At 46.3% G+C, this 72,089-nt stretch overlaps 1 protein-coding gene across 1 annotated transcript; it reads right to left on the reverse strand.

Annotated features, from left to right (window-relative positions):
• Positions 1-18,493: 18,493 nt before the first annotated feature.
• Positions 18,494-39,664, reverse strand: LOC138521302 (uncharacterized). The gene is made up of 2 exons (XM_069634037.1): positions 39,502-39,664; positions 18,494-19,824 (listed from the first exon to the last, which is right to left on the reverse strand). The coding sequence occupies exon 2, from the start codon at positions 19,811-19,813 to the stop codon at positions 18,782-18,784; it is 1,032 nt and encodes a 343-aa protein (XP_069490138.1). The 5' UTR covers positions 19,814-19,824; positions 39,502-39,664; the 3' UTR covers positions 18,494-18,781.
• Positions 39,665-72,089: the final 32,425 nt, after the last annotated feature.

Raw genomic sequence — 72,089 nt, forward strand, 5'->3', positions numbered from 1 at the left:
ACAGAAACTCCCCAATCCCTCTTGATCGCGGGCTTCAGCAACTTCTTCACCTGCCCATCCATATCTTAAGCTCTTGAAAGATGCTATGTTTAAGTTCACTGCTGATCTTATTTCTACAGGATCATTGCAACGTTGTACCATGGTGTAAAATGGAGGTACTGCACAGCCACGAGTTTAGCAAAGTGGTGCTCTTGGTAACAGTACCTCCGGGAGACCCTGAGGCAATGGAAAGTACTGTTGGAGGAGGGCTTCAACATGAACACTGAAATGGAGGTTGAAAGTTTAAGATGAGTGAAAGGTGAAAGGAAAAATGGAATCAATGGCCCTCTGGGGAAAAGGGCCTCAGTGAGGTATTGGGGCAAAAGTGGGGTGGGGGGTGGAGTAAAAGGAATAGAGAGATTGCTAGAAATGTGTCAGGATCCTATATGACCTCTGGAAGAAATACATTGCTTATGCAGAGTAGTAGCTAGGACAGTTAGGGTTATTTTTTTTGTTTTTGTTTATTGTGTATTTGTAAGGCACTTATACATCAAGTAAATTGTATTTCAAAGCGCCCACAGGGCAGACGGGGAGGGAACATGGGAATGAAAGGCAAATATAATAACAATGAAGAGAAAGAAAGAGGTGGTTTTACTAGGCCTTGTGAGCCTTCAGAACGTGCAAGTGCAGAGAGAGAGAAGGGATGAGGGAGGGGGTAAGTGCTAGGAGTTCCATTGAGATCGCTTGGTAAGCGTGGTCAACTGTCAATACAATAAGGGCAGGCCTGTGACACAGCGCAGGCCAGTGGGCGACCAAAGGCAAGTGCTGGGAGTGGGCAGGGCTGAGGCTATTGTGGGGAGGGAGCAGGACCCATAAAGGACACATAAGAGCCCTGGTCACCAATATCAGCAATTGTGGGGTTTAGCAAGGGAGGGAGAGGGGGAAGGAGGAGGTGAAAAGGAAAGTCTTGAGGAGCTTCCGGAATTTGAGGAGCTCTGTATCAAGACAGGGAGAAAGGGGGAGGCTGTTCCAGAGGAGGCAGCCAGCTGGGGAAAGAGATCAGCCACCAGCTTGCTGTTTAAAGAAGTGCTTGACACGCAGAGAGTTGGCGCCAGAGGAGCGTAAAGATCTGGAGGGAGAGTATTTGGTGCGAGCCACAGACAGCCTCATGGATGATGCAGCGAGATTTGAATTTGATGCTTGCAGCAACCGGGAGCCAGTGGTGAGATTATAGGGCTGGATAGATGAGGGCCCCGGGCTTGAAACCAAGGATAGGTCTTGCAGCCCTATTCTGGATAAGCTGGAGGGGACGTAGAGAGGAAGAGGGTAGATTAAGGAAGAGGCTGTTGCAGTAGTCCAGCCTACAGAGTACCAGAGCTCTAGAGACATTGAGCCTCTGGGGGAAAGTGAGGAAAGTAGGGATTCCTTTGAGAAGGTGGAGTTGAAAGTGGGCCTTCTTGGCAAGGTCCTGGATGTAAGGGAGGAAGGAAAGAGAGGAGTCGAAGATGACTCCAATGTTTCAGGCTTCAGATAGTAGAAGAGGGAGAGCCCATAGAGGGTGGCCAGAGTTAAGGGAAGAAAGAGGGAGGCAGAGATCATTGGAGGGACACCAGGACTGGATGGCAGAGCAGTTCTTCACGGTTGTTCAGGAGAGCAGTTTCCGTGCCTCTTCATGCTCGGAATCCAGATTTATGGTCTTGTAGGCAATCAACAATCTCAGTATGCTGGGTGAGTTAGGGGAAGACAAGCTTCTCCAATAGTTTCCCAATGAAGGGGGTGATAGAGATGGAGTGGTAATTAGCCGGACACAAGGGGTCAGTGGAAGATTTTTTCAGGAGGGGGCGAACAATAGAGTGCTTGAGGGAAGAGGGGAAATACCCAGAATCAAGAGAGTGATTGCAGAAATCAGCAAGTGCTGTCCTTAATAGTTCTGGAAGAACAGGGGGAAACCTGTATGGAGGAGAATCATTATGGAGCTCTTAACTCCTGCCAAACAAAGCAGTGGCAGCCATCTTCTACTCACATTTAAAATTGGTAAGGTTCATTGTTGGGGAATGCTGGACAGGGCGGGGCCTCGGTCAGAGTTGGTAGGGATCTTCTATGGGAGCACTCCAGAAGGACAATGCAGGTAGGCAAGGGCCACATTTGTACTGTCTCTGCTATGTTGTTAACATGCAGAGCTGCTCCTGGGGGTAATACTTAACTGGGTGCAGGTCAGGCAACCCACAACATTCCTTACCAAAGTTCCCCCTCCAGTACACTGAAACAATAATTTCTAGATGACCATGTTCAGGATTCTGTTTGCCCCCAATTCTTTTAGATTGGATTTCTTTATCTATTCAGTCCTCCCTGGTGTTAAATATTTATGTTTTGCTCTTGGCTTCCCTTGTGGATCTTTTGGTATTCAATTATTTATGTATGCTGACGGCACCTAGATTGTTCCATGACCGGATGGGGAGAAAGCCAGTTTAAACTTTGTCTTTCTGTCGTTGATACATGGATGTGTCATTTCAGGCAGAAATGTAATGACTCTAAAACCGAAATTGTAATGCCCTTTGTTACCCCGATTGGTGTTTTTATTTGGGCCTGAATATTTAGGTTCTTGCTGTAAAGGACCGGTAGGGGGTGGTCTGTACTTCTGCTCTCTATATGTTAGAGGGGAGGCACAGAGGACCCCAGCCTAGATTCTCTATTCGGTAGCTATGGTCGAGCAATCAAGGCCTAGCTTCTGAGGAGGTGATACAGGACCACTAGACACAGTTCTGTGTGGAGATCCCCCCACCTGGGCAACCTGTAAAATAAAGATATAGCACAAGCCCAGTCCATATATTGTTCTGCAAGTCTTATTCCCTCCTATAATGTTTTTACCCCCCCAATGTACCTGGTGGAGTCGAGTTCTTCGAAGAGGCGTCGACAGATCCTTCTTGAGCGACCCCCTTTCAAGCGGGAGTCATGGATCGTCGAGAGGCGTCGAGAAGCGTCGAGGAACTCGGCGTTCGGCGGCGGGGAATCAACGGCCCTTCTGGAATGCCTTCCCTTTCAAGCGGGAGACACGGGGCGTCGAACGTCCGTCGAGGAACTCGGCGTTCGGCGTCGGGGAATCGACGGCCCTTCTTGAGTGCCTGCCCTTTAAAGCGGGAGACACAGGTCGTCGAACGTCTGACGGAGAACACAGGTGAACAGCGTCGATGAGGCGGCAGCTTCGTCCGAGTGGTGCTCGTCGGCGTCGGAGCGTCGGCGTCCTGCAAGGAAGAAGCGTGCGGGGCACCTCGATGACAATTGTTCTGGACCGCAAAGATTGTGGAGACGGGGGCCCAGCAAGGGCATCGAGTCGTTCGAGTCTTTGTGGTCTTCGGGTGGCGGGAAACCCACCGGCAGGTTTCTCCTCGGCGCGTTGCTCGTCCTCGACTTTCTCCGGCAGGATAAAGCGGTCGACAAAGCGGACGAGGGAGTCCTTCGATTCGAATGTTCTTAGGCAAAGGTGCGGACGGCTCCAGTCATCGGCGTCACGGCGTCAAGTGGTTCCCACGGCTGGGCAACACAACTTCGACGGGCCTCCAGCGGTTACACAGACCTGCGAACCCTGGTCGACGGCAATGGACTTCGACGGCGGCGGTGTCCGGGTGCTTCACTTCGATCTCCTCGGTGGTCCCGTCTCGGGTCGGCAGCCTTTCGAGGGGCTGACTTCTGGGCGCTTCGGCAAAGATGGAGCGGTGCTCGATGGCGCCTTACCAGGTCCTCTCTCGGGTCAGTCTTCGACGATTTCGGCAGCCTTCGGATCGGTCGAAGCAAATGCAACAGCAAGTCTTCTTCTTCCAGCTGGACGTCGAGGATCAGCAGTTCCAGTTACTCTTAGAGTGGAGACTCAGCTCCAGAACGCTTCTGAACAATTACCAGTGGTGAGAGGTCCCCAGATATACTATTCTGTCTCTCATCCACACTGCTGGCACACACTCAGCAGCCAATCATACAGAAGGGCATTCATGCAGTCAGTCAGCCAATCGGGCACACAGTGCATTCAGGCCACACTCCTCCCTTTCAGACACTCACAACAAGGAATGTGGATTGGGACAAGTACCCAGCCATTCAACACTACACACTGCATTCAGGCCAGTTTCGGGCAGGGCTGTCTCAGTCTTTGTCTCTCATGCCAGAAACCAGACAACCACAACAAGGAGTGTATATTGGTCACACACTCCATTCACCCAGGTCCCACCCACAGGAGGTACCCACAACATACAGTCACTGGGAAGGCTCCAGTCAGTCTAGCTGGGCCTTCACAACAACACCATATATGGAACTTCCACCCAACAGCCAGTCAGGGGGAAGGGACAGAGTCAGGGCTTCGCAGGACTTTGGGAAAACAAGGTAACAGGCAATAGAAGGCAAGAGGCCACAGGGGCCATCTTGTTTCCTATCAGGAATCAACTGATCCCAATGGCAGGGCCTGGGTATCCCAAAATGGAGGACACCCAGAGCACCTGTCAAATTCAGCATGGAGCTGCCACCAGCCCATACCCTGCTCTGTGGGCCACCCACAGGTGCCCAAAAACATACACTAGGGGCACAGGGTTGTACCCCTACCCATGGGTGCCATAAGGGTATCCCATGGGTCTGTTCACCAAACCAAAAGAGAGAGCTGCACTGCCAGGAGTCCCACATGGACTCCTGGGCAGAAAACACGACAGAACACACGATAAAAAGCAGTAAAGGACAAGGATTCAGAGGCCCTGTCCCTCTGATGCATTTCCAGCATCACAGTCGCCCCCCCCCCAGACTGAGGTGGAGGGTGTCTAATCTCCCACGGGATAGACACCCTCATCCAGATGGTCAACATACCTTCTGGAAAGGCCATCTGCATTATCGTGACTCTTCCCTGGTCTGTGCTCTATGGTGAAGTCTAGCCCTTGCAGGCTAATGGACCACCTGAGCAATTTCGGATTCTCACCCTTCATTTGCATAAGCCACTTCAGGGGCTTATGATCTGTTTGGACCTTGAAGGTAGACCCCGTAAGGTAGGGCCTAAAACGCCTAAGGCTCCAATCTATGCTAAAACACTCCTTTTCAACAGTAGCCCACCTAAGTTCTCTACCCTTGAGTTGTCTACTGATGAATATGATAGGATGTTCTCTCCCTTTGTCATCTAACTGGGACAAGACAGCTCCAATTCCGGTGTCGCAGGCATCCGTCTGGACGATAAAGGGTCGGCTGTAGTCAGGCGCACACAACACAGGTGCCCTACACAGATTTTCTTTCAAGCCATCAAAGGCCCTCTGACAGTCTTCGGTCCAATTAACCTTCCTAGGCTGTTTGGGTGAAGTTAGAGCTGTCAGGGGTGCAGCTATGGTTCCATAGTCTGCCATGAAATTGCGATAGTACCCAGTGAGGCCCAAAAAGGCTCTCACCTGGGTTTGAGTAGTGGGAGTCTCCCAGTTCTATACATCCTGTACTTTACTGGAGAGAGGTTGGATTTGACCCCCTCCTACCTCATGACCAAGATAGGTAACTTTCCCCTGAGCTATCTGGCACTTGGTGGCCTTGATAGTGAGGTTAGCCCTTTTCAAGGCCTGCAACACCTTATCCAGATGTGTCAAATGCTCTTCCCAGGTGGAACTGTAGACGGCAATGTCGTCTAAGTAAGCCACACAAAAGGCTTCCAGCCCACTGAGCGCATGGTTGACCAATCTCTGGAAGGTGGCAGGGGCATTCTTCAACCCAAAAGGCAAGACCCTAAACTGGTAGAGTCCCTCAGGTGTTGGGAAGGCCGTCTTTTCCTTGGCATGGTCCGTCAGAGCTATTTGCCAATAGCCTGAGTTAAGGTCAAAGGTGCTCACAAATTTGGCAGCACCTATGGTGTCCACGAGCTCATCAGCCCTGGGCAATGGATGGGCGTCTGTTTTGGTGACGGCATTGACTCCTCGGTAGTCCACACAGAACCTCCAATCCTTGGTACCCGCCTGGGAACTTGCCTTGGGGACAAGGACCACTGGACTGGACCAGGGACTGGTTGAGGGTTCAATAACACCCAGATCCAACATCTTGGCGACCTCAGCCTGGATGTGGTTCTTGACGGTATCTGACATACGGTAGCACCTGCTTTTGACAGGCACACTGTCACCAGTGTCAATTTCATGCCAACACCACGGTGTAAGGCCTGGCGTCAGTGAAAACAGAGAGGCATACTGTTGGAGCAAAGCCCTGCAGGCCCCCTGTTGCTCTGTTGTCAAATCCGGAGAGAGATGTACTCCCTCCACTGAGCCATCCTGAGGGTTGCTATGCAGCAAATCAGGAAGGGGCTCACTCTCATCCTCTTCTTGCCCTGAAGCTAGCAAGAGACATGAGACTTCTGCTCGCCGGTGGAAAGGCTTGAGCCGGTTGACATGGAATACCTGAGGGGCTACCCCAGAGGCTCCCATGTCAACCAGATAATTGACTTCGCCCATCTTGGAGATGATCCTGAAGGGTCCAGTCCACTTGTCTGCCAAAGCTCTAGGCTTGGTAGGCTCCATCACAAGGATTTCCTGTCCCGGAGTCCAATCCACTTGCGAGGCTTTAAGGTCATGCCAGTACTTCTTCAATTCCTGGCTGGCCTTGAGATTTGCTGTTGCCTGACCCATCATCTGTGTCATCCTCCGTCTGAGGCCTAACACATAGTCCCCCACTGGCTTGGCGGGACCTGGAGGGGTGGCTTCCAAGCCTTCTCTGATCAAGGCGAGGGGCCCCCTCACGGGATGTCCAAAGAGTAACTCAAAGGGGCTGAAACCAACACCCTCTTGAGGTAACTCTCTGTAAGCAAACAGCAGGCATGGCAGGAGGAGATCCCATTTCCTCCTTAGGGGTTCTTCCAAAGCCCCTAGCATGCCCTTGAGAGTTTTATTAAATCTCTCAACCAGACCATTGGTCTGGGGGTGGTAAGAGGTGGGGAACTTGTAGGTTACCCCACACTCTTTCCACATGGTTTTCATGTAACTAGACATGAAGTTGGATCCTCTGTCAGAGACAACCTCCTTGGGGAATCCAACATGAGTGAAAATGCCCAGGAGAGCCCTGGCAACCACCTTGGCAGTAACAGTCCGAAGGGGTATTGCCTCAGGGTACCTGGTGGCATGATCTACCAAGACCAGGATGAACCGATGTCCACCTGAAGTGGGAGGGTCAAGGGGACCGACGATGTCGATGCCCACCCTCTCAAATGGTGTGCCAACCACTGGCAATGGCTGCAGTGGGGCAATGACACTGCCTCCAGTCTTGCCAGACAACTGACAAGTTGGGCAGGTCCTGCAGTGGGACTCCACCTCTACTCCCATCCGTGGCCAGTAGAAATGGGCAGAGAGCCTCTGCTTAGTCTTCTTGGTCCCAAGATGACCAGCCAAGGGCACCTCATGCGCCAACTGCAGTAGGAAGGGCCTGTAAACCTGGGGTACCACCAACCTCTTGAGGGCACCAGGTTCAGGCTTAGTGGGCTCACTAACAAGGAGCTCACCCTCCCAATAAATCCGGAATGTCCTAGGCACTTCTCCTTGTGCCTGGGACAGGGCCTGTTTCCTCAGTCCCTCGAGAGAGTGGCACTCTCTCTGTCCCTTACAGAAGTCTGCCCGGGAGGGTCCCCCTTCAGCTAACAAGCATTGAAGGTCAGGATGATCCTCCGGGTTGAGAACCTCTCCCACAGGAGAGTCTTCTGTCTCTTCTCCCACAGGAGTTGAGTTTGGGTTTTCCACTGGACCCAACCCGTCCGGAGCATGGATCCCAATGGGTGCTGTCGGAACAGCAGGAAGAGAAGGTGTTCCCTCCACAGAGGTGGCCTTCTTGGTCTTCCTTCTTCTTGCCTTAGGCCTCGCCTTTGGCTCAGGTACCTGACTCACAGCCAGACCCGGTGTCACCTGTGACCTAGTGACTGCAGCAGCAGTCATGGGAAGACCATCCGAGATCAACCCCAACTCTACTAGATCATTTCCTAACAGAATGTTAGCAGGGACATTGTCCTGAACCAGGACAGGAAGCTTTGCTGTCTTGTCTCCAAGCATGAGTGTGACTAAGGCTACAGGCGATAATTTGGGAGGCCCACCAGCTAACCTGGTGGTTCTCAGAGGAGCACCTACATAGTCCTCTGGCTTGAGCAGGGTCCTGTCCACCACTGTCATGCTTGCCCCAGTGTCTCTCAAACCAGTAGAAGGCTGGCCATTCAAGAGGACACTTCTCAAAAACCTATGGGTGTTCTGTGGGATAGTTGCCAGTACTTCTGCATACTGGTCCCAGGCCCCAAGGGACACTAAGGAAATCTCTACCGGAGCACCAAATGTGATCCCGGTAGAGGAGGGGAGGACAGTGGCCTCCACCTCAGACACGGAGTAAGGGTAGGTCAGGCTGACAGCGTGTACTCCAAGTGCCTTACCTTTACACTTGGAGTCACCCCTTCTGTGATCCAGGGCCCCACAGTCCCAACAAGTGCCAGGAGTGCGGGGTACGGTACTGGAACCACTGGGAGCCTGCTTTGCAGCAGGTGGACCACTACTCTTATTCCCACCCACAGATGACTTATCCCCACTAGATTTTTGGATCTTGGGAGAGGAAGGTTTAGGTTTACCCGACTGTGACTGCTTGTGGGACTCCTCAGCTTTCTGAGAGGCCCCCTATTCTTTGTCCTTGTCCTTCCCACTGGAGTCCTTAGGGGACACCCGGTGGGAGACCCACTTGTCAGCCCTACCTAGCCAGCTTAAAGGGGTCCAAAATGTTCTGGTCAGCCACATACTGACGCAGCTCTGGTGAACAGGCTTCAGAAAAATGCTCAAAAAACAAGAGGTGGGACAATTTAACAAAAGTCTTAACCTTGTATCCATCAATCCACCCCATCATGTTCATGTGCACAGCACTCACCCAGTCAACCCAAGCCACATTCTCTCTTTTCTTAAAATCCCTGAACCTTTTAAGGTATTGGGTGGGTGTTTTGCCAAACTTGGCAATCAAAGCAGACTTCATACACTCATACTGACCCCTTTTCTTCCACACTCAGCTTCAGAATACAGTCATATCCAGTTTGAGGCACTCTGCTTAACAAACACTTAGCCCAATCTCTTTTATCAACATCATGAATCGCACAAGCCATTTCAAACGCTTCAATCCATTGGAGGATATCTGAACCCTCCACAAATACATCAACCAAATCTTTCATAAACTTGGTGGCTGGGGACCTGACACTCTCACTGGTTTTAGCTGAAGCCTCCACTCTAGCTTTCTCTAGCTGGATTCTCTGACATTCAGTGTCCTGGCTCTTGAGTTCAAGGTCCTTATTTCTGAGTTCAAGATCCCTATTCTTGAGCTCCACTTGTTGAGCCAACTCCTCTTTCTTAAGTTCAGCATCTATTTCCAACTTGCGGTATTCAAAGGCCAATTTCATCCTTAATAACTCAAGCTCCAAGGAATTGCTGGGGTTTGGAACAGAGGCAGCAGGAATGGCGGCATTCCCAGAAACAGATTCAGCAGAAACCCCAGGGGCAGAGTCCTCATTGGTTGCATTCCCCCCCTCATCAAGAGTTTCACCATCAGTCTGGTAGTCCACCAGGGTAGCTATCAGCTCAGCCCTAGACTTATCCACAAAGTCTAACTCCCTGGCTTCACAAGCACTCTGGAGAGCCTCCAAGCTCATCCGAGTCAATTTGCCATTTGCAATAGACTCCATTGTTTGTAATGCAGTTATCTTGTACACAACTAAACCTTAATTTAATAAAGTCCAGATATCTTTTGTAAGTGGCACGGTTATACACTGATTCTTAAAACCATAAGCATCCCACCGCTTGCCACCAGCTGTAAAGGACCGGTAGGGGGTGGTCTGTACTTCTGCTCTCTATATGGTAGAGGGGAGGCACAGAGGACCCCAGCCTAGATTCTCTATTCGGTAGCTATGGTCGAGCAATCAAGGCCTAGCTTCTGAGCAGGTGATGCAGGTTGGTTCTTAAGTACAGTGTAGTCCCCAAGCCCCCACAAAGGAATGTCCGCACACTGTATTGGTTAGAACATAGTCTTTATATAATCAATATTCAAGGTTATGTACACTTATCCTAATAACTCACTTTGTTCTTAGGAAAATCAACAATGGCAAATATATACAATTCTAAAGTGGTACCACCCTTTGTATTAGATCTTATTAAAGTGCATCAACAATACTGTAACAATGTCACACAGATCAATAGAGTGAAACCAGCAATAGAGAGAGGAGAGGAAATAAGATGGTTGAGCAATAGGCAGAATACTGGCCCCTACCACTAGACACAGTTCTGCGTGGAGATCCCCCCACCTGGGCAACCTGTAAAATAAAGATATAGCACAAGCCCAGTCCATATATTGTTCTGCAAGTCTTATTCCCTCCTATAATGTTTTTACCCCCCCAATGTACCTGGTGGAGTCGAGTTCTTCAAAGAGGCGTCGACAGATCCTTCTTGAGCGACCCCCTTTCAAGCGGGAGTCACGCATCGTCAAGAGGCGTCGAGAAGCGTCGAGGAACTCGGCGTTCGGCGGCGGGGAATCGACGGCCCTTCTGGAATGCCTTCCCTTTCAAGCCGGAGACACGGGGCGTCGAACGTCCGTCGAGGAACTCGGCGTTCGGCGTCGGGGAATCGACGGCCCTTCTTGAGTGCCTGCCCTTTAAAGCGGGAGACAAAGGTCGAACGTTCGACGGAGAACACGGGTGAACGGCGTCGATGAGGCGGCAGCTTCGTCCGAGCAGTGCTCGTCGGCGTCGGAGCATCGGCGTCCTGCAAGGAAGAGGCATGCGGGGCACCTCGATGACAAATGTTCTGGACCGCAAAGATTGTGGAGACGGGGGCCCAACAAGGGCATCGAGTCGTTCGAGTCTTTGTAGTCTTCGGGTGGCGGGAAACCCACTGGCAGGTTTCTCCTCGGCGCGTTGGTCATCCTCGACTTTCTCTGGCAGGATAAAGCGGTCGACGAAGCGGACGAGGGAGTCCTTTGATTCGAATGTTCTTAGGCAAAGGAGCGGACGGCTCCGGTCGTCGGCGGCATGGCGTCAAGTGGTTCCCACGGCTGGGCAACACAACTTCGACGGGCCTCCAGCGGTTACACAGACCTGCGAACCCTGGTCGACGGCAATGGACTTCGACGGCGGCGATGTCCGGGTGCTTCATTTCGATCTCCTCGGCGGTCCCGTCTCGGGTCGGCAGCCTTTCGAGGTTCTGACTTCCAGGGCACTTCGGCGAAGATGGAGCGGTGCTCGATGGTCCCTCGGAGCACGGGAAGAGGGCGCCTTACCAGGTCCTCTCTCGGGTCAGTCTTCGACGATTTCGGCAGCCTTCGGATCGGCCGAAGCAAATGCAACAGCAAGTCTTCTTCTTCCAGCTGGACGTCGAGGATCAGCAGTTCCAGTTACTCTTAGAGTGGAGACTCAGCTCCAGAACGCTTCTGAACAATTACCAGTGGTGAGAGGTCCCCAGATATACTATTCTGTCTCTCATCCACACTGCTGGCACACACTCAGCAGCCAATCATACAGAAGGGCATTCATGCAGTCAGTCAGCCAATCAGACACACAGTGCATTCAGGCCACACTCCTCCCTTTCAGACACTCACAACAAGGAATGTGGATTGGGACAAGTACCCAGCCATTCAACACTACACACGGCATTCAGGCCAGTTTCGGGCAGGGCTGTCTCAGTCTTTGTCTCTCATGCCAGAAACCAGACAACCAAAACAAGGAGTGTATATTGGTCACACACTCCATTCACCCAGGTCCCACCCACAGGAGGTACCCACAACATGCAGTCACTGGGAAGACTCCAGTCAGTCTAGCTGGGCCTTCACAACAACACCATATATGGAACCTCCACCCAACAGCCAGTCAGGGGGAAGGGACAGAGTCAGGGCTTCCCAGGACTTTGGGAAAACAAGGTAACAGGCAATAGAAGGCAAGAGGCCACAGGGGCCATCTTGTTTCCTATCAGGAATCAACTGATCCCAATGGCAGGGCCTGGGTATCCCAAAATGGAGGACACCCAGAGCACCTGTCAAATTCAGCATGGAGCTGCCACCAGCTAATACCCTGCTCTGTGGGCCACCCACAGGTGCCCAAAAACATACACTAGGGGCACAGGGTTGTACCCCTACCCATGGGTGCCATAAGGGTATCCCATGGGTCTGTTCACCAAACCAAAAGAGAGAGCTGCTTGCCAGGAGTCCCACATGGACTCTTGGGCAGAAAACACGACAGAACACACGATAAAAAGAAGTAAAGGACAAGGATTCAGAGGCCCTGTCCCTCTGATGTATTTCCAGCATCACACTTGCCCAGTACCCATTTTTTGTATGAGAAATCTTGGGGAAAAAGTTCTCCAAACTGTTCCTTGCTCTCCATATTTAGGATGTAGATCAATCTTGTATTCACCATCTTTGCCTCCTTATAGGGGTTCTTCATCTTCTTTCCCCTACTCAAGTCACTATAGTTATTCGTTTTTTATCTAACAGACTCCACTATTGCAATACCAGAGTTCTTGGCCTCCTGTTGTACTCATGCCAGTACGTCTGGCTGTGGAGAATTGCGCCGCTCGACTTATAATTGCTCTTTGCCATTTTTACCCCTTATACCCAGCTATTCAAGCCCATTTGGTTGCCTGTGGCTAAACAAATAAAATTATAAGCTGTGTGTCTTGTTTTTAAATCCTTGCACACATATTGTTCACTGTTTATTGGTCTCTAAATTGAGGCATGTCTTTCCCGTTGAGCCCGTTGTGCTCTTCAGCTGCTACTTTACTTGTGCCCTCTTTTCATTACTCTCATTTTGGCAATATATGTTTTCAAACTTTTATGCAACTCTCTCTCAAATCAGTTATATAGTCATGATCTTAGCATTTTCAACAAGAAATTAAAACATGTGTACTTAATCATTGTTGCTTTGGCTTCCTATTAGTGCAAAGATGATGTGGATAATTCATTTTTATTTATTTTATTTCTTAGAATTTTTGTTCGGCTCTGGACCTACCCAGCGGGTCTCAGAGCACCTTGCAAGGCTCAAAGAATAATAAGGTGGGAGGTGAAACAAAAGTTAGAAAATATTTTTCCGGATAGGATAGACATTTGATAGCAGGGAAGATGGAGGGTTAGCGTTAAGTGTGGGGGAAGAGGTATGTTTTGAGGCTCTTTCTGAAAGTGGTAATTGAGTGTGCAATGCAGATGTTGCCTTACACCCAGCGACCGCATCTCTCCTGCACAAAAAAGTCTTTACTGGCTCCTGGTTGCTTCACGGATTAAATTCAAATCCCTCTGCATCATCCACAACGCTGTCTGGGTCCAGGTACCACACTATCTTCAACTTTATCTCACTAAATACTCTCTCTCTAGACCACTTCGCTCCTCTGGCACCAACTCTTGTGTGTAAAGCGTTTTGCTAAACAGAGGGCAGAGGGTTGTTCACTTTCCCCAGCGGGCTCCCTCCTATGATATAGCCTCCCCCTCCCCCTGCGCCTTGAGCAGGATCATCTCAAATTCCAGAAGCACCTTCAGACCTTCCTCTTTTCCTCCCCCTTCCCTTCTTCTTTCCTCTGCTAATCCAGCAGTTACTGAATTGGTGTCCTGGGCCCCTTATGCATCCTCGGGGCACAGCCCTCTCACACCAATTCTGCCCAGCTCCTGTCTATCCACAGCACTTGCATCTGAACACCCTCCTCCCTGGAGGCTCACACTCACACCTCCCGCAGCTCCAGTCCGTGTCGCACTCAACATTCGTAGCACTTCTTTTGTGCTCACCCATGAGCTCGGACTCCCCAGCACTTACCCCATTTCCCTCTTCCTTGCTGCACTTGCACCTTTTGAATACTCACAAGGCATAGTAGGTTTGTCCCGTCTACCTTTTCCCACCACCACTCTTAAATATTGTATTTTTAATGTATTTTCCCACCCTTGCTCCCTCTCTGCCGTGTGGGCGCTTTGAAACAGTATTTCTTATTGTATAAGCGACCAACATTCCTAGCACTTCTTTTGTGCTCACCCATGAGCTCGGACTCCCCAGCACTTACCCCATTTCCCTCTTCCTTGCTGCACTTGCACCTTCTGAATACTCACAAGGCATAGTAGGTTTGTCCCGTCTACCTTTTCCCCCCACCACTCTTCAATATTGTGTTTTTAATGTATTTTCCCACCCTGTAGGCGCTTTGAAACAGTATTTCTTATTGTGTAAGCGCCCTCACAAGCAATCAATAATTAAATAAATAAAATAAATATATAGTTTGCTCCAAGCCCTGGCTGCCCAGTGTGTAAATGCTGGTTTGGGTGCATGTTAATTTGCAGAGTGAAATGTGTAGGTGTTGCTGGCTTGCTTATCTGGTGTTTGTGTGAGTGATGGGTTCGAGTTTGTCGTGAGGTAAGATGTGGTTTTGTGGTGGATGTCTTTGAAAACAGTGCAGAGTCGTTTGAGGGCAAATCTTTGGGTGCATGGAGAGCCAGTGGAGCTGTACAAGACCAGGGTTTTGTGTGAATGTTTGAGGAGAAGGTGGTGGATGAGTCTGGCTGCTGCATTTCGTATGGCTTGCAGGGGGGGGGGGGGAAGGGTGCTGCTGGGGAGTAATAAAACATGTTAGTATTCTTGTCCACCATACTTTGCTGTCTTGCATCACGGCTTCTTTCGTTATTGGAGATTTTTTTGGCACACGATGCCCTCAGCAATCCAAAGGTTGGGGTTGGTGCTCGATCAGCAGAGGTCCTGCAGGTTTGGCTGGGAACAATGTCATATTTTAAGTGAGGGTCAGATAAGGGCCTGAAGGCCGTGCCTCCAACTCGTGACATCATTTCTTGAACCCAACTCCTAACCTATCACTACACAGGCCAGGATCGGGTCTGCAAGCCATTGACCCCCCTCCCCCCAATCACGTGAGCCAGTTTGAGAGAATGGATGGAATGGTGGGAAGGGAAATCTATGGTTTGGGAGCATTTCAATTGTAAAAGCCCAGGCATTTATTTGGTCGTGGTTTTGGGAGCGTTAGCTCACTACCTCAACCCAAACCGGACTGAGCTTGCGCAGTGGGGATGGATTAATAGAGCACTCCTCAATACACAAAATAAATGTGTGCAAGCAGCCTGTACCTGGTTTGAGACTTGTTGATGTCGGTCGGGGGGCAGGGGGGGCTTGCTGATGGGAGGGGAACACCGCCTCTAATTCCCCAATGAGCCAGCTGACCCTTACTAGTGGCGGTGCTGGTAGTGGACACCAGAATCCTGAAAGTGTTTTACCGTGGCAATGACTGCTTAGATTGTGGGCACTAGCATCGTTGAAATGTTCACTGGCAATGATGATATACTGTGTGGGGACCAGTATCATTCAAACATGTTTTACGGGGCTATTCTTAAATGTACTGTGGGCACAGGCATCATGAACGAGGGCTTTAGGGTGGCAGTGCTGGCATCTGACACAGGGATCATGAACATGTAATTTAACAAGGCAGTGCTTGCATATATTGTGGGCACAGGGATAATAAAAGTGTGTTTTACAAGCAATTCTTTCAAATATTATGGGCAGAGTCATCATTAACATGTGCTTTACAGTGACAGTGCTGGAACATATTGCAAGCCGAGGAACCATAAAAATGCATTGTAAAATGCTCCTGTCTTCTGTTGGTGACCTAACATCATTTGGCTTTTTTCATATTACCCTACAGAACATGTTACTCAACTTCTCTTTAAATATGTACTTTAAAAAGGCACTTTTTCACTTATTATTAAAGTTTTCACAGAGGGAGAACTCTCCCCAAAACTGCCTTAGATTGGATTGAGGACCCTCATTATACTCAGTCGCTGACAGAAATTCAGGTGAAAAGATTACAACTTTCCAGTGAAATAATTCACTAGCCGGAACCGGAAGTAGTCAACGAAGCATAATCGGCAAGAAGACTAACGGATCAGTGGACTGGAGTGGGAATGTTGGCAAGTAATGTTGATGCCTGTCCTCGCCCCAGTTCTGTTGTATGCCCATTAGCAGTTCGGCTTGTTAAAACAGAGTGAGCTAGCTGGAGGCGATCTAAACACTGCACGCCACTAGCCACTGGCAAGACATACATTTGGATCAAACCAATTACGAAATCACTCTTGGGCATTTTATAGTGCTCTTCTTTTGCACTTGCAAAACACAACCATCAGCTAAAGGGCATCCTGGCCCTAAGGGGGAAATGCACTGATCACAGCAGTAGCACACACCCAGGTGCAAATTTGGGATTTCCGGTTTAGAATGGTGCTCAAGATAAATTAGACATTAACAGAACAAGAAAGTCTTCCTTTTTTAAAAAAAAAAAAAAACGTCAGAAAGTCAGGAATAGTTCATATAGCAAGTTGAATCGTGCTTCATAGAGAGGCTGCAGAACAGTAGAGAAGCACTCTGCAAGATTATTAAGCCTATTGGGCGACCATCATTTCATCATTTCAGGAACACAGTGACCCTCTGCCAATGAGAAGTAAGACAATTATGAAGCATAGTAATGCCCCAATATATGAGCACAAAACGCCATATGTTCACCTTGCAGGGTGCTATGGGGAGTACAGTGGGTAATACTCGAGTAAACATGTTATCATTTAACATATCTGGTTCAGAGTCAAAACTCAAAAACTGGATATTGTCACACTGTTTTGGGGACAGAACTAAATAAAGGGCAGTATGAAATTTGGACAGCTCTAATCTCAATTGGTTGACACAGTGTTGTATCCCCGCTGTCAAGTAGCCACACGGCCATACTGTTCTTCCTTATGAAGCTAAACTACCTGAAACTAACCTTGACTATTTGGTTATGGAGTTGGTTTCATTTCACCATATGTACTTTCTGGTCATCTGTTTCTAAAGGAGGAAAACAGGAGACAGGGTGAAACTATTTTCTGAGATGGAAACATTCTAACTTTTCCAAATCAAAAAATTATACTGTCTGACAATCATTAAAGGTGGAACATTGGAAACTAAGGAAGGACATAGCGATTGTCTATCAAGTTTTAAGTGACCATGATTCCATGATTGTGTCATCCTAATAAAGTTCATAAACAATGTATTACAAAGGTACTGATGTCAGTAACAACAAATAATGTAAGTTCCCAGAGATGGGCTATGAGGAGTGTATGATTGTCAAGGTGTCTACATACATTTTGTTTTCAGAAAGGGAAGCATAGGGGTACTTTTTGGCTAGATTATTAATGAGTTGCCCGTCAACTGCTATGATTGTCCTTGTGTGAGTAAATTCCACAATTAATTCTGATCTTTTTTATACATTTTTAATATAGTTTTAGGGTTGGCGGTACTGTTTATATATTTGATTAGGACCCGGGTGGTGTGATCAACCAATCAGGTTTCGCACAATGCCGGCCGAATCCAACTTTACAAGCTATTGGCTTAATTGTGCACACTTCCCCGCTTCACTTCTGCCCTGAGCACGCCATGAGTAAAGAGAATGTAAAAATGTCACTGAACTGTTGCGTCTTGCAGTCCTCTCGCCCAGCCATGCTGCTGTCTTCCATTTCCTTGTCAGCACGCAAGGGAAGAGGGGCTCCTCCTATAGCTCCCTTTGTCATTTCCATGACACCCATCTTCTGTGTAGGTATTTTTGTTAAATAAGCCTTGAGCTCCCTATGCAAAGCCTTTAATCCCTCCATAAAGAACCATTAGTACCCCAGGATTTTTACTGGGGTCATTAAATGGCACTAATGCCTTAAGTGGTGGCTGTAATGGTCAGTAACATCCCACCACCCATGTTAAACTCAGGCTGTGGGCCAGTACCACCCAGTGCAACCAGTCACCCGAGATATTACTCCCTAATACATTTTTGGAAACTAGATTGAAATAAACATTCAGATGATGAGAAAATATCATTTTATTGGGGTGATGTACATTTGTGGGTTAATGTCTTCCTTTGTATGGAAACTCAAACACGCTCCCAACACTCTCCTTTAGTCTCACTACTGTAATGTTTTAACTTAATGAGATATCAAATTCTTGAATCTAATCTTTCTAATATGACTATCAAGTACAGTTCATAAATGGTTACTTTTCTCACGGAACTATTGCCACAACATGTCTGAGTAGAAGCGGGGTAGGGTGACTGTGCATGTTCCCAGCGTATTCTTAAACTTTCATATTAACATTATGTGTGTCGAACAGATCAGTGAATGATTTCCTATCGTAAAATGGAGGATGCAGCGTAATTTGATCACCTATTCTGTATTCTCCTGGTTCTCAGGGGATAGGCAAATCTTCTCATTTCTAGGATGGCAGCATGTAGCCGAGTATTCTCTGCCGTTTCCTGATTGCTAATTTTGTGAAAGGGAAAGCGGGTTTGTCAGACTGTTTCCTGATTGCTAATTTTGTGAAAGGGAAAGCGGGTTTGTCAGACTGCAAGATATCCACACAGGTGTTTAGTGGGAGAAGATAAAAGGTATCCACCTATATGATTCCAGGTCATCATGACCAGAATGTATCTTGATCATAGGTCTATTTTGCCCTACTGCCGCTTACGCCACGATAAATAAGGAGAAAAGGAAACTCTACTTTATGCTCAAAAGCATTTATTTAGATCACAATGACATAGTTCACTTGACACACGTGCCAACTCCTTCCTTTCGTGCAATCCGAAGGCCTTTTTCAGCTCATTTCGGACTCACGTTTGAGAAGACAATCATTGTGCCCTCTCAAAATTCCAGTGTTTGGTTACTATCAGAAGCACAATTTTAAAACACATGACTAATAGATACACCTAGCTCAAAATGAATCTCCCCTTTAAATCTCCACATCTGCCTTCACCTAAACTCTCAGAACTGCTGGCGACTTTATGCACGGCTACTGCTTGGAAGGCGGAAGCGGGATTTCAGTTGGTGGAGAAGGATCATCGTCAAACTTCATATCACGGCAGAACAGTACATCCTGCTTTCCAAGACCAAGCTTGTATTGCCATACATACATTTTTTGCCCAGGCTGCAGGGTTAAATTGACAGATTCTTCAACATCCGTCGCCTCGCTCCAATTCTCTGTTTCCGTGTTAACGCTACTCCCTCCATATTGGGCAGTGACGGAGAATTGATATTTTGCGAAGGCTGCTGTGAGATCCCCTGCGCTGTAAGAAGCGGTCATAGAAACATTCCAGTTGTGCTCTATGCTGGACATCTTTTCCCTGGTGTACCCCACTTTTCTAGTAATCTTCTTAGACCAGGTTATGGCTGTTTGGGAATCATTTGACATGGTTTTGATGCAGTCCCAGATGCCGTATGCAGGTCCTACAGTAAGTGAGAGCCCTCCAGGAAGGAAGTTGATTACATCATTATGAAAGGACATTGAAGTCCCATCCTCATTGGTGTTGAAATTGGTGCATCTATAGTACTGAACACCCCATTCATCGTGTGGCTTTACAAAGTAGTAGTAATTTTGAACACCCCAGTAGTAAAGACCATTTCTACACTCTGGATGAAGGCTATATTCCTCGGCATCTCCGTCTGTGTTCAAGCTCGTGACGCGACGATACGTGCCTTTGTTTTGGAAGATGACATAGATATAGCCAAAAGCTGAAAGGTAGTGATCACCGCCCTGACAGTTTGGGTGGATGCTGTACACCACAGCATCACTATCTGTGTTCATGTTGGAGACTCTGCGATAATTGGTTCCTTTGAGGATGTAAAAGAGGTCATCCTGGTACGCGAGATAATGTTCACCTCCTCGGCAGGACTGATGGAGGCTGTAAACATTAAGGTCTTTTCCTTCGTTGAAATTGCTCGATTTCATGTAGCAGTTCATGTCAGACCGTACAATGTAGTAGTAGTCCTTCACGCCACAGAGGTCAACGCCAGGGGCTTTGCTCTTGGGAACTATTCCAAACATTTTCAGTTCTACTGGAAAAACAAAAATGACAAATCAATTATTACAAAAGAATCAACGGTCAATAAAAGTAATGCATGTTTCTATGGGTGTCCTGTTTGTGCGTTACTTTATCGACAATGATTAGCCCAGTTATTTCCCACAGGTATACAAGTAACCTTGAGTTAATACAAAATGTATTTAGGTCGTTCGACTTGCAACCACCAATCTCTTTAATATGGAACCGCAGTTCATGGTCTAGTTTTGGTAGATACATCAATTGCTCACCTCATTTTTTTTTTAAGCTCTGCAAGAGGTGGATCCGAGCCAAATGCTTCGGCCAAATTCTTGTTTGCCCTTGTCAAATAATATAAAATCGCTTTTATTTTGGAAAATATTAAACTCGTGTTTGAAGAAGCCATTTTACCTATACAAACCATTGACATTGTTTTATGCTGCAATATAAAGGGTGATCATGCATGAATAGGAAGTGCTGCCACCGCCCACAAAGGCATGGACCACAAGAGAAGCAACCCGCTTCCCAGTGTGAATTCTTTCAGATAAGGGCACCATCGGCTTCCTGTCCCTCGTGCCCTGCTCCATTTCGGAACACCATCTCTGGGAGGCTCCAAACCAGAAGAGCAACACACAACTGGCTCCTTACCAGCACCCACTTTGTCGTCATATCTGTTGTGAGGGGTAGGTGAGCAGGAGACACAGGGCTGGTGTTCACGTTCCCACTGCCTCCACAACCTCCGTGCCCAGCCTGCCCTCAGCCGTACCGCTGTCTGAGGCAACGATGTAGAGAAAGAGGGTGGGGACTGCAGAGCACAGGGAAACTCTGCTCCAGCACCCCTGCATCCTCCCAGCTGCTTCCCCGAATCATTGTGAGAGGGAAAAGGGGAGGCAAGGAAACATGTGTAACCGCAGACCTGCTCCATTCCTTTCCTGCAGTGACCTCTAGCCTAAAGAATGGTCTGAAAGGCATACCAGGGCATTAGATTGGAATGGTGCCAGACTGTGGGAGGTTGATTGCAAGACCTGGAAACTCTGTAAATATATGTGCTTATATTTTTCCTGTTGGGGGTAGAGTACCAACTAGAGAGGACTGATGAGAGGGTTTGTGTAGTCTACATTAATATCCATGATATTGGCTTTGTGGAAGGGCCGGAGCTGCTCAGGGCAGGTATCTTGTTTCTTTTGTGTGTTTTTAGGTAGGGTGGATGCAAGGCTGCTCATTAAAAGGGGTTGTTGAATGGTGGGTTTTAATCAAGATTGCGGTTGGTTTCAAGGCACATAATGGGATCCATTATGAGCATTGTGGTGACCAAGCCTGGGAGAGTGAGCAGGGCACTATATCCCTTGGTGTGGACTAGTGAACATGGCACTACATCTCTGAGTAAAAGAGAGAGAAGGAGAGCTGCAGCAAAGGGGAATACTTCTGGGACACTTGGCAAGGGGAGGAAGCCGCAGATGCCAAGAGAGGCCGGGAGGCCTTGAGGTCCCCAGACATAGTGATGAAGACGGAATACTAGAGAGGCTTACACGGGAGCGCTTCCTGTCTAGAAATGTGTGAATGCCTTTTTGTTTGCTGTCCTTCGTTTATAATCCTGAGTTCAAGGACTACGTTTCCCAAGAAGCTTTATATTACAGCCATTATGAACCAGTTTCAAAGCAATAGTCTTACGCTGTACTTTTGTTCAATAAAACCCTTTAAGCTTATTCTAGTGTCAGTAGTTGTGTGTTTCCTCTGCCTTGGGACACAAGTCTGAGCTGAATACCTTCACATGGGGGAACTCATTGGAAAACCTAATTCCCTAATCTCAACAAGGCATGTTACACTGCTGTTGGTGGTACAGCCACAGGCACAACAAAAACGTTTCAACAAAAAAAGGGAGCATTAGCTCTGGTTTCCCACCTTCATTAGGCAATCTGTCCTAAGCTGATGATGGTCCATATTTTCCCATTCTTTTATCATTGTGATACTGACACTGGTAACAGCATCTCCAGGCTTCGGATGCAATGGAGAAGAAATGCTGCCATACAGTTACCTAAGAAAGAGCGCAATGTGGTACATAGCTCATGATGTTAATATTATTTCCCATTATCTTTCCATGTCCCTGCAACGGGCTCACCATCTTCTGTGCCACTGGTGTTGGACCCTAAGGGCCAGGGCTAATGGAGGGGGAAAATCAAGGTTCTAGTCTAAAGGACATGGGCATGCTACCCTATAAGTGGGTCTCAGAGCCCTTGCTGTTCAGTTGCCTGGCCTAATGTTCAGTCCACCCTCTGCTGTCAGGGCCCCTTTGGTGTCTTTATACCTTCTTAGGCCCATCAACAGGATAGAGGTGGAGTGGACCACTAAAGTGTTGTACTTTTGTGCACCAGCTAAATAATTGTATGAAATAGGCCATGACGACAATACCCAGTGGATGGGTTCGAGGTGGTTGGCACCTCTGCATTGACTTCTGCAATGGTCTGCCTTCTTCTACCACAACAGAAATAATGCGTATTACTTCTTGGTCTTTACTGTGTTTGGAAGATGAATTATTCCCATTTATAGAGTCTCTCGCTAGACATGTGAATTGTGGGCCATCTCTCTAGCAGAGCATAGAGAGACTATAAACCCCCCCATCAGTGAGTGATTGATTCTTATCCAAAACCAATGTCTTCCTGAGTCCTGAAGTAGGACAGCTGCCCTTCCAATTTCCACCTTCACTTGAACCGTTTTTCTTCCAAACCTAAACATTATGTCAAACCAAAATACATGGAGAAAACCTTAGCATGCCTTTTTTTGGGTTGTTTTTGTTTAACTTTTTCGTACGTTTTGATCTTTTGAATTTTGTTGGTTATTTTTTTTAAGAAGAGAGAAAAGGCAAGAGGAAATGAAACTAAACAGCCCCCCTCCACAAATATAATTAAATGTATTGACAGTGCCCCCGAAAACAAGACCGAAAAGTACTGCAGCCAATTTGCCAATCTTGCCTCTTCCCACAATTCTCCCCTGCTAATAATCTGCCGCTCGACTAGGCAGGATGGCCTGCAACGACAGGAAATGTGGTCTATGTCCCTACTCTCTGGGACTTGGAATCCAGGACCCACACACCCTGAGACGCTGCTTGGAATGGATGCAGACTTTCTCGTGTGAGGAGCGAGACTCGCTTACTGAATGGACATGCTTTCCCTTACAACATTGACATCATTTCCCAGTGTTCTGTGAGCGGTCACTGCCAGCCACCTCCTTCTCACTTGTTTGGGGTTGGTGGGTGGACAGGATCATGCACTTCCCTGTGCCAGTGCTGTGGGTGATTCAGGAGGGCAGTTGTAACCAAGGAATGTCTTGCTGAGATCTTAGCCCTCCTGACAGACCCTGGCCCAAGGTGAACTTAACGGTTTCAGCCTATGCCGGTATAACTTCCACGGCCATTTTGAAATCATCCCAGGCCTTCGAGAATGATCCAGCGTTCTGGGAGGGGACTAGAAAAAACAAGTTAAACTTTGTGAGAGTGCGGGCGCTCCAAGGGTGCAGAGCAGTGCCTTTCTCACTGACCAGGTAGAGAAGAACAAATGAAATCTCAGAGGACTGTATAATAAATGTGCCTTTGAGCAAAATATATATTTAGCTCAGAAGCATGCTTTCTTTACTTTGACAGAGCAAGGTGGCATGTATTTTTTTTTTTATTGATTCGGTTAAACAAAATTCAACCTTTCAAATCATTTTTTACTGATTTTAACAAACAAATTAAAAAGGCAATCAGTATAACATTTACATTTCCGTGCTTTGGTTCGTCAACACGAACAATTTGTCTCATCTTGCTGAAACATTCATAAAATATCCCGTAAGTAATTAAAGACATATGATAATATAACATTTCATAAGTACAAATTTAGAGACTGCCATTATAAAATATGAATCAGAAACTTATTCAAATTAAGAAAAGTGAGAATAATAAATCATATTAAAGAATTTATATTAGACATACATCATGAACCAAATTTTACGTATGGCTCAATGCAACCATTTGAGGATTCATCCTTGTCTATTACGATCTTCAGATTGAATTCATCATTCTCAAGAAGGAGAGCATTTACAAAAGTTTATTATGGCTATTTTAACCGGTGTGCATGCAGTTGCAAACAAGTGTTCCCATAGTTTGAGCCTTGCATCAAAAGCTTACTAAAAAGTGGGTTTAGATATAGGTTAGACTTGTCTGTAAGCTTGGTGCACTCTGTCAGGAGATGCTTTCGGGTTTCCTCTTCATTGTTATGATTGCAAAATCTACATGTGTTACTTGCCTTTTTGATGAGACCTCGCCTGGATAACACATCTCTCGTTAGCCAAAAATTGAATCTAAATCTATCTTATAAAGGGACATCTGAATCTTGCTTCTACCCATATAACCTGTAACAGTGTGCATTTTTTTATTTTCAAAAGGATTTCATTTAAAATCAATATATGCATTGCAAAGTCGTCGTAAAACTATCCAGTCATACTGGCGGAGCTTTACTTTTGCTCTATCAGGATTAGTCCCAAGCAACTCCAGAGATATATCTGCATCCGCCATTGTTGGGATTCCAGTAGATCTCCACTTCGTTATGAAATGATGAGAAGCATTCAGCACATAGGATGCAAGGAATTCAATCAATCAGTGTTTTCATTTTTGGTGCCAAAATGCATTTCCTCAAAAGCATACATGGTTTCCACGTGTAACTTGTGTCTAGAGAGACAAGGACCAATTCACAACGTATAATTGGACCTGGGACTGTATATGGGAGATTCAGTACTTTCCGCCAAAATTTTGCCTCAAATTTATCCCAGAATTTCCGACTTATAATGTTCTTTGATTCAGCACGGTATACTAGAATGGGTACAGTTTTTTGTTTGCAGAAGGATATGGCAGCTGAACATGAAAAAGTTCCATATTTATACAGAATGATTTTGGTCTCGGAGATGGCAGTTGTAAGTTTTACTTCTAAGCCATTAAAATATAAATCATTAGGACGATTATTGAAATTGACTCAAAAATAAGTGTATTTGCGCACTATTTGTAGGGGTTTGTTTAGCAACAGCCATTGGGGAGTTTTGCTCGATCGTTTAGGTTTTACGCAGTGCATTACTTTGGTCTTGGAGAGATTGATTTCTAGCTGGTTATCTATGGCATAGGATCCCAAGGCATCAAGTAACCTCTGGAGGCCTTTGGGAGTGCGGGATAGTAAAACCAAATTGTCTGCATAGAGGAGCCATGGGATTGTGTGTACTCCTAGCTTTGGTACTTCAGATATTAGATTGGCAAATGTTTCCATCATATACAGGATGAAATAATTAAAGAGAGCGGACGCCAATATGCAGCCCTGCTTGAGGCCTCGATACATAGGGATGTTATCAGTAAGCAGTCCTTCGAGGGTTAAATGTACCTGTATTGTTGTGTTGGAATAAAGGTTCATCAGATTCGATATTGAAGCTGGACAGCCAGCACGCTTGAGTTGGTCCATGAGAAGTTGTCTGGACACAGAATCAAACGCTGATCGGAAGTCACCGAAAGCAAGATGTAGTGATTGCTTGGTCTGAATGCAGTGGGCTTTAATCGCTGATAAAGTTAGAAAGTTAATGCCAGTACCCAACCCTGCCACAAATCCGGTTTGGAAAGTATCTCGATGTTTGGTGTCAAGCGTCCATGAATTAAATTCTATCAAGATGAATCTCACAAAGAGCTTGCCTGGAGCATCGGGCCAGGATATGGGCCTATAATTTGCAGGGCACTGTTGATTGATTCAGCCCAGACTTCAGGATGCTCTTTGAACATAGCGTTCATAAGGCCATCAGGACCAGGTACTCATGATCGGCTGAACTTATGAATATAATACATGATATCCTCTTGTTATTTGGAGACTGAACGAAATATTATCAGCAGTGAGTTGTTGAGTCTTGGAAGATGCAGGGTCAGCATATAAATCCTGAAAGTGCATTACCCATTGGGACTCAGACACTCCATTTAGCTGGATTGGGTCCTGTGCTAAGCCATGTGTTTGATTCAAAAGAGTCCACATATGGCCGTTGTTCTTTTGCACCAAGGCACATAGCATGGATTCCCCATCTTTCTGATAAAGGCAGGCCCTGGGATGGCGAAGCCAGTTTTTATAATTTGTCTTAAGGCTTCATAATGCACTATTACGTGTTAACTCAGGAAGTAAGCAAGCTTCACATCTCTCCTAAACTTAGTTTTCCTAATTCTATAGCATTAACATGTAGATTTTTAAATATGGGTTTCCATATATTGTTAGGAGAGTAGCTACATCTTTGTTATACTGAGGAATATTGAATAGCATCTGAGGTTTTTATTTCAAAGGTGGTTGAGAAATGATTATTTAATTCAATTAGAGTGGTTGGTGACCGCTTGAATCGATTGTTCACCAAGAGTCTTCCTTTCCTTTGAATCTCAAGGTGGGATCTGCACATGGAGGTATTTGACCAAGAAAGTGTTAACATGTCATGATCACTGTGATTTTGCTTAACTTTAATCATGCGAGAGGCTTGAGCTAACAGGTTCTTATCAACATAGATGTAGTCCAATATAGCAGTTTGGGAGCTTCTGGACCATGTATTCCTTGGCGGTATATCTCCTGGGAGAGTGCCATTGGTCATCATCATATTGTGAGCTTTCATATATGCAATCCATTTTTGTTGATCCGAAGTCATATGCATTTGTAGATTGGAATAATAATGCATATTTAAATCTCCAGTTAATATCGTTTCGCTAATGTCATCATTCAAATGAATTAAATTAAATATGATTTCTATCACAAAAAAATGTATCTGTCGTATACCCACTGGGTTCCAGTACATGTTTATTAATGCAATGCATCAATGATTTACTGTGATTTTTACTAGTTGCATGAACTTATTGGGAGCAGCCCAGCAAGTAATCGTTAAACCCAAGCTTGTTTTAACCACCACTATTAGTCCTGACATTGGTGTACCTTTTTCATAAGGGAATGCAGGATTTCGAAGAACATCGTGGTTATTCCAGGACGGAAGTTCTGATAACCAGGTTTCCTGTAGGGAGACTATGTCGTGCTGATCAAGTCAATTTTCTTTGTTATTTAAGAGGTGGATAAAGCCCTGAGTGTTACAGCTTGCTAGGGTGAAGTCCGAGGGCCGTGTACAAATAGGCTGTTATAAAGCACATGTCTCACAGTTGCATGAAAAGTGTGGAATTTTTGGAAGACCAGTGGAGGTAAGTTTCTGGGCATGGAAATTGGGAAATGCATAGCAATGTAGGGAACCTTCTTTAGAGGCCGCACTGCCCTTTCTTTAATTAGGGGTGTTGTACTCGGTTTGTAATCCTGTGTTAATATAAATCCCAAAGCGTAAAGATCTGCTTTGACTTTCCAAATGATATTGCAGACTACACAAGATTTGATCCACAGCCTGGCAATTGTTAAATTTGAATTTTCCAGAAATTTGACTTGGTCCAAATCAGAAGATGTTCTTCTAGGCCCGCTATCTCGGCAAATATGGCCAGAACGGAGGATCTATTTAGATCATACTCCGGGTATGGTGCCGGATAACATTTAATTATCAAGTGATGATATTGAGAATTATACGACATTGAATGTTTCTTTAATTCAAGCATTTGGCAATGAGGGGGTTGGGGTGGCATGGATTCCAAGGGCTGCAAATTCTCAACCTGTGAGGGAATCATTGATGCTCGTCACTATTGTTCTACTAGATGTTGTGGTTCGCGATACAAATATTTTTCTCCTACCGTGTCGGGGATTGGCAAGCATCTTTGTTCACAGTATGAGAGTTTTTCACCAGCTTTGTTAGTTACTTGTGGGGTGATCACAGAGGGCAAGTTGATATGTGAGAAAGACCCATTGTTACTATGCAATGTTCTATCTGCACAAGTTGGAACGACACTGTTAGTGAGTTTACTATAACGTTGCGATTGGTGTTGGTCAGACATATCGATCGATTTCTCTCCTAATTTCTGACCTTCTTTGTTCAGTAAAAGATGAGTCAAGCGTTACAAGAAGTATAGACTGCACTCGGACACTTGTTAATGATTCTCTGGCTATAGATTCATTTTGAAAACGTTCAGCTTGCTGAATTAGATCTAGAGGCGCCTAGGCTTCTATAGTTTGGTTAATGTCTTCAACATCTTTTTTTTATTCTGCTTTACTTTGGCATATGTTTTTTATTTTTTTATTTTGTCAGCTGACGCCCTAAAAGTTAACTTTTTTAGGCAATGATATATTCGAGAAGAACTGCTTAGTAGATGTGTTGACTTTTTTATCAGTAGTTTTCTTCCCTTGGGAGTCTACTTTAGCTGTTGTTTTTGCTGATTTTTTTTTATTGTTTGCTTTAGCTATGCTGAATATAGTATACGCAGTTTTTTTAAGTTGACATTTACCCTTATTTAAATTGATATGAATTAAGGGGGCACCTATGGATGGTGTATTAGCATCAGCCATGGTCTCTATTGGGCGTATAATGCCATTAAAAATCAGTAGCTTAGGTATTATCTCGTAATTTTGTTGTAATGTTGGAAATACGTCAGCTTCAGCAAGTGATTTGGTACTTATCCATTATCCCCTGAAGTAGATAACATTGGATTGTTTTTATTTCTTTCGTTGAGAAGGTTTAGTAGCCGCGAGTCACGCTCCATTATCTCCACAATGAGCGCCGACTATTTGTTTATCTTGTTGTCTAGCGTTTCAAACAACTTCAATAGGGCCACAATCGTAGAATTCATGGCAGTTAGAGTTATGTCAATCAAAGCAATTGAAGATGCTTGATTAGCGGGGGTTGATGGAATGCAAAAGGGATGATTAGGTTTGCAAGGTGTTGGCTGTACATATGAAACAGACAAGGGGGAAATATCCTGCGGTACTGTCTCAAATAGAATAGGAGATTGGGATATATCGTCACTAGGTATAGATGGTAAGAGTTCATGTTCAGGAAAGTCAATTTGAAAATGTAAGGCTTTCACAATAGGAATATCGTGTGGCAAAGTCTCAGAGATGAAATTAGACATATGCTTTGGAGGAGCCGACACATTCAAATTACAGCTATGCACTGCTATATCAGGCATTGTGCTGTCAGGAGTTTCGATAGATTTGGACGGCTGCTGAATCTGATTCATAGAAGAGCAGCCTGTTATAGGCAGATTGGAAATAGGGGCTGTTTTGTAAATGACACCTGAGCTGCTAATCATTTTGGCATGTACTACAGTTAAAGGTAATGGCGGCGTGCCGGTGAAGCCTGCAGTGATTAGTGAATCAGTAATCACAATCACATTGGTGTCATTCAGTTAACAACGGTTCTGTTGTTGCTTGTTGGGGCGTGGTTACATTGTTTCTGCTAGATTTTTTGTCCCCTACTTGGTAAAACGGTTTAATGCTGGGGCTTGTCACATGCATCTTTCTTATGAGATGGAGAACACGGGGAAGGAGACTTGGTTGCCCAGGCACCCACCTTGATTTTCTGTAGAGGCGGCCGAGTAAAATGCTCCAATCGTTTAGTGGAGTCGTTCGGAAGGGGCATGTCAGATTTTAAAGCATATGCGGATCTCCACATGACCAGGTGAAGTCTAGTCGCAGAGAAAATGTCCTTTGAAGATTGATGTTCTTTTTGCGAACACACACGGTAAGGGGACCGAAAATAAAATACAAATAGAAAGCAATACTATGTGTATATAAATAAGTGGGTAGAAGGAACAAGCTAAACACAATCACGGAAGAAGTATCGGGAAGGGCCGTTCATCACTTCTGCGAAGCAGTACTTCACCGGTTCTTCGCCCTGGTACGCGCGCGCAGGTGCGCCCGATGGATTATGTAGCTTCCTGGGAAGGTGGGCGTGGTTTGAGATGCAGGATGGATTATCTCAGCAAAAATGTATCAGAGTGCTGCATTGTAAGGGTTGAAGATGGCGTCCTGGGACTTGAGGTTTTAAGAGGCTGCCAATGCTGCTCACTTAAAAAACAGCAAGCAATCCATCAACATTGCATGTTTTCAGAGGAATCTTTGTGGCCACGCCAACTGTCTTGATGAAGTTTGTTGGCTATTTTCCCCCCCCGAGAGATCAAATCAAGTCTGATCCGATGCTGCCTGGAAACTGGAGGCACTTTATCAGTATTTAAAAAATTGCATTGTGAAAAACCAGGGCTTTCTCCCCTTTTAGGATTCTCAAACTTAGGTGTGCCCTCCTACCTGTTTCAAAACTGCGCATTTTGAAAACTCCTTTCTTGAGTGTTGTCATCTGTCCTATTGCGCAACCTGCTTGCCTCCCGCTGTCTGATCTGCCTACTCCACTGACCTTCACTAGTGTCTTCCCTTCCACCCTCCCCCTCTCCCACCTACTCTATGGTGCTCTCTGTCTCTCCTATCTTTTCTAACTGCTTCTCTTTTGACTATCCTGCTCTCCTCACTAAATCTGTTAGGAAAAGGTTTAAAAAGGACATCCTGGTCTCCAACCCAGGCCTCCCTATCGCCGACACTTACACCAATGCCTCCTCCAAGGAAACTCTCACTGGCATCCACTTTGTCGTGCCTTCGCCAGACCTATGGACCCTTCATATGGTCTCTGTGCTCTCCCCTTTCTCCTCTTCTCCCATTAATGGTGGCACCCGCTGGGATGCCCTCCTGGCATCCTTCCTTTCCTCTAAAGTCATCATTAATGTCTAGTCCAATGGGACCGTCCTGGTCCAAGGCCCTCAGACCAACCTTCACCTCTTTGATAGACACTTCCCGTGCCTCATCAACTTCATTTCTTCGCCTGCTGTCCCCTCTCCCCTTTCCTTGACTACCTCATCTCCCCCTTCAGCCTCCTCCCTGGCTACCTTGCCATCCCCTTCCCTCTCTGCCCCCTGTCAGGCTCATTCTACACCTCTGCATGGCATACCTCTGATCTGTACCCCTCCCCGGAAGTCCTTCAAGGATGGCAACCTTCCCCATCTTGCCACTCTAAACTTTTGCTCTGCTGTCAAACACTCCTCTGATATCTGCCGCCTTCTGGAAGAACTTGACCTTGATGTCCTCGGTCTCACCGAGACATGGTTCACGGCCAGCTCTGTCACAAGCTTTGATTCGCTCTTACCTCACGGCTAAAAGATCCTCTCTGCGCCAAGGGCCAACCGCTCAGGTGGGGGTGTAGCCCTGATCTTCCCAGAGTGGCTTCCTGCCTCTGTCACTCCTACGCAGGCCTACTCCTCTTTTGTATGCAGGCTCCCTCTCTCCCCTAGCCACTCACTTACTGTGGCTACTGTCTATCGGCCACCTGGTCAGATTTCATCCTTCCTCTCTGAGTGGGCGGACCTCTCCACCTCACTTCTGGCCTCAACTACTCAACTCCCCCTTCTTGGAGACTTCAACTTCCACCTGGATGCCTCCTGTCCGTCCTCTGGACTCTTTCGCGACCTCTGCAACTCTCTCTCACTCACTATTCTCCCCTCTGGCCCGACTCATTCTGCAGGGCACACTATTGATGTTCTGATCTCCTCAGACCTTCCCCTCTCTGTCCCTCTCACCACTCCACTCTCCTGGAGTGATCACTTTCTCCTCTCCTACCACCTCACCCTCCCTACCCCCCAGGCCAAGCCGCTTCCATCACTGCCGCCCACCTTCTTGGTCATCCGACCCATGAAGCGCGTGTCAGCTGAGACTTTCGCCACCAGCTTGTCACCCCCCCCTACCCTTCCCCCTTGGCTGACTCTCATCCTGACACAGCCCTCTTCACTCTCCACTCTGCTATTTCTGATACTCTTGATATCCTTGCCCCTGTCATGAGAATCTGCCTGAAGCCCAAAGCCAAGTGCAACTCCTGGTACGACACAGACCTCGTCATCCTAAAACGCAAGTGTAGGGTGGCCAAGAGGAAATGGCGTGCTTCATGTACATCGTCTGACAAACTGGCCTGCCACCTGCTGCAAAGGCAATACCGGCTCTCTGTCCTAACCAAGAAGAGAGCACATATCCAAGCCTGTGTCTCTGCAGCATCTAACAATTCGGCTGAACTCTTTAAAATCTGCAAGGAACTGGCCAATCCTGCCGCAGTCTCTACCGCTCCTGTCCCCTCCCAGGCCCTCTGTATGGCACTGGCGTCTCACTTCATCTCTAAAACTCAGGACATCCTGTCCTCTCTATCCTCTTATCCCCTCCCTCCCCCCACTCCCTGCTCTTCCTCTGGCCATTCTGCAGCCACCTCTCCTCCCTCCTTCTCTGCCTTTCCCCTGTTCTCCGCAGACGAGGTTTCTAGACAAGTCCGATCTATGAAAGTCTTGTCGAAACAGGTTCACCCTTGTTCCTCTAAAACTATCAAGGACCACATCGACTCCCTGGCTCCTGCCCTGGCTGATTTCTGCAATCACTCCTTTGCCACTGGAGTCTTCCCATCCCCCCTGAAGCATTCCCTTGTGCACCCTCTTCTTAAGAAACCCACTACCGACCCCTCCTGCCTGGCCAACTATCACCCAATCTCCATCACTCCCTTCCTGGGCAAGCTCCTGGAGAAACTGGCCATCTCCCAGCTTAATCTCCACACTGAATCTGTGTCTCCATCACCATCAGTCTGGCTTCAGAGCTGCCAGAAGCACGGAAACTGCTCTCCTGAACATCCGTGAAGACCTGCTCTGCAATCTTGACTCTAACACCCCTTCCATCCTCATCCTACTTGATCTCTCTTCTGCCTTTGACACCGTCAACCATGCCATCCTGCTCAACCATCTCCGATATAACCTGGGTATCACCGGTCAGGCTCTGGCGTGGCTGACTTCTTTCCTCTGCGACCGACCCTCTAAGGTCCAACTTGGGTCCTTCCTCTATGCTATCTTTTTCTCTACCTGTGGTGTCCCCCAGGGGTCTAACCTCTCTCCCTGGCTGTTCAACCAATACCTGGCACTCCTGGCCCACTGCATCGCTGCTCTCTGCCCCAACTTTCAGTGTTATGCGGATTACACCCAGCTCATTTTCAGGCTACCATCGGCCTCCTCCTCTACTTCCCTCATCTCTGACTGTCTGTCTACTATCCAGGAGTGGTGGGCCGCCAATGACCTCTGCCTTAATGCCAGTAAGACTGTGATTCTCCTCATTGTCACACCCACTCCCTCCTTTCCTGTAGCTCTCTGGCCGGCCTCTCTTGGCCCTCTTCCTGCTCCCACCTGTGTGGTTAAAAACCTTGGGGTCATCTTCGACTCTACACTTTCCTTCTCTCCTCACATCTCTGATGTCTCTAAGAAGTCGAACAACTGCACCTCCTCAGAGGTATTCTTCCTTTCCTCTCCTTCCCCCAGAAGCTCACTGTCTCCAGAGCTCTGGTTCTCTCTAGGCTGGAGTACTGCAACAGCCTCTTTCTAAATCTGCCTGCTTCTACTCTCCGCCCTCTGCAACTTATCCAGAACAGGACTGCAAGACTTGTCCTTGGCCTCAAGCCCAGGGATCATATCTCTCCAGGACTGAAATCTCTGCACTGGCTCCCTGTGGCTGTGAGGATTACGTTCAAAACCCTCTGCATCGTCCACAAGGCCTTATGGGGCCTGGGGTCTCAATACCTTCAACTGTCTCTTCCTAAATACCTTCCTTCTCGAGCTCTTCAGTCATCTGCCTCAAACTCCCTCAGGGTCAGTCGCTTCTCCAAGCAACGAGTTGGTGGTAGATCTTTCTTCGGCTGGGGCCTCCCTCTGGTACAGCCTCCATGCCTCCCTGAAACTTGAGGAGAATCATCTTCGGTTCCGGAAGCACCTCAAAACCTTTCTCTTTGCTTCTGCTTTTTCTCCTCCTCTCCCTTGCTGACACTGACTTTCCACTGGTTGCCTGGTCGCCCTCTGATCTTGGGCCCAGGTCCCCTCCCCCTCCAGTCGCATTCCTGCACTGCCCTCCTGGCAACCCCGCACTTGCGGACTGTTTTCTGTATACCTACAGTCCCACTACCAGCACTTGACACCTGTTGTCTGCACTTACCCTTGCACTTGCCACCTGCTGGCCGTACTTTACCTATTGTTATTTATTTTCTTATCCCATGTACTGCACTGTCTTCTCCCCCTTCCCACCCCGCACTTCTCCCTCCTCCCCTTCCCATGCACTTGCAAGATCTGAATGACACCTGGTCTAGTAGGGTCGTTGCCTGTCTTCCCTCTGTTCCCATCCCTTGCCTCGTCGCGCCTTGAAACACCTGTGTATAGGCCCGTTATAAATGCCATATCATATCATATCATGTATTTATTGCAAATGAAAAGTGCATTGCCAAGACCTACTGAACAAATGTCGAACGGAAAATCATATTGTGCCTCCTATACTGTATGAATACATGTATATTGGCCTACGCCAAGCCACTTACGAAGAGATCCGCGTTACAAGGTCTTGACCTTAGATCTGAGTAAGCCGCCATTTTAGGTCCATCCGCCATTTTAGATTCTTTCTCTAAAGTCACCATGTGTTCTAAGATAGTGGACAGTGTCATTCCGAATGTAACATGGCCATCTTGACCTCTATGTACAAACTAATATGTACATGTTAGGGTCATGAACTGAGACCCTGTCCTTCACTGACCTGTGTGTAGAGGATTACCTGCGCCAACGAAGCTAATCCTTGAGCATATGTTAAACACAATGTATTCAAATACTGAAATGTGAACACTTGTTTGACTGCATTATATAAAGAGGTTTGAGAAGGCTCTACGAGAAATCAGAAGACATATTGTTGCCATTGTAACTTGTTAGGGAATGTTTTAATGGTAAACCTTAAATGCATAGATGTATGAACTCGGCACGAACCCTAGATCCGTGATGTATTAACTTGTATTAACTTGTAGGTGAGCTGAACATCATGTTTTGGACTGTATAAAAGGCGAGACTATTCTAATGTACAGCCCCACTCACTGAGCACACCAAACAGAGCTGGAGTTCGCTGTGTTGTACTGAGGGCCTGATAGCTATCTGTTGCTTTGTCCTTTGAAACTGTTCAGTATAGAATAAAGATCTTTGTATCTTTCTTTGTAACCTGCGTTTGGTGTATTTCCTTTTGGGGTACTCAGCCTCGATATCTTCTTTTTGATTTCACACAAAGAGCATTTTAAGAACTGGAGCAATCCCATTGCATGGTGCTTTACAAACGTTTACAATGTCATGATATCCTAGTTGAATCTGTAAACAGGCTGCTGGTGGACAGTGAGCTGGAAACAGTGAATGAGGCCAGCAGAAGAAAACATTAAGTAGTACATCTTCAGTAATCACTGATATATTCACAAATACATACAGATGTGCAATCCGGTGGTCCCAGCGGTTAGGGGTCATTGGATGGGGGCTGATAGTAATCTAAGACTCACAAGCTCTTCCTCCCCAGCCCCCCCGGAGAGTAGAGAGTTCTTAAGGGAGCCAGTCACTGTTTGAATGCACCTCATTTCAGCGGACAGGGGGCAGCAATGAAGGGGTGTCCAGAGAGTGAAGAAGCAAAAGTGAGTGACAGCACAGGGATTGACAGACACATGGGGGGGGGGGCATTTTGGAGAGGGGTGTAATGTTAATGGAAGGCGTAAAAGGCTTGCGTTAGGCTTTTAAGCCTAACTTCATGCCCCATTTTCATCCATTTGTATGGCAGAGAGGGTGGGGGGGCGCAACTTGCTTTTCCGGCGCAAATGCTGGGGATCCTGATGGAGGCCGCCGGCTTTATGTGCCAGCATTAAGCAGGCGGACTCCATAGGGATACCATAAACTGTTTGTAATGCAGTAAATTGCAGCAAAGTAATTCGTTGAAATTACTTCATATTACTTTGTAAGAGAGTCCTTTTATAGATGTAAATAAGGGTAAGGGGACATGGGGACGTTGGGTGTGGGGTGGTAATGAAGAGGGGCATGATGGGGACCCCCCTAAAAAAAAGTGAAGCAATTGCAACAATGTAAATAACTGGCAAGCAATTTAGTTTGTTAAATTAACTTAGAACCAGGGATCCATTTTAAACGCTGCCTGCCAGGCGTATATGGCAGGCAGTGTTTACTTCATATGCACGGTGCAGGGCGAAAGGTGGCGTACACGCTTATGCAACACCGTTTGCCCTGCACTTTTGCATGGCGGAGTGCAAATTACCAATATTTAGAGGTGCTGCCGTATTACGTCGGGGACTCGAATATGAGCCCTAGAGGGTAAGGGGGATTATTGGAAAAGACTGAGCGAGTAGAGGGTGGTGTACACATGGTCTCTGGAGGATAGCTCAGAGACAACGTGTTATCCTTGGAAGCAAGATGACATGGAGCAACGCAGGTTCGATCGCTGCGTCCGCACTTAGAAATCTCCGGGCACTAAGGGTGTTATAAATAACCAATCATATAAGAAGCGGGAATTTGAGTAGGGAGATGTTTTGCATGTATAGCGGCCCACATGCATGGAGGAAGGCTAGACCTAGCGAGGTTGTAGAGGGCACACAGAGCAACCCCAGTTCCTCGATGAGAGGAGCAAAGCAGTACAGTGGGAGCCCAGGAGGAGGCTGGAGTATTAATACAGCCGCCGGAAGACCAGGGTGGTAACGAGTGTTTTTGGTGCAGTGAAAGTGGAGAAGGGCAGGTTTTTACAGATGTTCACGACTTTACGCCTGGCAGCCATAGCTGGTGATGATTTGTTGAAGTTTCAGGTCACTGCCAAAGAATACGCCAGATTGCAGCATCCTAACCGTGTTGCGTAAGCAGATCTCATGCAAAGACGTTAAAATCCAGTCACTGCAAATGCAATTGAGCTCCAGATAATGATCTGACGGTGGCAATGACATTTTAAAAATAAATAAAAAGGAACCGCTTATGTAAACTGTGAGCTTCTCCTTTTCAGGCGGAAAATGCTGCCAGGGTTCTGGAAAGATCCTTTTCAGCACAACGCTTTTTCCTGCCCCACGCCTGTGACGCAGGGGACTGACACAGATGATTGACCCTCACAGCTGCAAGATCTGACTCAGATGAATGACCCTCACAGCTGCAGGGTCTGACACAGATGAGTGTCCATCACAGTTGCAGGGTCTGACCATCACAGCTGCAGGGTCTGACACAGATGAATGACCCTCACGGATGCACGGACTGACACAGATGAGTGACCCTCACAGCTGCAGGGTCTGACACAGATGAGTGTCCATCACAGTTGCAGGGTCTGACCATCACAGCTGCAGGGTCTGACACTGATGAGTGACCCTCACAGCTGCAGGGCCTGACACAGATAATTGTCCATCACAGCTACATGTCCATCACAGCTGCAGGGTCTGACACAGATGAATGACCCTGGCAGCTGCATGGTCTGACACAGATGAAAGACCATCGCAGCTGCAGGGTCTGACACAGATGAAAGACCATCGCAGCTGCAGGGTCTGAAGCAGATGAAAGACCATTGCAGCTGCAGGGTCTGACACAGATGAAAGACCATCGCAACTGCAGGGTCTGAAACAGGCGAATGACCCTCGCAGCTGCATGGTCTGACACAGATGAATGACCCTCACAGCTGCAGGGTCTGACACAGACGAAAGACCATCACAGCTGCAGGGTCTGACACAGACGAATGACCCTGACAGCTGCAGCGTCTGACACAAATGAAAGACCATCACAGCTGCAGGGTCTGACAGATGAAAGACCATCACAGCTGCAGGGTCTGACACAGATGAAAGACCATCACAGCTGCAGGGTCTGGTGCAGATGAATGACCCTCACAACTGCAGGGTCTGACACAGATGACTGTCCATCATAGTGAAGAGTGTGCATGGAGCAGGGGTCTGCCACATTAAACTCTCTAGATACTTGGGACTACGTCCCCGGGGCCCATGATCCCTTAAAATTGACTATTCTAGCATGGTCTGATGTGAGTTGCCATATGAAACATCTGGCGAGCAGATCTGTAAGTGTCAATCTGAACCAGCTGGAGAGCTGGGATTTCATTGGGCTGGGATAAGCAGCAGAGACCCTGCAGTCTCCAAACAAGCATTGGCAATGCCAACAGTTTGACCTTTTGTGTAGGCATGGAAAAAACACTCGCCAGGCACAGCCGTAGTGGGATTACCTGGACATTGATGGTATCAGATGCAACATGGTGCGAATTCCTGGGCCTCTAGTAGCAGTGCCTGGCAAATGCCTAATATTTAAAAACATATTTGCCAATGCTTGTTTTAAACGGGACTTCAGTGAAGGACATGCAGAGTGCTTGTAAACCGAGTGGCTGAAGACAGACCTGGTTAAGACATTTTTTTTATTACAACGGTAGTGGCGTAACAACTCCAATTAAGTCATTAGCTCTCAGAAGACTGCTTTGAAAAAACACTAGCATGCATTTTGAGTGTGACGTTTGATGGTAAGGCTTGATTAAAGCGAGCTCAAAGAGTTCCCCTGAGGAGGCGTTTTGAGTGGGCAGGGGCAGGAACTAGGTGGGAATGGCCATATGGATTAGCATGGCCATGGGCAGTCAATGGGTGGCCAAATAAACAACACCTACAAGCTGTATGTCTCTCCTCATATGCCATTCCTCCCTAACTGTACTCTAATGCAATCGTTTCGGCTCATAGGTAATAGCCCAAACTAAAAATGCCCATAAAGGAGAGAGCACCCAGCAGAGTGAGCACCCTGCACTTGAGCAGGATGGATATTCATAGGCTGTTCGAGAAATAGTTGCATGCAACCCAGCACCTGACTCCCAAAAGGGAAGGGGGGGTCTGAATGGTTATATAGAGGTTTGCAGTCAGTTTACTGTTAGGATTCTATTACAAATGAAATAAGCAGAAAGGCCAGTTTGCATTATGTGCTCAAAATGGGATTGCAGGTTTGAATGACTGTCAGGGATGTCATATTTAAAATATTGCGTTTAATTTGTGTTCCCCAAGTGTATGTGAAGTAGCCAGTGGCTTTTGTGCTGTCTCATTTGAGATTTCAGGGCCAGATGAAGATGCATGGGGGGGACATGGTGGCAATGCCCAATGCCCCAACCATTTACCACACCCAACAAAATGCTGCCACGCCCTCTTTCCAGAGCCCCCCTAGATTCTGTATACCACTGAAACCAGTGCTGGAGGGGCAAAGGTGCAGGTCCTCTGCATGGAGGGTTTATAGGACGACAAAATGGGGATTTGTGCTTGCACGGTTGCCCAGAGCTCTCACCTTTCATGTGGCATAGCTCTCAACTCACACGCTTTTGGCAGGTGTCACCAGCCTTGTAAACAGCTGACTCACCCGCCAAGACTCCTGCACGGCCATTAATTTCAATGGGCCTCTCACCCGCCAAAAATAAAATCGGGTGTTTTCACCCGCCATTGCGACATAAATGGTTGAGAGCTATGATGTGGCCATGGAAAAGCCAACCAGTTCTGTTTTTGCTTTGAGTTCTGTGACTTGTAGTTTTCAAATCGTAAATAAAACTACTAGTACCACAACCCAAAGTGAACAAAAACAGAACTGGATGGCCTTCTTCCGCATAGCCACGGGACACTTGAGAGATCTGGGTTATCTGCCACATTCCCTGCACTGGGTGAAGGGTCCCACAAACAAAAGACTGGTTTAATCTGTCCCTCCAGAACGCTTCCCGTGCCATGGCCTTGACGCCGGTCCCGAGCCCATTGACTACATCCTTACATATTGCTTAACTAGGCGTAACTCATAAGTACGATTAGCTTCAAAGAGTCCTGCTACACGTTTACCTTCCCAAAACAAGCCCAGTGAAACCTTAGAAGAATGGTGCGGAGTCACGATGAATCTAGGTTTACTTACAGGGACTGGACCAGCAAGGAGAACGCGCCTGCAGCAGCTTGCAGTCTTCCTCAAGGTTGTGCCTGGGTCCTCTCAGCACCAGCCAGTCACAGTCACGCTTGGGGGCCCCGGCGATAAATAGGTGAGCAGCCCCCCAGCCACCCCTCCCCTTCTGGCGGCACAGCGAATAGGCTTGGAACTTCTGGGGTTTCTGCAGAAGCGGCCTCAAAGCCGCTCCAATAACATATAATCACGGAAATGCCCCAGGCGAGTGGGTTTAACTGGGGAGGTGGTGCATACTTTTAGAAACGTTTCATCACCCTGAAGCGTGGTATGAAAGCTCAAAACAATAAAAAAAATAGAAAACCTATTTAGAGCAACTATAGTGCTCAATGTATATGTATCCGGACTGGCATGGGACAGTCATTGTTTATGTTACACAGCAGCAAACCCGCTGGACGATGAGAGCGAATATTCTCCAGGGGTGTTGCAGTGGGTGAGGGGGGGTGGGGGCGTGTAGGGTATTATACTTTGATCAGGTTTTTGCAATTGTGTGTAGTTGATAAAATTGTCCACTTTTCATGCATATGCTAAATCATCATTTTAACAACATTTCCAAAATGAATTTCTTGAAAGGCGACATTCATATAATGTAACAGCCACTGTTTAAATCAACAATGATCGATGGCAGGTGGAAACATTGTATTGGCTAACCTCTCATTATTTGTTCCCAAGAGTTTCATGCACTAGTCAATTTCGTGTAATACACACGACCACTAGAAGCGGGTTTGCTCTGTGTTTTGCATGGAATGTATTCACCACTGACCCGGAGATACGATTGAGACAATACTCTTCAGAAAGGCAGGAGTGCTCGTGTTTTAAGAAACAAAGTCATTTCTATATTTTCAAGACTATGGTCCTGATTCATGAAATATATTGCATAGTAAATCGGGACATTGCGCCCAAAACCAGTTTGTCGATTCTAGAACCGACTGTGCAGTACTTTTTCGGACTGTGCGGGGACTTCGCGCAGGCTCTGAACGTCTCTGCGAACGGCCGAGTGCCTTGCGCGGGACACCTCACAGAGCATGGGCGTGGCATGCGTATAGACCGGAGTCGGGGGCGGAACTCGCAAAATGGGGAAGAACAAGTGAACATGTGGGCGTTACGAGGGGCGGCCCACAGGCAGTCCACTGCACGCCTACAAATTTGCATAACCAAGCATATTCATGGATCTGTCCGCGCAACTTCTCATCAAGGAAATGGCCACGCAAATCACTCGATCTATCCGCCACCCGAAGGCAGGCATACAGACACTTGCGCATAGGAATAACAGTGCATAGTTAAGATCAGGTGTTGGATTTAGGGGTGTGTGCACGCAGTCGGGGTTCCGATTGGACTTGCAGGTGCGCGTAAGCAGTGTAGCGGGGTGCAGGCACCGTTTACAGGGGTTTGCACGCATGTGTACAAGCATATGGCAACTTTTACGATATGTGCTACGCGTGCTGAGGGTGTGCTGGGAATAGTTACGGAGGACCCCACACGTGCCCGCGGAAAGGCTCTGCATGTGGGCGTGTTCTGGGCGTTCCGGCCGAGACTTGCACATAGGGTTACTTTGCATGTAAAATTCTGTGAATACGCGTAGTGTGTAGATTTTCCTCTGTGCGACGGGCAGCACAGATTCTTAATCAGCGTGCAGTCTTTGCAGGACCTATTCGCCGCCTTTTTCCATGAATCGGGCCCCGAGTCTGCAGGTGGTAACATTTAATTACTGCTAATAACAATGGTATTAATACGTTGTGTTCTCATATTTACTGGACCCTCCTCTTCTATGCACTATAATGGTAGGTGGTATTATTACCTATCAGCTAAATACTTTCTGATGGCTAACAGGGGCCAGGAAACCCTCCACTAGCCTCTAGGTCTATGCAAGCCCTCCACTAGTGTCCAGGTCTAAGAAGCCCTACACTAATGTCCAAGTCTCAGCCATCTCAACACTACTGTCCAAGTCTAAGCAAAGCACTCCACTAGGGTCCCAGTTTAAGCAAGCTGTCCACTAGCCTCTAAGTCTAAGCAAACTCTACACTAGTGTTGAAGTCTAAGCAAGCCCTATACTAGTGTCCTAGCCTAAACAGGCTTTCACTAGTGTCAAACTGGGAAGACTCCTAGGTTCTGCCTGCATTTTTGACTCGTCATGTCTAATGTCAAGCAATTGATTTTGATATAAAGTGTGAACACCAGATACCTTCTACCATGGCAAAGCAAATGTTCACCAACTCCAAAACAGGAGCATGTAGGTAGACGTGGTTGCCCGAGTAATAGTGGTGGCCATCTCAATCTCATTGGCAGTGATAGCAGCGGTGGTAATAGTGAAGATTAAGGGCCTCATTACAAGTCTGGCAGTAACCCTGCCAGTGCTGCCGGCGGGTTGCCACCGGACTCGTAATATTTTACAGGCACCTGACTTTCCGATGCCATCAGGAGATTCCAAGTCAGGCGGCCCGGGAAGTCAGGCGCCGGTAAAATGTGAGTCCCCATTGCCATAGAGTCCCATAGGACTCGATGGGAGTGGGGACACGGAAGCACCAGGCTTTTGTGACCAGTCTGCCTACCGCAGCTCCTGTGCCCACCAGGTTCAGACCTGTTGGGCACAGTATCCTCGCAGACAGACTCGGAAACAAGGATGCCGGTGAGTTAACTGGCCCCCTTGTTTCCGGACTAGCAAACTCATAATGAGGCCCTAAGAGCCTTATTTTAATGAGGTCAGATAGTCCAACAGAGCAAATCCGAACTGCATCTCTGTTTCAGGGTTTGCCCCGATTAATTTTTGACACTATCTCGTTGGAGCGTATGCTCACACGGGTCTATATTTGTTGCGTGCAAACATTAGCTCGGTGTGAATAATCCTCTTGATTCAGTGCCATGAGTGAATGCACGCACAATGGTTATCGGTAATGGTGGTTGCCATATACAAAACAAATGTAGTATGCTATGGAGTATGACCTCCTTGACAAACTAGGCGTCACGTATACTAACTACGCAGATGACACACAAATACTCCTACCTATCAGAGGAAACCATGACACCACTGAACAAAATCTACCTTACCCTCCAAGCCTGACTACTCATCATTGGCAACACCCCCAGGCTAAACTCACTACCTCAATCCTACAACTCGGGAACATCATCCCAGAACAACATCGACGGGAACATCATTCCAGTTGCTAAGGAAGTAAAAACTCTAGGAGTCTACCTGGACTCTACATTGTCACTAACAAGACAAGTTAACACGACTGCGTCATCAGCAGCCTACATATCCAAATTAACTATTGCTAGTAGACCTTTTTTAACTATCGACAATTGTATCACCTTGGTCACAGCACTGATGCTCTCAAGAATTGACAACTGTAACTCCCTCTTTGCCTGTTCTAACATATGAAACATTAGGAAGTTACAAATAATTCAAAACAATGCCATCAGTGCCGCCCTGAACATCCCCAAAAAGGTGCAACACACAAAACAGAAACAGGACAGAAAGCTTCACTTGAGCTAATTTCTTTATTGCGCCATCAATGCAGCCCTAACACTCTCCATGAAAAGAACACACTATCCTGGCCCTTCATGATGCTCCTCACCCTAGAAAGCGCTGGTGCACCGACTAAGAGCGGGGGGTAGATGCGGGCAGTGCTCACCCTGTTCCTACATCCGATGAGATGATTTTCAAAATGTAATTTTTCACAGAGATTACATTCAACCCACTTTTGATTCTGGCCCAAACAAGTTAAAAATTGCAGTTACGGGAAAGCAGGTTTCCCGGCTGCACACTTTGGTCAAACAGACAGTTCACGTGGGACTGGACGTCAGAATTTCAGACAATTTATTTGCCCTCCGTGAGGTATGTCTGGTTGGCCCAAGTGTAATGTCTAAAACATTTTAAGAATATAAATATCAAAATCACACTCTCAACAAGTGGAAATGCACCCCCTATTAAGCTCTTTCTTTGGAGTACATACACAGTTAAATTGTGCGAGAGCGCATAATTCATACATAAAACAAATTGCAATATCTACAACATCAATTCAAACTTTTTAAACTACACAAGTCCTCTTGTGTCACTCTTAGTCAGGTGACATCTATATTTCTGGTCGACCGGTTTCAGTGATTGTCTTTGGTATATCATCTTCCTCAAGACCCATTATTTTCTTTCTTAGACCCAATCTGCATGCCCCTCAGAAAAGGAGATACAACATGTTCTGTGGGGCAAAATAGGAGAAAGTCAGGGTGACTTCTCTCACATTTAGGGTAGAGTGTATGTCATTTTATACTGTTTCTCATGTATAAAATAATTCATTTTTCAATTTTCAAAAAAGAGATCAATTTGTGACATTAAAAAGGGGCTATTTCACCACACCCCACCACCATTGAGTGTACGACATTGTTTCATTTCAGGTACTGATAATCGTACCTGTTCATCTGTTGTGTGTGCAATGAAGTGGCACATTAGGTTTTAGGAATTTTAGCACTTCCAGTTAGTTGGATCAGGGCACCTATGTTGATCCTTGATCTGCAACATAAAGGGGGCTCATATTGGATTTCCTGTTAACATAATACATGAACAGCCCTACATAATAGGGTTCACTATCCCCACTTTTTGGGGCAACTTCGAATTACCTGGCATCTGTTATAGTTGTCTCATTTCAAGGAAGTAGACCTCTTCTGGTATAGCGGTCTTCTTATTAACAGAGGCAGGCCCAGGTGGCAGATGTTCTCACCGAGGGTAACACGGAGCAGGGGACAGAACTTCCCACAGCCAGCGTTTCCCTAATTATGAATTTCTCACAACACCGCTTGACAGTTGCAGAAGAACAAATACTACAGAAGGGTTTGTCGTTTGTTCCAACGGCAAAAAGATAAAGATGACTCCAAACCGTCCGAGGATACAGGACTTCGACCTCCATCGAAATGTATCCCGCCGCCGCATAGTAATACACCTTAGTCAACAACTTTCGAGCAAGCCTTAATGATAAAACTAGAGGAATTAGAAGATAATCTCCCGCTTATCAACAACAATTGTACAAAGGAACAATTGATAGCATTGGACAATCTGGCTAAGAACGATGCCATTGTAATAAAACTAGCCGACAAAGGCGGCAGCACGGTGATAATGGATCAGGAAGATTATGCAACCATGGTCAATGACCTCCTGAAAGATGTCAGAAGCTATCGTAAACTACCAGGAGATCCTATGCAAGCCATCCGTAATTTAATTGCGCCACTGGTAGAAGAAGCACTAGTAGAAGAGCTGGTTCCTAAAACCTAATGTGCCACTTCATTGCACACACAACAGATGAACAGGTACGATTATCAGTACCTGAAATGAAACAATGTGGTACACTCAATGGTGGTGGGGTGTGGTAAAATAGCCCCTTAATAATGTCCCAAATTGATCTCTTTTTTGAAAATTGAAAAATGAATTATTTTATACATGAGAAACAGTATAAAATGCCATACACTCTACCCCAAATGTGAGAGAAGTCACCCTGACTTTCTCTTATTTTGCCCCACAGAACATGTTGAATCTCCTTTTCTGAGGGGTATGCAGATTGGGTCTAAGAAAGAAAATAATGGGTCCTGAGGAAGATGATATACGAAAGACAATCACTGAAACCGGTCGACCAGAAATATAGATGTCACCTGACTAAGAGTGACACAAGAGGACTTGTGTAGTTTAAAAAGTTTGAATTGATGTTGTAGATATTGCAATTTGTTTTATGTATGAATTATGTGCTCTTGCACAATTTAACTGTGTATGTACTCCAAAGAAAGAGCTTAATAGCGGGTGCATTTCCACTTGTTGAGAGTGTGATTTTGATATTTATATTCTTAAAATGTTTTAGACAATACACTTGGGCCAACCAGACATACCTCACGGAGGGCAAATAAATTGTCTGAAATTCTGACGTCCAGTCACACGTGAACTGTCTGTTTGACCAAAGTGTGCAGCCGGGAATCCTGCTTTCCCGTAACTGCAATTTTTAACTTGTTTGGGCCAGAATCAAAAGTGGGTTGAATGTAATCTTTGTGAAAAAGTACATTTTGAAAATCATCTCATCGGATGTAGGAACAGGGTGAGCACTGCCCGCTTGTACCCCCCGCTCTTAGTCGGTGCACCAGCTCTTTCTAGGGTGAGGAGCATCATGATGGGCCAGGATAGTGTGTCCTTTTCATGGAGAGTGTTAGGGCTGCATTGATGGCGCAATAAAGAAATTAGCTCAAGTGAAGCTTTCTGTCCTGTTTCTGTTTTGTGTGTTACAGTTATATTAGAAAACAGAAAGGATACTATACCTGTTGTTGGAGGTAATGTGTATCAAAGCAATTCCGTGTGTGTTAGACGATCTTCGTGCAGTGTTCTCACTGCTGGGATTAGAATTATACAAGTAGATACAGGATGAGCCGGGTCTCATTCCTGTGAATATTTGTTCTAAAAGAACCCAGAGGCTTTTTCTACATACACTTCTTTCCACTCACATTGGGACCGACATTAGTTTTTAGCACCATACAAAGATACTCAAGATGGCAGATACCAACTATCTTGCATATGCAGAAGACCTGGTGGAAGGGATACTGGCTAATACATCCCTCCTGGGACTGAATGTACCAGGACAGAGAAACACTAATAAAGATGAATGGAATGTGGTTGAGATACTGCAAAAAAAGATCATAAGGGCCGAATTACATGGGGCCCTAATGACCGAATACCTTCGGGCTCACGCAGCACCAAATGGCCTTATTATTAGCATTGAACCTAGGATCTTTTTGGAACACTTGCAGTTCCGTAAAGATTGGTCTTTTATTGCCAACAAATGCTCGCGCGATTGGCTCATACTAATAATTAACACTGCAAAATCCATCGCAGATAATTTGGTAAAGGAATTGGAAACGAAGTTAACTGTAATCAAAGATCTGATTGATATTGAAGCCTTTAAGACTAAATTGGCTGCATTAGACGTCGCCCTGAAAGAATTTAAAGAAATGAATATGGCAAGGAAAATCCTCAAACTGAAGAAAGATTTTTCAGTATTCGAACATTCAAAAGTATATCCACACATAACTGAGGATTATTATACACCAGAAGCAAAATTGGTGAGACGCAACGCCTTTCTAGCGAATCCACCAGGCGGATATAGGAATCAGAGAAACAACAGCTCTGCCTCTTCTAACAACTCTAGTAATAGCTCCAATAGTGGCGCTCAGGGACAAGGTGGCAGGGGCAGGGCAGACCTAGACAACAAGTGCACTTTAATGCACAAGGTTTCCAAGGAAATTATGGAGGTGGCTATAATCAACAACAACAGCAACAAGTGCCCCATTTTTTAGGCCCGCGATGGGGAAACAGAGGCAGGCCCAGGTGGCAGATGATCTCACCGAGGGTAACACGGAGCAGGGGACAGAACTTCCCACAGCCAGCGTTTCCCTAATTATGAATTTCTCACAACACCGTTTGACAGTCGCAGAAGAACAAATACTACAGAAGGGTTTGTCGTTTGTTCCAACGGCAAGATATGACCCGTTCCAGACTCGCATAGAGGTAACACAGCTAATGCGAAAAATAAGGTTGAAACAATTATTTGCGGATAAAGATGACTCCAAACCGGCCGAGGATACAGGACTTCGACCTCCATCGAAATGTATCCCGCCGCCGCATAGTAATACACCTGAGTCAACAACTTTCGAGCAAGCCTTAATGAAAAAACTAGAGGAATTAGAAGATAATCTCCCGCTTATCAACAACAATTGTACAAAGGAACAATTGATAGCATTGAACAATCTGGCTAAGAACGATGCCATTGTAATAAAACCAGCCCACAAAGGAGGCAGCACGGTGATAATGGATCAGGAAGATTATGCAACCATAGTCAATGACCTCCTGAAAGATGTCAGAAGCTATCGTAAAGTACCAGGAGATCCTACGCAAGCCATCCGCAATTTAATTGCGCCACTGGTAGAAGAAGCACTAGTAGAAGAGCTGGTTACCAACAATGAAGCCGCCTTCCTTCCACAGTCGAATCCAAGAATCCTGCCGTTTTACACGCTTCCTAAGGTGCATAAGGGGGTCTTCCAAATTCCTGGGAGACCCATTGTGTCAGGGATATTATCAATCTTGGAACCCCTATCACAATATGTGGATAGGTTCCTGCGGGGTGACATACCTAAAATGACCTTGTATGTCAAGGACTCGACGGCGATGCTCATTCTAATTGATAATCTTCCCTTCAACAACATTGTGCAGTGGCTCGTAACCATGGATGTGGAGTCACTCTATACGATCATACCCCAATTGGAGACCACAGAGATGGTAAGACGACATCTTTTACGAAAAGCCGATTTTAGCAGGGGCCAGGTTGAATTTATCACAGCCCTGACGGAAATAGCATTGACCAAGAATTTCTTCTTATGCAATAAGCAGTTTTACCAACAAATTTCCGGGACGGCAATGGGGGCCACTTTTGCCCCCAGCCTGGCAAATCTCTACGTGGACCATTTTGAGGAAGAACATGTTTACTCCGCCACCAATCTTTTTTGAATAACATCAAAGTGTGGCGGAGATATATCGATGATATTTTTATCATCTTTGAGAGCAATGAGGTGACACTACATGAATTCCACCAATGGCTCAATAATCAAAATCCTTTTCTGAAGTTCACTTTGGACTTCAGCAGAACAGAAACACATTTTTTGGATCTTCATGTGGTGGCAGAGGATGGAGGTCTGATATCAAAAATGTATAAGAAATCTACTGACCGCAATGCATTACTTAGCTACGGTAGCTACCACCCACGCACCTTACGTGATAATTTGCCATTTGCGCAATTTTTACGCTATAGACGCAGATGCACGAAAGTGGCTGATTACCAACGACAATCAGGAGAGCTCAAATCCCAACTATTAAGGAGAGGATATCCAAGAAAAATCATTAAAGACACCCAGAAATGGGCAAGGAACATACCACGTGCAACCACTCTACAACAACATGCCAAAATTACCCAGGGAGCTACGATTACAGCAGTTTTGAGCTACTCTCCAATCTTTAACACTCTGAAGAGAGAGATTAAGAGGTTGTGGCCCATTCTAAATACCGGAAAGATGGAATTGGCTCAGCCGACATTCGCTATAAAACGGAGAAGGAACATTCGGGACAGCCTGGTCCATACCCTAGTAGAACCAAAGAATGTTGCAAATCGAAATACCATTCGGGATGCACCCAGTGCAGTTGGACATACCCCCTGCGGGGCTTGCATTATGTGCAGGCAGACCACAAGAACTCGGTCCATCGATATAGGGTGGAAGACACCATGGATACAGAGGCATTTGATGAACTGCAACAGCCGAGGGGTCACATACTTGATAACCTGCCCATGCAATCTGAAGTATATTGGGATGACAATACGCCCAATAAAAACACGACTGATTGAACATAAATCCTGCATAAGGACTAAGAAAATGACTGCACCACTTGTGGTCCATTTTGAGTCACAACATCACACAGAGGAGGAGTTCAAATGGACCATCCTTGAGAAAGTATGGCCACCCCATAGAGGAGGCAACTTTCATGATATGCTCCTTAAAAAAGAACAACAATGGATTTTTCGGCTGGACACAGTCAGGCACGGGTTAAATGAAGAAATCCAGTGGAATTCTCTGGCATTGATGAAATAAACATAGACAGGGGTCAGCCTATAAAATAAGGCTTCTACAATATGACAAAAAAAATTGTCTGATCTGAAAGCCAGTCTCCTACTTACTGATACCTGTTCATTTTGGCTTATTGGAATTAAATTAGTCAGTTTGCCTTTTGGGAAACATAAAAGACACAGGTGCTGTGTAATGGATATTCGGCATGGGTAATTTGAACTGGCCGTAGAGATTTCTTTAACGACAATAATTTACATTTATTTATATCTGTTTTATTTCATTTAATATTGCCTTATTGGGTTTTATTCAAATCAAATTAAAATATCCACTGTAATTGGTGGAAAATAAAAACAGAAAAGTCCCAGTGTAAATGAAATAAATAGAAAATACCAATACTAGCTCAATCCGTTAAAAGAGTATGGAAGATCAAGTGGATGGGTGCGCTTTGCCCCTCCTATGATGGCGGTCGGATTGCACGATATGGCTCTGGCTCTTTTCACTAGCGTAGGAGACTCTATGTGGATAGAGCGCCCTACCTGGAATAGAGATGGACGATGGACAAGCATGCCCAGTCTAAAATGGGCGCCGTGTCACATGACACGGCCTCTGTTTTCTATTGGCTGCCGGGACGGCCTGCCTTGCATTAATTGCTTCCGCATTACGCAAACGCTCAATACTAACAGCCGAACGCCGCGAGGAAACCGCCTACCGCGTATTAGACGCTAAGCGGCAGGACTGGGAAAGAACAAAACCAAGTAAGAATATTTAGCAAATGCGGAACGTGTTATCTGCGAATTGATGCCACAATGACACCAACAAGGGGTGCCTATTTGAAAGTTGAAACGCTGTAATAGACACTGTTTGCATTGATGTTCTATACTCACATGGATGGGAGCTCCACTTGGGCTAGTAAAGATATCGTGGGAGAGTGGTCCATTAAGGAAATGCACTCTAGGCGCTGATTTAGTGAAGGTATACAGCACTAGCTATAGATAGAGTGAAAGAATGCCCTGTATACTCGGGTAACTGACACGAACTGGGTTTTCCCTTACATTACAGGACTAACCCAGGTGCATTAATAAGAAGATCGCTATACCAGAAGAGGTCTACTTCCTTGAAATGAGACAACTATAACAGATGCCAGGTAATTCGAAGTTGCCCCAAAAAGTGGGGATAGTGAACCCTATTATGTAGGGCTGTTCATGTATTATGTTAACAGGAAATCCAATATGAGCCCCCTTTATGTTGCAGATCAAGGATCAACATAGGTGCCCTGATCCAACTAACTGGAAGTGCTAAAATTCCTAAAACCTAATGTGCCACTTCATTGCACACACAACAGATGAACAGGTACGATTATCAGTACCTGAAATGAAACAATGTCGTACACTCAATGGTGGTGGGGTGTGGTGAAATAGCCCCTTTTTAATGTCACAAATTGATCTCTTTTTTGAAAATTGAAAAATGAATTATTTTATACATGAGAAACAGTATAAAATGCCATGCACTCTACCCCAAATGTGAGAGAAGTCACCCTGACTTTCTCCTATTTTGCCCCACAGAACATGTTGAATCTCCTTTTCTGAGGGGCATGCAGATTGGGTCTAAGAAAGAAAATAATGGGTCCTGAGGAAGATGATATACGAAAGACAATCACTGAAACCGGTCGACCAGAAATATAGATGTCACCTGACTAAGAGTGACACAAGAGGACTTGTGTGGTTTAAAAATTTTGAATCGATGTAGATATTGCAATTTGTTTTATGTATTAATTATGCGCTCTCGCACAATTTAACTGTGTATGTACTCCAAAGAAAGAGCTTAATAGGGGGTGCATTTCCACTTGTTGAGAGTGTGATTTTGATATTTATATTCTTAAAATGTTTTAGACATTACACTTGGGCCAACCAGACATACCTCACGGAGGGCAAATAAATTGTCTGAAATTCTGACGTCCAGTCCCACGTGAACTGTCTGTTTGACCAAAGTGTGCAGCCGGGAAACCTGCTTTCCCGTAACTGCAATTTTTAACTTGTTTGGGCCAGAATCAAAAGTGGGTTGAATGTAATCTCTGTGAAAAATTACATTTTGAAAATCATCTCATCGGATGTAAGAACAGGGTGAGCACTGCCCGCATGTACCCCCCGCTCTTAGTCGGTGCACCAGTGCTTTCTAGGGTGAGGTGCATCATGAAGGGCCAGGATAGTGTGTCCTTTTCAGGGAGAGTGTTAGGGCTGCATTGATGGCACAATAAAGAAATTAGCTCAAGTGAAGCTTTCTGTCCTGTTCCTGTTTTGTGCATTACAGTTATATTAGATAACAAAAAAGGATACTATACCCGTTGTTGGAGGTAATGTGTATCAAAGCAATTCCCTGTGTGTTAGACATCCCCAAAAAGGAACATATTTCGTCATCCAGGCACAATCTCCATTGGTTAGGGGTGCAAGATTGTATCAAATTCAAAGCCCTATCGCTAAAACATAAATGCCTTTCCAACAGCGCCCTGATCTGCCTGTCTAGCCTAACTTCCAGAGCCCAGTCCAACAGGCCCACCCTTACAGCATACTCACACCTACTCACCAGTGATCGTGGCCAAACTATGGAATTCCATTCCGCCGCCACTAAGAGCGAACCCTTCGCTCTGGACCCTCCATAAAAGTCTCAAAACTTGGCTTTTCACCTTAGGTCTCTAAAAACCTGCCTGACCTGTACCTATCTAACCTGGTATCCACTGCAACATATATAAGTCCTGTAAACTATGCTAAACTATGTTTCCCAATGTCATCTTGGCAAGCAACTGAGTATCTATGTAATGAGCAACGTTTGTAATCCATTACTACTTCAAACAAAATGTAATCTCTGTATGCAATTGAATACCTTTGTAAATTATGAGCAAAGTTTGTAATCCATCACTTTGGCAAACAACTACTGTAACCATCTTCTTAAGAAATAAGCGCCTAGATGCCATAGGAGTTGGTGCGCTATACACATTACCAAATAAATAAATAATAAATAAATAAAAAGATGTTATGCCAGAGTTACTAGGGTTCCTTACAAATATGCTTGCCATTTACACATTCAAAAGGGCAAGCAGGAATGTAAAGGATCCACGCCTTGACACCCACATCAATATTGTCATGCCAGCGGGGAGCGCAGAAACCAACTGAAATGATTTTTTGATCAAAGCAGCAGGGAGGCGCTAAAACACACAGAAAGTTTGTCTCTGCATGTTTTACACATGTGGGCCCAATTTTGGGCTCATGATAAAAGTGGTGTGCAAATACATCATTCTCCCCTCCAGTTTCCAGCACCACCATTCTGAAGTGGGTGGAAATATTGGAGGGAAGATTTCGTGCTTTCCAGCTGGTAAAATCTCTCGATGTGGGGGAAACATTCGCTCGAGTGGCAGTACAAACATTTCGTAAAATATAGTTTTCTAATGTAAGAACGTTTTCTTAAACTTTCAATACATTAGGAAAGTGGTGCTGCAGTCTAAGAAATGCTATTTTTATAAAGGGAAATAGTGTGCAGTAGAGTTTAACGGCACCTCACAGGTGCCCTGTTTTAACTTGTTTTATTTGACGTGCTAAACCAGTGTTGTTGGGAGGAGAATCCCCTCCATGTGGATACCCTGCATTCCTGATGTTTGCTAGGGCTGTAGTAAAGCCATGAATCAGCCCCATACAAAAGACTTCATATCCCTGCACCACATTCTTTCTTTAACAGAATATGGTTTTTGTAAGGAAAGTGTTCTTCCTTCATGTAAGAACAATTTCCTGTGTTTGCGCACACCTCAGAATCGGGACCTGTGTGTCCTTTTAACAGTGCATAAAAGTGAGGCTCTAAATGATGCTTATGACACATAATATGCAACATTGTCCTTAAATCTCGTTCCTAAAGAAGCTGTACATCACTAGGGTAGAAGTATTCCCCTATGGTTGAGATAATAATACAATAATGAATGGTTCTGCTACAGAGGATAGTCACAATTAAACGTCTTAATTACTGTTCCCCTGAGAACAGTCACATCGTCAATGCCAAACATACCTCCCACCGAGGAGAGTCAGAGAGACTATGTTTAATGTCAATGAAAAGGCCACACTACTAGGTGCCTTTCTAAGGAGGCGGGTCGAATCAGTATTGTGTAGCTCCTCCCCTGTCGAGGAGTCACCCTGCGCCAAGTATAAGAAGAAATTAACAGAATATTTCGATTTATAAAAACCACAATGCTCAACCAGCAAATCCCTCAAGTGCTGCACATAGCATTCCTTAAATATAATCAAACTGTAGATTATATGATGTACATTATATGATATTCATAAAAGCCTTTTCGTTAAAACAACTCATAAAGATGTCCATTATATACACTGATAATCTAAGATTTCATTAGTTTGGAGATTAACGATGCAATTATATCACACAAACATCAATAGTCACATGTTTTCTTATGTTAAACATGAAATCAATTGAGGTTGCACAAGGTGCCGAAAACCAATAGCCCCAATGCAAAGTGCATTAGTTTGACATTGACGAAAAATATGACCGCCCACCACGGTGGATAATTCACTGCATGTTTTACAACATTTTTATGGAGGAGCCAGGCCCCCAAATCCCCTGTTCTCCCTATTCTGCTACCACCTATAGAAATACCACAGCAAAAGTGCTCCGGTGGATTGAGTGGGATGAAGAAAATTCTTCATCACTTCAACGACCTCATCAATTTTATCAGGTAATAATGTCACCATGAAAAAAGTCGTAAGGTTGGCGACTTTTAAAAAAAAAATGCATTAATGATGCACCCTCCGGGATATCAGGCACTTTCCCCAAATATTCTAGGACTGGAGGTAATAATATATAATTATACCGCTCCTAGAATATTTGGGGAAAGAATGTTGGTAGCCAGGAAAAAGTCGCCAGAACCTGATGACTTTTTAACGAGAACATTATCACCTGGGTCCATCAGTTTTCCATCCACGCAGTGTGGCTTCGAAATTATGATTCCTTTCATCAGTCAAATGCGCCACAGTTTCGATATCTTCCCCTACAAGGCCTCTTCTCCCACCGAATCACGAGCGCTCACAATTTTCAAGGTTTCCAAATGATGAAATCTGAAGAGCAGGCATGATCTACGACTGCAATGACAAGAACATTCATGCAAGTATCTCAGAGAAACATCAACTCCAAGAAATCCAAGTATAAAATCTTGCATAATTACCATGACCCTATAGCAGCCATTCAAAGCCTTAACTGCAGAGGGCACACACGTCAACATCCTCCTCAAGAACTGGTGTTGCAGAGGATAGGGGAATCCACATTGGTGTGGGCCCGCACTACCAGAGTTTTGGCCACTGTGGTTCGAGCCGATTTAAACACACTAAATCATTTCATTATATTTTCTTTCATTCAATGTATTTGTATTCAAAAATAGATCATACAAGAAAGTAAAAAAGGGACATTATTCAACCTCTAAGTTCAAAGATACCAACATGGCTATGCCGAAAGTTATTGCATCTGTTCTACTGTTTTAGGTGAACAAAACTCAAATACCGATGGGAGGAGGATGGGGTGGTAGAATATGGAGGCAAGAGACAAGACGCTACAAGGCAGAGGGGGTTTTACCACATAGCTAATTGCATTCTTGTTTTGTTTGTCAGAAACCTGTGTGATGTTCCTCTCAAATGTTTAAATCAAATGGTTAATGTCTCTTACATGCCACTAGGGACCAATAAAAACTAACCAACTTCATTGCTTAATGGGATTGGCACACCCTCTACTAACTATATTGTGATGTGTGTTCCTGGATACAGAAGTCTGATCCCAGAAACTATAACCCCATAAGTGACAAGGGAGTGGAGTGAGGAATTCGAAAAAAAAACATACTTTTATTATTATTATTTGGGTATTTATTGAGCGCTGACCTAGCTTCAGATGCAATGCAGTGCTTTACAATCATAGGGAAAAGAAGATGGTGAGAGAAGCAGAGAAACAAAATAGTGGGGACGGCAATTTGTTAGCTAGGGATCTACATGCAACCAGGGGAGGAAACAGTGGGGATCAGATCACCCATTCTCAGGTAGGGTGGACAGTGGAAGGTTTGTGGACATAGGTGTTAGGGAGGAGCCATTCCTTGAATATCAGGGTCTTGAGCTACAGCTGGAGGAAGTCAATTAGAGGAGACCTTCTTGTATCTTGTATCAACAAGCACGCCCCCAGTCGGGCGAAAACTCCCAGATCGCGCACGACAAACAACAATTGGTTCAATGAAGACCTCATCTCCCTGCGCAGGAACAAAAGAGCCCAGGAACATCTCTACAAAGAGAAACCTTCCCCTAGTAACAGTATCGCCCTAGGCTCGTCAGTATACATGTGTAAGACCGCAGTCACGCAGTCATCATCACCAAAGCCAAAACGTTTAATAAACACTTTAATAATGCGGCTCCAACACCAAAGAACTTTTCACCATCCTGCGAGAATTAGAGACTCCCATCCCCACTGCACCTCCGGCCTGCGCTGGCACAACTTGGTACACCAACATACAAAAACACCCTTGCTCATAAAAACTCTTCCCTGCGAGTGAAAATCAGTTCCAAAAAAGTGAATCTCTCCTCCAAAGTGCCTGTCATCTCCACTTACAACTCCCCCGATGGACCAAACCACCAGCATTGCCCCGTTCAAATGCAATAAAGTTACTCAAGAGGAAGTGCTCGCTGCCATCCTTACACTAAAACCATCCAACTGTAAAGGGGATGCTTGCACAACTCATGTAGTTAAACTCTGTGCTCCCACTCTGGCCCCCATAATTACGACCTTTGTTAATGCCTCCTTCCTTGCCAATGAAGTCCCATCCAATATCAAATCAGCCTGGATCACCCCACTACTAAAAATACCTACTCTCGACCCCTCCATCCTGACCAACTACCAGCCAATCACCACAGTCACGTTCCTCCTCAAGATACTGGACTGCATGGCCTACATCAAAGTACAGCATTTCCTTGAGCTTAACCTCCTGCTCGGCTGGTGGCAATCAGGCTTCCGTCCAAGACACAGCACGGAAACAGCTCTACTGGATCTAAAAAACCGAATGGATCTCATCAGGGACTCAGGACACTAAGGCATACTCCTACTATTAGATGTATCCTCCGCCTTCAACCTAGTCAACTATGGCACACTCTGTCAGCATCTTAGCCAGCATTTCCATTTCTCTCCGGATGCCACTGCTTGGATACACACTTTCCTCAGTGACCGAATCACCAGAGTATTCACTGGGGAAGCTGCCGTCACCCTATCCCGATGCCCCTAGGGGTACCACAGGGATCCTGCCTTTCACCCACGCTCTACAATAAGTACACCAAACCTCTCTTTGACCTCCTGGACCCCTTGGGTGTCATCTACACCAATTTTGCAGATGACACCCAAATACTGATCCCCATCACAGGTTACTTTTCCCAGGGCACCATCCCTATCAACTCAGTCTACAGTACTATGCAAAACTGGATGGCCACACACAACCTCTGCTTGAACGATGAGAACACTGAGCTCCTCATCATCGGTTCTCCCTATCGCCTAAAAAATCCTAGACATGTCCTTCTCCTCCATCTGCATTGATAGTACCACCACTCCTGTCCTTAAACAGGTGCAATCCCTGGGTGTACACCTTGAAGCTGAACTATCCACAACAAAACACATCAACACACTCTCTTCAGCCACGGCCTACACTTCGCGGCTCAGTTCTCTTAGCAGACAATTTCTCACTCCCACCAACTGTCTCACACTCACACGTGCTCTCGTTCTATCGAAATTGGATTACTGCAACATGCTCGTCACAGGATCCTCTGCCGCCAACCTAGCCAAACTACAGCTGCGAGCGGCACTAGGGCTAAAGTGCTCCGATCACATCTCAGCCATCAGACGAGGTACATTGTCTGCCAGTGAAAGCATGCATAGAGTTCAATACTCTTGGAGCACAAATGCATCTACAAAGTCGTACCCACTTACCTCAATGGCACACTCTCCCAGAAACCCTTAGGTAGAGTCCTAAGATCAAATGCCAGTATTACCTTGGTCACCCCTCACTTCAGGAGTAAAAAGGCTGAGGTAGTAGCTTTGCAATCACTGCACCTACCCTCTGGAAAACCTTACCAACGGTTATCAGAAATTTAGAAATTAGCAATCGTACAATGTATTAAAAAGAACTTGTCAAAACATGGCTAGTCAACAAGTATGAATGATGTCTAATGTAACCTAACTCTATTTGCCCAAACGAATGTATTTGCTATGTGTAACAAATGCTGTGGTACCCCAGGGTTTGGGCGTTATATAAATGGCATAAATAAATAAAAAATCTGCCACCACACTAAGAAAAGTGCCTTGTTACCAAAGGTTCCTAGGCACAGGATAACTTTAGATTGTGACTATAAGGGCCTACACTTTGTGGACACTTAGAATAATTATTTGGATCCTACACCACCAATTTCTGTCTGCCCATCCAGTGATGTCCCCAGCACCTGTGACTCTTGAGAGTTGGCTGTAAAATTCTAAGTTTCTCCCAACCTATCTTAGGAAGACTCAGGTTTCTCTATTTAAATTCTATATCAAAGTAATTTAGTATTTCAAGTGTTTGATCTCACATCCACCTTCAAGTGAGCGAGGGCTTTAGTCAACACCGTAACACTCAAACCGTGGATAAGAGCTTTGAAGCAATTCCCCCACTTCTGCCAACTCGTGTATCTGTGGGTGTAGAAGCAGTGTGTTCCAACGCTGAGGATTTACTACAGGGTGAGGGCCAGATCCGCACACTGAACAATCCTGAAGATTCTGCTCGCAGAGGATTGGTCATGATTGCGTGTATTTCCTATGCACACATGATTCCCAAAATGGCGTTCATGGTGCGTGCGTGGGTGTGGGGATGGCGCATAACGACATCGAGAGAGAAAAAAAATGAAAACAATGGACTTTGCCATTCTTTTCTCTTCACCATGCAGCCTTTGTGGACAGTGCAGAGAAACATACATTCTTCCCATGTGTTACGTTGCATTCAGGGAAGCCATCCCATCCTTTGGCATGAGGTAACAAGGGTGTGCTTGTGTAGAATGTCTTAAACTCCAGAGCACCTTTTCAATGCCACCATGTGGAACTGAGCGGCGGATCTTCCCAGGCTGCTGCCCTCTGCCTGGTGAGCAGGCCCACCACAGCAGTGCGTGGGGCTTTGTCAGAAAATGTATTTCTCTTATTGCTAGACATCACCAAAAGAGGCGCTCTTTGAATAGTCTTGGGGCAACGCCCTCGCCTTGGAAGCAGGACGACGCAGTGCAACACGGGCTCGATCCCCGGGTCCGCGCTTAGAAGCCTCTGGGTATTAAGGCGTTATAAATAACCAATTGCAATTACATAGATATTTTTCTTTCACAGTGACAACAGCTTGAACGGTAAACTCACACCGCGCTGTAATAATGTTCCTTCAACCATGGTTTTATAGAAGATAAGAGTTGCAGTAGTTTGTTGGAAAGGTCCATGGTGTACATTTCGTCAGAAGTACAGTGCGGTCACTCCATGGCGGGAAAAAAAACGGCAACGCGGAAGGATGGGCTAGCCATGCCTGGGAGACCACACATGTGAGAGGAAAGCACAGAGAAAATGCAAAGTGCATCAGGTGGGCGGGGAAGTCAAAGGTTCTAGGGGTGCCCCAAGAGCGGAGAAGCGGAAAAGAGGGGGACAGAAGAGGGGAGCTGAGCTCGCTAGGGGCAGCAGCATGGAGAGAAGGCTGGGGAGTGGAAAGGAAATGAGGAACGCACTGGCGTAACAGGCCCCCCACCCCAGACCCCGCGACCACATGTCCTGGGTGTGGGCCCCACCTGGAGTAAAAAAAAAAAAAAAATGTTTTCAAATGTATTTATTTTTTTACATTTCTTTTTTAATTCACTCTGCATTTATAAAGAAAGAAATTATTTCTGTAACAAAAATATTTTTTTTTATAAAGGCAGAGTGAATACAAAAAGAAACTTCTTCTTTTTGAAGTCCCGGGGCTACTCCCACCCCATGAGATTAAGACCCTAGGCTGGAGGCCTCCATGTCATGGGGTGGAGGCAGTCCTATGACTTCAAAAATAAATAGTTTATTTTTGAAGTCACTCTGCCTTCATAAAGAAATTGTTTCCATTATGTTTCGGTCCTTAACGGAAATAATTTCTTGATAAAATCAGAGTGACTTCAAAAAGAAACAATTTATTTTTTAAGTATTATGGCTCCCCTCAACCCCATGACGTGTGCATGTGTGAGTGTATGGTGAAAGAGCGCACACAAATGTATGGGTGGCTGGGTATGCGTGTGTGCGTGTACGGTGAAAGGATGCACAATTAAATGTATGTGGGGCTGCCTTGGTGTGCCTGTATGGTGAAAGGGTGCACGCGTAAATGTATTGGTGACTGTCTGTGTGAGTGTATGGTGAAAGGGTGCACACTTAAATGTATAGGTGGCTGCCTGTGTGAGTGTATGGTGAAAGGTTGCACACAAATGTATGGGTGGCTGCCTCGGTGTGCCTGTATGGTGAAAGGGTCCACACTTAAATGTATTGGTGACTGTGTGAGTGTATGGTGAAAGGGTGCACACTTAAATGTAAAGGTGGCTGCCTGTGTGAGTGTATGGTGAAAGGTTGCACACAAATGTATGGGTTACTGGGTGTGCATGTACGTTGAAAGGGTCCACACTTAAATGTATTGATGGCTGGGTGTGCGTGTGTGTATATGGTAATTGGTGTGTGTGCTTGTGTTCACGGGCGCAACAAAACCTGTGTGTGTGCTTGTGTTCACGGGCGCAACAAAACCTGCATTTCAGGGGGGCTAACCCTTCAAATGTTGGGAGAGGCGCTAACTTCACGTGTGGTGGGGGAGGAGCAAACTTATTTGTGTGGGGGCATCCAACTTCTTTACGCATTTTAATGAGACTATTCTAGTGCAGCCTCAATGTTCCAAGCAGTTAACTCTCTCATTTAAGTCTGAAAGCACCCACTTATGGACTGCTGTGAGAATGACTGGTCTTCTGTTCCCTCTCTACCCTTCCAATCACTCCCCTGGCATGCAAGTACTAAACCCACATCACAATTACAATTGCCTAAAAAATGTGGCATTTGAATGCAGGTACTAACAGTGAAATGCTGTATGTTAGTAATTGCTGGGCCGGGCCCTTGTTAACAGCGAAACCCAGGTGCCATTTAACATCTGTGTCCTTTTCTGCCCGGCAACTGCTCTGTAGGTCAGCCAGGTCAAGTCAACATATCCCACAATTTCAAAGGGTGTGGGGGAGTGCTGAAGCCCAGTCAGCTCAATGGTGTTGCACCACTACTTGTGTTTAATGCCTTGATTACGTATTGGTAATCTGCATTAGTCCTAGCCCTATTCTTCCTCATCCCAGTACTTGTGTAAGAGGCAGTACTTGTGTGTGAGTCACTATGCCTCATACACAAGTACTGGGGTGAGGTAGAGGTACATGAAGGTAATGCCTGACTTAGCTACCTGTAATCGTCTTTACTCCTAGTCCCACATTTCCTCATCTCAGTGCTTACCTATGAGGCAAGGAGCCTCATGCGAAAGCACTGGTACAAGCAAGAGGGAGGTGGAGGTAATTCTGGGCCAATGAGCTGATTTTGGAGGTTGGGGTAGGGGATGGGAGGGAGAAGGGATTTGTGGGGGGCGGGATTGTGCAATAAATCATAATGGTCGACCATGTCCATGCTAAGCAGGCATGACATGTGGTATTAGTGGCTAGGGAGTCATTTTGGTGCAGCCAGTCTATGCATTCCTCAGTTTGGTATGACTTTTTTGAACTGTGCATTTCTGATAAAGCAGTCCTGCTAACTAATTACCTGGCTAGACTGGCATTTGGGTTCTACCAGTCTAGGCGTTTCTTACTGCGGCATTGTATGTTTTTCTGGGCATCTGTGTGTTCACGAGGAGAGGAATTCGCTGACGGGCCCATTGGTCAGCACTCACCCTCTAGAACTTGTATGACAAGATAGCTGCACCATGTGAGGACAGGGGGTGCAGGATTCACTTACTCCGACACAACTCAATAACGAGGACTCAGTAGTTTGGCAAAGGGAAGTCAGTTTAATGATACATACATCAAACAGGGAAACAAATGGGAATCAGCTGTAGTGCAATCTCCGGTCTCACTCTGACTTCCACAAACTTTGGTAGAACAGCAATTCTTATAGGCTAACATCGTCAACTCTGACGACTAATTTCTATAATAAATCATTGTGCATTATAATTTGTTAGGAAAGGTAACTTAAGTATAGGTGCCATATCTGTATAGAGAAATAAAGCATGTGGATTGGATAACTCTTATCGGGTGGGCGTCTACGCCCATCCCTCTACAACACGCGTGATTAACGTCACTATGAGTACGACGTCTCATTGGTTACAGTGTCTATAGGACCCTAGATTACATGGTCCATTGTGATTGGGCAAGTTACACCCCTAAACATAAATCTCCACTTTAATTAGCAGCATGCAGAATAGACACCCAGGTGCCTAGTGCCCCAAGATGCACCCTCCCTCCTTTCCATCAATCAGTGTTTCAGGGCTATGGGCCTCATTACACGGAATGCGGTAATGGTTCACCGGTACCGGTAAGGGCACCGGCACCGGTAAACCCTTACTGCCTTACTACGAGTTCCCTTTGCGGGACCCGACCTTAACGGCTGGTTTTACCAGCCGTTAATTAACAGGCCCGCAAAGGGACCTTGGTGCTAATTACGGTACCACAATTTGTGGTACCGTAATTAGCTCCTTCCCCATTCCCATTGAGCCCTATGGGGGCAAAAATGGGAATGGGGAAGTGCCTTGGTGAATGGGGAATTACCACCCCCGCTCACCTTGGAGTAGGACGGTAATTCCGCCATCCACCAAGGCGGACACGATAAAATACCGGCAGCAACCATGGTGCTAATAGCACCATGGTTACCGCATACCGTGTAATGAGGCCCTGTGTGTCAATTAGTTGGCTGGGTATGGCCTCGGAACTGTAGCCTCTTATCAGGAAAAGTTATGGCATCCTCGGGTTCTGGATGACATCAGGCGGTGGTACCTCTTCGCGCCTGGCTGGTCACGTGTTGGTTCACCGTGATTCTGGTTCAGTTTCTAGCCTTTTGTGCATTTAATTCTGTGTCAGCCTAGCCACCTGCATGGGCCTCTCTTATCTTGACCTTCACGGGAGGGCTGGTATGCTCTGTAGTTGGAGTCTCGTGAGCTCATGCTCTCCTCCCATTGACCTCGATTTCCTAAGCATGAGCCGCTCTTTGCTAAGTTTCGATTCTGCTCCTTCTCCTGCCTTTGGCTGGGTTTCGAAACTTAGCCTGTCAGGCCTCTGGCCACCTGGGTACCTTTCTGCTTTTACAAAATGGAGTCACACTTGTATAATGTGACGTATTGAGGTAGTTATATGGTTGGCGCTCGCCGCTCTATCTTCTACTAAGCATTGCAGGCAGTATTGATTTCTTAGCATCTTGCGTTTTAAGCCTATTTACACACGTTGAACAGGACGGTTGCTTCCATCTTGTCTCGTAGCACCTTTTCCTTACGTTTTAACATTATCTCTTCTCTGCGTATAATCCATTCAATTTCGTAGTAACTCGCACTGGCATGTTATCTTCGATAGCTGCTCTTGTTCATTCTCGGATCTGTTCAGGCCCTTGTGTCATTTCCACTGGCCTTCCATTAAGGCTTTTGGGGTCTCTTCGTGGACTGTGTGTAGGTACTCCTCATTTCGTATCAGAGGCGGGTATAGCTGTCTAATCGGGTACCGTGCTGCCCAGGGTTGTCTGATTATGGGTGCTTCAACCGGTATGGATCTTCTGATGTATACTGGGCAGAGTCCTAGTGCAGCTCTTTGTAGGTTCATTTGCTCTTCATACGTCACGTATCTTGTTGAATACCCTCTTGGTAGCTCGAACTGAGGGGCATGGGTGCAGGTCATGTCTGGGGCCTCCTTTACATGTGATAAAATTAGGATATGATAAGTCATATATAACGCGCCTGTACACAAGTGTTTTTAGGCACGACAGGGAAGGAAGGAAAACAGAGGGAGGATAAGACAAATGATCTTACTAGACCTTGTGTCACTCAGATCCTACAAGTGCGAGAACGAGAAGTGCAAGTAGAAAGGGAGGGGGGAAGTGCAAGGGAGAGGGGAGGGGACAACAGGGCAGCAATGCTCTGAGTAAGTGCAGCCAGGGCAGCGCGGCTCTGGGTAGTGCGGCTCTGGGTAGTGCAAGGAGAACAAGGGACTGTAGGGTTACAGTTACAGCCCCTAAGTGCGTGGTAGGCCGAGAGGCAGTGCAAGGGTAACTGATCAAGAAAGAGCCTGGACTCAGTGAGACTGAGGTTAGCCAAGCAACCAGTTGGTAGAGCAGACAGGTAGGTCAGGTAGGTCAGCAGGGGAGGGAGAGAGAGAAAGCAGAGGAGAAGAGGAACGTTTTGAGCTGATTCTGGAACTTCAGGTGTTCTGGCTCAAGTTTGAGAGAGACAGGGAAGACACTCCAGAGGGAGGCACCTGCAGAGGAGAGATGTGTACCCCCCACTCTCTGTCTGAGAAGCATCTAACCCTTAGGGCTTGATAAGGAAGGTATTTTGGAAGAAAGCGTTGGATGTAGTGCGGATCCCAGCCCCAGAAAGCCATGTAGACAATGCAAAGGGTCTTGAACTTGATCCTTGCAGCACTGTGGACACTTAGAATAATTATTTGGATCCTACACCACCAATTTCTGTCTGCCCATCCAGTGATGTCCCCAGCACCTGTGACTCTTGAGAGTTGGCTGTAAAATTCTAAGTTTCTCCCAACCTATCTTAGGAAGACTCAGGTTTCTCTATTTAAATTCTATATCAAGGTAATTTAGTATTTCAAGTGTTTGATCTCACATCCACCTTCAAGTGAGCGAGGGCTTTAGTCAACACCGTAACACTCAAACCGTGGATAAGAGCTTTGAAGCAATTCCCCCACTTCTGCCAACTCGTGTATCTGTGGGTGTAGAAGCAGTGTGTTCCAACGCCGAGGATTTACTACAGGGTGAGGGCCAGATCCGCACACTGAACAATCCTGAAGATTCTGCTCGCAGAGGATTGGTCATGATTGCGTGTATTTCCTATGCACACATGATTCCCAAAATGGCGTTCATGGTGCGTGAGTGGGTGTGGGGATGGCGCATAACGACATCGAGAGAGAAAAAAAATGAAAACAATGGACTTTGCCATTCTTTTCTCTTCACCATGCAGTCTTTGTGGACAGTGCAGAGAAACATACATTCTTCCCATGTGTTACGTTGAATTCAGGGAAGCCATCCCATCCTTTGGCATGAGGTAACAAGGGTGTGCTTGTGTAGAATGTCTTAAACTCCAGAGCACCTTTTCAATGCCACCATGTGGAACTGAGCTGCGGATCTTCCAAGGCTGCTGCCCTCTGCCTGGTGAGCAGGCCCACCACAGCAGTGCGTGGGGCTTTGTCAGAAAATGTATTTCTCTTATTGCTAGACATCACCAAAAGAGGCGCTCTTTGAATAGTCTTGGGGCAACGCCCTCGCCTTGGAAGCAGGACGACGCAGTGCAACACGGGCTCGATCCCCGGGTCCGCGCTTAGAAGCCTCTGGGTATTAAGGCGTTATAAATAACCAATTGCAATTACATAGATATTTTTCTTTCACAGTGACAACAGCTTGAACGGTAAACTCACACCGCGGTGTAATAATGTTCCTTCAACCATGGTTTTATAGAAGATAAGAGTTGCAGTAGTTTGTTGGAAAGGTCCATGGTGTACATTTCGTCAGAAGTACAGTGCGGTCACTCCATGGCGGGAAAAAAAACGGCAAAGCGGAAGGATGGGCTAGCCATGCCTGGGAGACCACACATGTGAGAGGAAAGCACAGAGAAAATGCAAAGTGCATCAGGTGGGCGGGGAAGTCAAAGGTTCTAGGGGTGCCCCAAGAGCGGAGAAGCGGAAAAGAGGGGGACAGAAGAGGGGAGCTGAGCTCGCTAGGGGCAGCAGCATGGAGAGAAGGCTGGGGAGTGGAAAGGACATGAGGAACGCACTGGCGTAACAGGCCCCCCCCAGACCCCGCGACCACATGTCCTGGGTGTGGGCCCCACCTGGAGTAAAAAAAAAAAAAAAAAATGTTTTCAAATTTATTTATTTTTTTACATTTCTTTTTTAATTCACTCTGCATTTATAAAGAAAGAAATTATTTCTGTAACAAAAATATTTTTTTTATAAAGGCAGAGTGAATACAAAAAGAAACTTCTTCTTTTTGAAGTCCCGGGGCTACTCCCACCCCATGAGATTAAGACCCTAGGCTGGAGGCCTCCATGTCATGGGGTGGAGGCAGTCCTATGACTTCAAAAATAAATAGTTTATTTTTGAAGTCACTCTGCCTTCATAAAGAAATTGTTTCCGTTATGTTTCGGTCCTTAACGGAAATAATTTCTTTATGAAATCAGAGTGACTTCAAAAAGAAACAATTTATTTTTTAAGTATTATGGCTCCCCTCAACCCCATGACGTGTGCATGTGTGAGTGTATGGTGAAAGAGCGCACACAAATGTATGGGTGGCTGGGTATGCGTGTGTGCGTGTACGGTGAAAGGATGCACAATTAAATGTATGTGGGGCTGCCTTGGTGTGCCTGTATGGTGAAAGGGTGCACGCGTAAATGTATTGGTGACTGTCTGTGTGAGTGTATGGTGAAAGGGTGCACACTTAAATGTATAGGTGGCTGCCTGTGTGAGTGTATGGTGAAAGGTTGCACACAAATGTATGGGTGGCTGCCTCGGTGTGCCTGTATGGTGAAAGGGTCCACACTTAAATGTATTGGTGACTGTGTGAGTGTATGGTGAAAGGGTGCACACTTAAATGTAAAGGTGGCTGCCTGTGTGAGTGTATGGTGAAAGGTTGCACACAAATGTATGGGTGGCTGCCTCGGTGTGCCTGTATGGTGAAAGGGTCCACACTTAAATGTATTGGTGACTGTGTGAGTGTATGGTGAAAGGGTGCACACTTAAATGTAAAGGTGGCTGCCTGTGTGAGTGTATGGTGAAAGGTTGCACACAAATGTATGGGTTACTGGGTGTGCATGTACGTTGAAAGGGTCCACACTTAAATGTATTGATGGCTGGGTGTGCGTGTGTGTATATGGTAATTGGTGTGTGTGCTTGTGTTCACGGGCGCAACAAAACCTGTGTGTGTGCTTGTGTTCACGGGCGCAACAAAACCTGCATTTCAGGGGGGCTAACCCTTCAAATGTTGGGAGAGGCGCTAACTTCACGTGTGGTGGGGGAGGAGCAAACTTATTTGTGTGGGGGCATCCAACTTCTTTACGAATTTTAATGAGACTATTCTAGTGCAGCCTCAATGTTCCAAGCAGTTAACTCTCTCATTTAAGTCTGAAAGCACCCACTTATGGACTGCTGTGAGAAAGACTGGTCTTCTGTTCCCTCTCTACCCTTCCAACCACTCCCCTGGCATGCAAGTACTAAACCCACATCACAATTACAATTGCCTAAAAAATGTGGCATTTGAATGCAGGTACTAACAGTGAAATGCTGTATGTTAGTAATTTCTGGGCCGGGCCCTTGTTAACAGCGAAACCCAGGTGCCATTTAACATCTGTGTCCTTTTCTGCCCGGCAACTGCTCTGTAGGTCAGCCAGGTCAAGTCAACATATCCCACAATTTCAAAGGGTGTGGGGGAGTGCTGAAGCCCAGTCAGCTCAATGGTGTTGCACCACTACTTGTGTTTAATGCCTTGATTACGTATTGGTAATCTGCATTAGTCCTAGCCCTATTCTTCCTCATCCCAGTACTTGTGTAAGAGGCAGTACTTGTGTGTGAGTCACTATGCCTCATACACAAGTACTGGGATGAGGTAGAGGTACATGAAGGTAATGCCTGACTTAGCTACCTGTAATCGTCTTTACTCCTAGTCCCACATTTCCTCATCTCAGTGCTTACCTATGAGGCAAGGAGCCTCATGCGAAAGCACTGGTACAAGCAAGAGGGAGGTGGAGGTAATTCTGGGCCAATGAGCTGATTTTGGAGGTTGGGGTAGGGGATGGGAGGGAGAAGGGATTTGTGGGGGGCGGGATTGTGCAATAAATCATAATGGTCGACCATGTCCATGCTAAGCAGGCATGACATGTGGTATTAGTGGCTAGGGAGTCATTTTGGTGCAGCCAGTCTATGCATTCCTCAGTTTGGTATGACTTTTTTGAACTGTGCATTTCTGATAAAGCAGTCCTGCTAACTAATTACCTGGCTAGACTGGCATTTGGGTTCTACCAGTCTAGGCGTTTCTTGCTGCAGCATTGTATGTTTTTCTGGGCATCTGTGTGTTCACGAGGAGAGGAATTCGCTGACGGGCCCATTGGTCAGCACTCACCCTCTAGAACTTGTATGACAAGATAGCTGCACCATGTGAGGACAGGGGGTGCAGGATTCACTTACTCTGACACAACTCAATAACGAGGACTCAGTAGTTTGGCAAAGGGAAGTCAGTTTAATGATACATACATCAAACAGGGAAACAAATGGGAATCAGCTGTAGTGCAATCTCCGGTCTCACTCTGACTTCCACAAACTTTGGTAGAACAGCAATTCTTATAGGCTAACATCGTCAACTCTGACGTCTAATTTCTATAATAAATCATTGTGCATTATAATTTGTTAGGAAAGGTAACTTAAGTATAGGTGCCATATCTGTATAGAGAAATAAAGCATGTGGATTGGATAACTCTTATCGGGTGGGCGTCTACGCCCATCCCTCTACAACACGCGTGATTAACGTCACTATGAGTACGACGTCTCATTGGTTACAGTGTCTATAGGACCCTAGATTACATGGTCCATTGTGATTGGGCAAGTTGCACCCCTAAACATAAATCTCCACTTTAATTAGCAGCATGCAGAATAGACACCCAGGTGCCTAGTGCCCCAAGATGCACCCTCCCTCCTTTCCATCAATCAGTGTTTTAGGGCTATGGGCCTCATTACACGGAATGCGGTAATGGTTCACCGGTACCGGTAAGGGCACTGGCACCGGTAAACCCTTACTGCCTTACTACGAGTTCCCTTTGCGGGACCCGACCTTAACGGCTGGTTTTACCAGCCGTTAATGAACAGGCCCGCAAAGGGACCTTGGTGCTAATTACGGTACCACAATTTGTGGTACCCTAATTAGCTCCTTCCCCATTCCCATTGAGCCCTATGGGGGCAAAAATGGGAATGGGGAAGTGCCTTGGTGAATGGGGAATTACCACCCCCGCTCACCTTGGAGTAGGACGGTAATTCCGCCATCCACCAAGGCGGACACGGTAAAATACCGGCAGCAGCCATGGTGCTAATAGCACCATGGTTACCGCATACCGTGTAATGAGGCCCTGTGTGTCAATTAGTTGGCTGGGTATGGCCTTGGAACTGTAGCCTCTTATCAGGAAAAGTTATGGCATCCTCGGGTTCTGGATGACATCAGGCGGTGGTACCTCTTCGCGCCTGGCTGGTCACGTGTTGGTTCACCGTGATTCTGGTTCAGTTTCTAGCCTTTTGTGCATTTAATTCTGTGTCAGCCTAGCCACCTGCATGGGCCTCTCTTATCTTGACCTTCACGGAAGGGCTGGTATGCTCTGTAGTTGGAGTCTCGTGAGCTCATGCTCTCCTCCCATTCTCTGGTTGACCTCGATTTCCTAAGCATGAGCCGCTCTTTGCTAAGTTTCGATTCCGCTCCTTCTCCTGCCTTTGGCTGGGTTTTGAAACTTAGCCTGTCAGGCCTCTGGCCACCTGGGTACCTTTCTGCTTTTACAAAATGGAGTCACACTTGTATAATGTGACTTATTGAGGTAGTTATATGGTTGGCGCTCGCCGCTCTATCTTCTACTAAGCATTGCAGGCAGTATTGATTTCTTAGCATCTTGCGTTTTAAGCCTATTTACACACGTTGAACAGGACGGTTGCTTCCATCTTGTCTCGTAGCACCTTTTCCTTATGTTTTAACATTATCTCTTCTCTGCGTATAATCCATTCAATTTCGTAGTAACTCGCACTGGCATGTTATCTTCGATAGCTGCTCTTGTTCATTCTCGGATCTGTTCAGGCCCTTGTGTCATTTCCACTGGCCTTCCATTAAGGCTTTTGGGGTCTCTTCGTGGACTGTGTGTAGGTACTCCTCATTTCGTATCAGAGGCGGGTATGGCTGTCTAATCGGGTACCGTGCTGCCCAGGGTTGTCTGATTATGGGTGCTTCAACCGATATGGATCTTCTGATGTATACTGGGCAGAGTCCTAGTGCAGCTCTTTGTAGGTTCATTTGCTCTTCATACGTCACGTACCTTGTTGAATACCCTCTTGGTAGCTCGAACTGAGGGGCATGAGTGCAGGTCATGTCTGGGGCCTCCTTTACATGTGATAAAATTATGATATGATAAGTCATATATAACGCGCCTGTGCACAAGTGTTTTTAGGCACGACAAGGAAGGAAGGAAAACAGAGGGAGGATAAGACAAATGATCTTACTAGACCTTGTGTCACTCAGATCGTACAAGTGCGAGAACGAGAAGTGCAAGTAGAAAGGGAGGGGGGAAGTGCAAGGGAGAGGGGAGGGGACAACAGGGCAGCAATGCTCTGAGTAAGTGCAGCCAGGGCAGCGCGGCTCTGGGTAGTGCGGCTCTGGGTAGTGCAAGGAGAACAAGGGGCTGTAGGGTTACAGTTACAGCCCCTAAGTGCATGGTAGGCCGAGAGGCAGTGCAAGGGTAACTGATCAAGAAAGAGCCTGGACTCAGTGATACTGAGGTTAGCCAAGCAACCAGTTGGTAGAGCAGACAGGTAGGTCAGGTAGGTCAGCAGGGGAGGGAGAGAGAGAAAGCAGAGGAGAAGAGGAACGTTTTGAGCTGCTTCTGGAACTTCAGGTGTTCTGGCTCAAGTTTGATAGAGAGACAGGGAAGACACTCCAGAGGGAGGCACCTGCAGAGGAGAAATATGTACCCCCCACTCTCTGTCTGAGAAGCATCTAATCCTTAGGGCTTGATAAGGAAGGTATTTTGGAAGAAAGCGTTGGATGTAGTGCGGATCCCAGCCCCAGAAAGCCATGTGGACAATGCAAAGGGTCTTGAACTTGATCCTTGCAGCACCCGGGAGCCAGTGGAGACATTTCATGGCTGGAGAGATACGGTCCTTGGGCTTGAGGCCAAGGATAAGTCTCACAGTCCTGTTCTGGATTATGCAGAGGGCGGACAGTAGAGGAAGGCAGATTGAGAAAGTGGCTGTTGCAGTAGTCCAGCCTAGAGAGAACCAGGGCTCTGGAGACAGTGAGCTTCTGGGGGAAAGTGAGAAAGGGAAGAGTCCCTTTGAGGGGGTGCAGCTGGTAGTGGGAGTTGAAGATGACACCAGGAATGAGCGAGAGAGGAGAGGAGGCTGAGGGGAGCCTGAAGGAAAGCTAAGTGTCATCCGCATAACACTGAAAGGTAGAGAAGGTAGAGATCAGGTGGGCCAAAGGGGCCAAGTAGAGGTTGAAAAACCAGGGTGAGAGGATAGAGCCCTGGGGAACGCCACAGGTAGAGAGAGGTGGCTGAGAGAAAGGGATCAAATTGGACCTGGGAGAGGCGGTCCAAGAGGAAGGAGGTCAGCCACTCCAGGGCCTGATCCATGATGCCCAGTTTCTCACAGAGTCGATGATCAGGATGGTGTGGTTGACCATGTCGAAAGCAGAGGAAAGTTCAAGGAGGATGAGGACAGAAGGAATGCTGAGATCGAGGTTAGAGATCAGATCTTCACAGGTGTTCAGGAGAGCAGTTTCCGTGCCTCTGGCAGATCTTAAACCAGACTGATGGTCATGGAGACAACCAACAGATTCAGTGTGGAAAGAAAGCTGGGAGAGCTTTTCTAAGAGTTTGGGAGAGGGGAAAGTTCCAGTGGGAAAATAATGATTACAGAAATCGGCCAAGGCTGGAGCAAGGGTGTCAATATGGTCCTTGATGGTTCTAGAGGAGCGGGCGAGCACCTGTTTCGACGACACTTCCATAGATGGGACTTGTCTAGAAAGCTTGTCAGGTGTTAGAGAGAAAGAGGAGAAAGGAGGAGAGGGAGAGATGGCCAAAGGGGGGCCGCGAGAGGAAGAGGGAGAGGAAGAGGAGATAGTGGAAAGGATGTCCTGAGTTTTAGCGGAGAAGCGAGTGACTAAAGCCATCCAGGGGGCCTATTGAGGGAACAGGAGAGGTAGAGACCGCAACAGGATTGGCCAGTTTCTTGCAGATTTGAAAGAGTTTGGCCGTGTTGTTAGAGGCTGTAGAGACACAGGCTTGAATGTGTGCTTTCTTCTTGATGAGTGTTATTGCTTCAACAGGCATTTTAGTGCAACCAGTCTAGGAATGTCTAAATGTGGCCTGGCATGCTTTACTGTAATGTTATTGTGTGTCTACAGTGGTCTACATTGTGCAGCCAGTTGGACATGTTTTCATTGTGGCATGCATTTTTAATAGCAAAGCATTAATGTTCATGTGCACTGTTGGTGACTTGCATGTATTCGATTGGTGTTACCCTACAAAACAATAGCAAACACTGTGGCTTTTTAGCCAATTTTTCTGAGAAAGTGTGCTGTATATTGCATTAAAACACATATTTATATCTTTATCCTAGTGCAGTGTGCGGCATATCCCTTCAGCAGCACGTTCATGCGTATTGCGCAAGCGTGGTAATCTAGGCCGGCGGAGAGTGTGGCGTGACCCGTGATTTGTTGCCGAGTTGGGGGGGCCCCCTCAGCATGGCTCGCAGTGGGGCCCTCAGATCTTGTGTTACGCCACTGGAGGGACGGCGGTACCGGGGGTGTCCCTCTATAGGAAGAGTGGCGGGGGAAGTCAAGGGGCACTCCATGGAAAACAGAGAGCAGGGGTGCGA

Source organism: Ambystoma mexicanum, chromosome 13 (assembly GCF_040938575.1).
Source record: "Ambystoma mexicanum isolate Mex_15411 chromosome 13, UKY_AmexF1_1, whole genome shotgun sequence".
NCBI classification, from domain to species: Eukaryota; Metazoa; Chordata; class Amphibia; order Caudata; family Ambystomatidae; genus Ambystoma; species Ambystoma mexicanum.

Bases quoted from the DNA above. Each gene is read 5' to 3' on its own strand.
- LOC138521302 (XM_069634037.1), bottom strand. From the start codon at position 19,813: ATGTTTGGAATAGTTCCCAAGAGCAAAGCCCCTGGCGTTGACCTCTGT.